At 41.4% G+C, this 65,466-nt stretch overlaps 1 protein-coding gene across 3 annotated transcripts; it reads left to right on the top strand.

The window, feature by feature from the left end:
• VAPA (VAMP associated protein A) lies at window positions 13,780-55,717 on the top strand. Of its 3 annotated transcripts, XM_021096053.1 has the most exons (7): window positions 13,780-14,099; window positions 34,989-35,141; window positions 37,293-37,396; window positions 38,366-38,446; window positions 46,913-47,047; window positions 51,637-51,810; window positions 54,698-55,717. In XM_021096053.1, the coding sequence occupies exons 1-7, from the start codon at window positions 14,021-14,023 to the stop codon at window positions 54,854-54,856; spliced, it is 885 nt and encodes a 294-aa protein (XP_020951712.1). In that variant the 5' UTR covers window positions 13,780-14,020; the 3' UTR covers window positions 54,857-55,717. The 3 variants fall into 3 exon arrangements, with proteins under 3 accessions (XP_020951712.1, XP_020951714.1, XP_020951713.1); XM_021096055.1 differs by lacking the exon at window positions 34,989-35,141 and having other exon boundaries at window positions 13,783-14,099; XM_021096054.1 differs by lacking the exon at window positions 46,913-47,047 and having other exon boundaries at window positions 13,786-14,099.

Genomic DNA, 65,466 nt, shown 5'->3' with positions numbered 1-65,466 from the left:
GGCAAGAGACCTGAATAGACATTTCTCCAAGGAAGATATACAGATGGCCAACAAACACATGAAAAAATGCTCAACATCGCTGATTATAAGAGAAATGCAAATCAAAACGACCATGAGATACCACCTCACACCAGTCAGAATGGCCATCATTAATAAATCCACAAATACCAAGTGCTGGAGGGGCTGTGGAGAAAAGGGAACCCTCCTGCACTGCTGGTGGGAATGTCAACTGGTACAGCCACTATGGAGAACAGTTTGGAGATACCTTAGAAATCTACACATAGAACTTCCATATGACCCTGCAATCCCACTCTTGGGCATCTATCCGGACAAAGCTCTACTTAAAAGAGACACATGCACCCGCATGTTCATTGCAGCCCTATTCACAATAGCCAGGACATGGAAACAACCCAAATGTCCATCGACAGAGGATTGGATTCGGAAGATGTGGTATATATACACAATGGAATACTACTCAGCCATAAAAAAGGATGACATAATGCCATTTGCAGCAACATGGATGAAACTAGAGAATCTCATCCTGAGTGAAATGAGCCAGAAAGACAAAGACAAATACCATATGATATCACTTATAACTGGAATCTAATATCCAGCACAAATGAACATCTCCTCAGAAAAGAAAATCATGGACTTGGAGAAGAGACTTGTGGTTGCCTGATGGGAGGGGGAGGGAGTGGGAGGGATCAGGAGCTTGGGCTTATCAGACACAACCTAAAATAGATTTATAAGGAGATCCTGCTGAATAGCATTGAGAACTATGTCTAGATACTCATGTCGCAACAGAAGAAAGGGTGGGGGAAAAAACTGTAACTGCAATGTATACATCTAAGGATAACCTGACCCCCTTGCTGTACAGTGGGAAAATAATAAAAAAAAAAAAATAAAGAGCATCCCAGACTTGGGTCAATATGTCTCCAGAAAAAAAAAAAAAAAAAAAAGACCTGGCAAGGGAACTGTGAAATGGTACATTCTATGGAGATAAAAATTAACTAAAAAACAAAGTAACCAAGAAGATAGGCTGCAACTTCTGAAATCATGGTGGCACGTTAATTAGGAGATCGTTTAATACCCACAGTGAAAATTGTTAGTGACAGTGACAAATATTGAGATCAGCCTAGCATGGAGCCAGGTAAAGCTTTGAGATTTGAGAACATCAGGATTTTCAAATTCCAGAATGGAAACAAAAGATTGATTTGAATTAGAAAAAGTCAAAAATGATAAACATGGAGTTGAGGTTGGTGAAGAGAGGCAGGGATTGAAGTGAAGGAAAGTGAGTGAAAATGGAAAGAAAATGTGATCATTGCGCTGCATGTTGATTGGGAGTGTAGAGCTCTTATGCTCACATGTTGAATCGTCATCTTTTAGGTTAAAATAGTGATTTCAAGCAAGAGTGAGACCTGGTGTGGGAAGATGGGAGAGGAGCAGGGTCACTCCGGTGTCCCAGGCATCTGCAGACCCTACTGCAATTTCCACGAAACATCCCAGAAGTGTCTGGGGACCACTGCTGGCGGGGCTCCAGGATGGTGGACTGAAGGCTACTTCTCTCTCCCATGCGCCTTGGTGTTTGAAAGGCGAAACTAAATGCAGGTCTGATGACTCATGGATCAATATCTTTCACGGACATTAGGACGACTCGGGGGAACTCACCCATCCACTAATGATTCTTGGTTTAGGAATGGCAGATGAGGCCAGCTGCCTCCCAGACAAGGCTTTAAAAAAGATTTCCTTTAAATCAGGCCTGTTAACAATGCTAGGCTAGAATGCGTTGTCATTGTGAAGACGATCTGCCAAAGAACTGGAATGGGAGCAGCATCTTGGTGAGACAATTTGACATTAATGAATTTCGATGATCTCCTTCCGAAATAATTTCTCACCTCCTTAAATAATTTCCTCTCTCTCCATGAGCTCAAAATTACTCATACGATAAATATAATTACTTTCAAATAATCTCTGTTTTGGCATCCGAGGTTTTCAAAACAGCATTTATAAACCCAAATTATAATCCTACTTTATTTTGGATTGCTGCTTTCATATATGTATGTAGATGTAAAAATGCTAAAATAGAATTGGCAGTTGTATGTGGTGGACACCAGCTGCCATTGTTCCTACTGCTCAGGCCTAATCAATGGTACTGATTCTTTCCTTATGTGCTTTTAGAAAAAAAAAAAGGCCAAGTTTTATTATGTGTGGTTCAGATACTACACATGTTTTTGTTGATATTCAGATTAAAGGCAAAAAGACAGATGTGTACGTGAGAAATGAACTCTGTTTAGAGCCGAGAAACTGTTTTGAATGCAGTGAATATTCAGAGACCATAGGCTGTCCTCTGGGAAAACTGCTTAGAGGTATATAGGAAACTGAAAACTCCTCTGTTTTTAATTAAAACTGATAAATTGATTTCTAAATCTTAGGATTCTTCTATACTTCATTGACTTGCTTAAATGTGAGATCTTGATAATCCTTGTTTATCCTCCTGGATGAAGATTTGATGCCCTTTCAACAATTCAAGTGAAACACAGCCAAATGTCCTGTCTCCAGAGGGGTCAAGCTGAGCTGACCAGCAGGGATGGGGATTTCCTGAAGGTCAAGGGCGAATAGAGCACTCTCTCCTCTTGGCATCGAAGGATGCCAACAAGCAGAAAACCAAGCAGTGAGGATGAGACCCAAGAAACTAAGAGGAGACTGCAGAAGTTGCCAAAACCATAGGGGTGACCTGTGGGTATAAAAGTCAGAGAGTGGTTACTGTGTGTGGAGACAGGATGGGCTCAGGGGAGGTGACACAGAAGGTCTGGAAGCAGAAGAGGTTGTCACCTGGGACAACCATTGATGAGGGGGGCAGAAGTCTGGTGCAGAGCTGGGTCACCTTGACCTCAAGGGCTGAAGTCAGGTGGACAAGATCCTGGCATTTGAGTGCCCCCCTGGCAGTACGCTCACTATTTCTCTTCTAAGTCAATCACTGGGCTACTCCAGAAATCTAAAATTGTATTGCTTATGGAAATCTTAGAAACTGGGTGGATGTAACTAGATGATGCTTATCAATCTCAGTGAAAATTAGGTAATAGGAAGGTGGCCAAAAAGTCCATATGAAATATAGGATTTTTTTTTTTTTTTTTGGTAAATTCCCTCTTGATTTTTTTTTTTCTTTTTAAAAAAATTTTAGGCGAGCTCCTGTTGTGGCGCAGTGGTTAACAAATCCGACTAGGAACCATGAGGTTGCGGGTTCGATCCCTGCCTTCACTCAGTGGGTTAAAGGATCCGGTGTTGCCTGTGAGCTGTGGTGTAGGTCACATATGTGGCTCACATCTGGTGTTGCTGAGGCTGTGGCACGGGCTGGCAGTTGTGCCCCTGATTCAACCCTTAGCCCGGGAACTTACATATGTCGCAGGTGCAGCCCTTAAAAAAAAAATTCATATTGGAATATAGTAGACACACAAAGTTATGTTAATTCCAGACATACAGCAAAGTAAATCAGTCATACCTATACATATATCTATTCTTTTCAGATTCTTTTCCCATATAGGTTGTTAACACAGTATTGAATAAATTTCCCTGTGCTATACAGTAGATCCTTGTTACCTATTTTATATATAGTAATGTGTATATATCAACCCCAACCCCCTAATTTATCCCCCCCCCCACGTTTCTCCTTTGGTAACCGTAAGTTTGGTTTAAGAATCTTTGAGTCTGTTTCTGCTTTGTAAGTTGTATTGTATAATTTCCGTTAGATTTAACATGTTAGTGATCTCATGTGATATTTGTCTTTGTCTGATTTACTTCACTTAGTATGAAAATTTCAATGTTCATTGTATTGCTTCAAGTGACATTATTTATTTACCAAAAGTATGAGTAAATTTGCCTGTGATTACTATACAAATCTAGGTATCTTTCCCTTAAAAAATAATAATGGGGTGAAAATTATCAAAAATTGAAAAACGTTGGATACCAAAGGCAGACTCAGACCCCAAAACTCATTCTTTTCCCTCACACACTAGCAAACTTTGTTTTGTCTTTTATCAAGGGATAGCAAATGCCATTACCTGATTAAACACTCTGTATTTCATGAAAATGGGCCCGAGTCTGCCTTTGCCATCCTATTATTTCAACTTTTTATAATTTTCACCCCTATTCTTATTTTTTTAAAAGAGAGATACCTAGATTTGTATAGTAACCACTGGCAAATTTACACATAATTTTGGTTAACATGATTTTTCACAATGCTTCAGTTATTTTTAGAAGAGAATTAGAAACAAGGAAATAATTTTCACATCATATAAAATAATCTGTTGAATCGAATGCTTTTTATATTTTCAAGTGTTAAGTTTATTGACACTTCATGTTGTTACATTTCTCTATGTTGGGTTATTTGTCAGAGATGATTTTAAAAAAATCCTTAAGTTAATGTGAAGTTTATTAGTACCAGCTTTAGTGGATTGAATGGTGGCTCCAAAGATATTTGGTCCTAACCCCAGGAACCTGTGTGTTACCTTATTTGGAAAAAGAGTCTTTGTAGATGTGATTAGGTTAAGTGTCTTGAAATGAGATTACCCTGGATTATTTGGGTGAATCCTAAAGCCTTTCATAGTGTCTTTATCTAGGAGAGGCAGGAGAATCCTCATGCATGTGTGCGCAAACACACATGTGCACACATACGCGCGCACACACGTGCACACACACATGTGCACACACATGCACAGGAGAAGGCCATGTGAAGATGGAGGCAGGGGTTGGAGTGGTGGGGCCACAGGCAAGGCTGGCCAGCAGCCACCAAAAGTTGAAACAATGAAGGAACAGATTCTCCTTCAGAGCCTCCAGCGGGTATGCAGCCTTGGCTATAACTTGACTTTGGACGCTGGCCTCCAGAACTGGGAACATAAGTATCTGTTGCTTTAAACAACATCCAAGCATAATTTGTTACCACAGCCACAGGAAACGAATATGCAAATGAATAAAATATTTTTGTGAAAAATGCCTAAACATAGAACAGCAATGAAAGGTTGGTGTTAGGATACACTTAAGGGCGAGACGTTCCTACATAGGAAACAGGCATTTCTAGTATGTTTTCTTTAATGGCCTAAGAAGTTTGTATGCTGTTCAATTATGAGAATATGGTTCACACACATATTTTTTAAAAAATTGTTTATTGAAGTAGCGTTGATTTATAATGTTGTGTTAATTTCTGCTGTACAGCAAAGTGATTCAGTTATACACACACACGTATGTATATTTATTTATATTCTTTCTCACATGCTTTTCCACCATGGTTTATCACAGGAAATTGAGTAGAGCTCCCTGTGCTGTATGGCAAGACCTTGTTGTTTATCCATCTTATATGTAATAGTTTGCATCTACTAATCCCAAACTCCCAGTCCTTCCCTCCCCCACCCCCTCTTCCCCTCGGCAACCACAAGTCTGTTCTCTGTATCTGTGATTCTGTCTCTGTTTTTTGTAGATAGGTTCATTAGTTCCCACATATATTTTAATTATTCTCATTCATCGTAGGATCAGATAGCATGGGCATTTTGGCTATTCTTTTCATAATCTATAAACCATTGCATGAAAAAGACAACTGTATACCTTAGCTGTATTTCTTTCTTCCGCTCCTACACCCGTGTTCTCAGGCAAGAGGCTGGTCAGTTTCACATGCGAAAGATGACCTGTCACTATGGATGAACAAATTCACTAGAAGGAAGACAAAGCCATAGAAAAACAGGAGGGGATGGCCAGGTGGTGTTTGAGAAGTGGGCATTTCTGGGGTTCACCCTGGCTGTATGAAAGGGTCCTCACAGGAGCAGGGCAGCAGTTAGCTGAGGGGAGCTGCCTCAGTGAAAAGCCGTGTTCCTTTCCTAGGGATGATTTTGTTTCCATTCTTTAGCTTTACAATTCTTCAAAATTCGTGATCCTATTGATCTTCAGCCAGATTAAAAATAGGAATAATTATATCCTGGTTGCCCTGTGCCTGGTTTATTTGTCTGAGCTGAGTCAAATCACCCTCCCCAGCCGAGGACAGAGGGCGAGAAGCCGCCTGGCGGGCCAGCCTGCATGATGACGCTGGTCCCTGGCCATCGGGTACAGTGTGAGTGTCCTGAAGCAACCCTGGAAGGTGACACCGGCCGAGGAGGGAATCGATGCGGCAGTTCTGGATGTTGTGTCACTCCTCCTTGCCAGCAGCCTCCAGCACTGGGGGTCAGACACTTAAAGGGCGCTGGGAGGAGAGAAATGCCACGTGAAAAAGATGGGCTGTGTGTGTGTTCTCAAGCTTTTGGTATTTTTTAAATCACATCTCTAAGGAAGTAAAATCTTGTGGATCACTGAGGCTAGGATAAGTTAAATTTCTCAGAGCCTTTTAATTTCCAAAGAAAGCCCTCATCCTGAGGAAGCAGCTTACTGAGTCTCCATAATATAGCCGAGGAATTGCCCTGAAATAAAATTACATGTACATACTTGGCTTCAACTGCTGTTAAACACACAAGTAGACAACGGCTAAAGCCATCGTACTAAGTCAAGTGCTAAGGACATTTACAATGTTGCTTGCTTCCTGCATCACATTGTGCTATCAACTTGATGTCCACGTTTCATGGTATAAATTCTGCAGGGGTCAGTGGTCCAGCCACACCTCCAGACTGACCCCATGGTTCCCACTCACCTCACAGGTGCTCTGGTGAATGAATGCACCACATCCACAGCAACTGCTTAGGCCCCACAAGACTGGGTTTGTCCCGGATCCTGGGGTCACCCAGCCTTCATTCAGGCCACAAGCTTTAACCACTCTCTGAGGACTCTAGGTACTCATCGATGCAGTAGAAAGTGATCCCTAAGGCATTCATATTCCTAATTTTCTTTTTTTGGCTGCACCCATGGCATGTGGAAGTTCCCAGGCCAGGGATTAAACCTGAGCCGCAGCAGTGACAAGGCCGGATTCTTAACCACTAGGCCACCAAGGAACTCCATATATTCTTATTTTTAATGTAGTGACTAGGGACTTAATATGCTGATGAGCTATATTCCAGACTTAAACTACAGCCCGTGTTCAACAGGAGAACTAGAGATAATTCCTTTGAAGTAACTGTTTGTCAGATAGTGCTATGGTGTCTCCAGGGCTGACAATGCAATTTTTTGGATTTATTCTTTTATTTTCTCCAAATAAATGTATGGTCCTCATTATCCCTCCCGAGGTATATAGCCTAAAACAGGAGCCCCAGATGGACATTCGTGCCTGCCTAAGGAGAGAATCGTGACGTAAATCACAGCAACGGTGATGTTTACAGAGCACTCATATGTACCAGGTATTGTGCTCACACACTCACAAGTGTCACCTAATTTCCAACAGCCATCCTGGAAGGTAGATAGTTATACTATCTCTATAGACGGGAAAGCCCAGAGATTGAACCCAGATTGGAGCAAGCCCAAAATTGCTTCAAATGGCCAGAATAAGTGAGGTAAAAAGAGACAGTGAGATGGAAAGAGACAGCCAGGGCACTGCTATAGAATGAAATGATTCATTATTTCTGCTCAACAAAACGAATGCTTTTATTCTCTTATCTTCTTGTGGTAATTTACCATCTTAACCATTTTTTTTTTGCGTGTGGGTGTCTTTGTAGGGCTAGACCCGTGGCACATGGAGGTTCCCAGGCTAGGGGTCAAACTGGAGCTACAGATGCTGGCCTACACCACAGCCACAGCAACACGGGATCTGAGCCACATCTGCGACCTACACCACAGCTCATGGCAACGCTGTATGCTTAACCCACTGAGCAAGGCCAGGGATCGAACCTGCGTCCTCATGGATGCTAGTCAGATTCATTTCCACTGAGCCACGGGAACGCTGCCATCTTAAACATTTTTAAGCGTCCAGTTCAGCAGCATTAAGTACAGTCACATTCTTGTGTAAACATCACCATCATCCACCTACAGAACTTTTACACCTTCTTGTCAAACTGTAACTGTCGCTGTAGAATGCTCCTTCCCCATTCCCCCTCCCTCGGCCCCCGGCACCTACCATTTTACTTTCTATCTCTATGAATTTGACTACTTGAGGTCCCTCAAATAAATGGAATCATACAATATTTGTCCTTTTGTGTCTGGCCTCTTTCATTTAGAATCTTCTTCAAGATTCATTTGTATTGCAGCATGTGTTAGAAGTTCCCTTTTAAGGCTGAATAATATTCTATTGTTTGTATATACCATATTGTGCTTATCCATGTTTCCAACTTTTTTGTTCTTAATAAAAAACAACCCCCCCAAACCCTCTAGGAAAATAAATTTAACATTCTAGTAAAAAAAATCTTGGAGAGGGGGTGTGTGTGTGTGTGTGTGTGTGTGTGTGTGTGTGTGTGTGTTTACCTGGCCGTAAAAAAATGTCATGGTCTTGAAATGGTCAGATATCTTTGGAGTCCTTGCTAACTCTCCCAGAGTTAATCTTTTTCAGTTCCTTCTCTTAATACTCATCACACATGGGATTATAGTTGCTTATGTCCATTTAGACCATCAACTTCTCCCGTCCTCACATTAGATATTGGTTTTCTTTGCGCCTGCCTTAGCCTGTGCCATAGAGCACTTGGTCCAAAACAAGCCATCAACCAAACCACCAGAATAAATGAATACCAAAAAACTCAACACTCATTATTTTCAGAAAACCCTAGACCATATAGTAATCATTTATTAAAAGCTTTGCTGAGCACCACACTAAGCACTTTGTACTCATAAGCAGTATTACACCCAAGTTGGATTGTTGCCATTTTAAGATAAGGTCACAAAGGTTAATCGCACAGAGGGCAAGAATTGGTGGGGCCTGGATTCCAGTCTGCTTATGTCCCAATCTGTGCTCTCCACCCCAAAGATATGCTGGTTTTTGTTAGGTTATGCATAGAAGCCTGTGGGTTCAGAGAGGATGAGGAGTCAGATAAGGCCAAATGTGGATTTATCATTCACAAGCATCTTTCAGTTTCTTCTTGCTTGGTTTCCTTCAAAAATAACTGTATTTATAGGAGAAAAAGCAATGTTAACTGCAGAGGGTCTGGTGCTTACTGGTGCTCTAATCTTTGTAATCTAGAGAAAGAAAAGGGAATGAGCAAGAGAAGATGGACTCAATGAATAACGATGGATTCAAGGAAAGTATCCAATTTGCAGGCCAAAACTATTGACCCAAACAATCCAAGGATATTTATTTATTTATTTAGTCTTTTGTATTTTTAGGGTTGCACTCGTGGTAGATGGAGGTTCCCAGGCTAGGGGTCTAATCAGAGCTGTAGCTGCCAGCCTGCACCACAGCCACAGCAACACAGGATCCAAGCTGTGTCTTCGACCTACACCACAGCTCACGGCAACGCTGGATCCTTAACCCACTGAGCAAGGCCAAGGATCCAACCCTCGACCTCATGGTTCCTAGTGCGATTTGTTTCCTCTGCGCCACGACGGGACCTCCCCCAAGGATACTTATATATGCCCCCTCTTCAGTGGCTGGTTTGGAGAGCACATGGTGAGGCTGGGGGAGACCGATAGTCTCATAAGTTCCCGATGGAAGTGTGAGCTGCTACAACTCTTTGGATAAAATGTGTGCAAAAATATTGAAATAGCAAATATCCTTGACACAGTGGTTTCACCACTGGGAACCTCCGTGTGGAAGTAAGAGCATCCTGTGGTAAGGATATGTGTATAAAGTTGTTTATTGCAGTGCTATTTGTTGTGATAAAAGCTTAGATCAATTAACATGTTCATCGATAAGGGAACAAATGGTACCATAGTAGAGTAATCTATTCTATGGATTCAGCTATTAAAAGACTGAGTTAGATCTTTGCCAATATCTGATATGGATCAGATATCCACAATATACTGTCAGGTGAATAAAGCAATTGCATGTATTTTTACATATTTTACAAGAATTCTTATTTTTTTTAAAAAAGCCCCCAAACTAGCTATGTGTTTGTAAGTATGGATAAGGTTGGGAGTGATATACAACTCAGGCGGTTAGCACTAGTTCCCCTCAGCAGAGGGAAAATTGAGCCACAGCAGTGAGAAGCCAGATCCTTACCACCAGGGAACTCCAAAAACAAGGATCATTAATTTTAGAGTTTTAACTGCTTTAAATAGTCATACAAAGAAAAATGCCAGTATAAGTCTTTTTTCTAAGGCTTCTTCCAGCCTGGGTTTTATCTGGTGAAGCATCCAGCTGCCATCTCTTGGAGCCTCTATTTCTTGCAGAAGTCTGACAAATATGCTTTAAGGAGCATTCCTAACATACCCACCCTCACATAAGCATCAAGTCTCTGTGATGCTCTCGACCTCTTGTGTGTTTTGGTCGGTCATCACTCTCTACCAGCTCCATCTGCTTTAGAAAGAGCCCTCTGTGTGCAGTGACTGTGTTTCCTTTTTGCTTCACCCCATTACTCAGGTGAACCGTTTCTACTCTTCACCTTATAGCACAGCTCAGCAGATTTCTACACCACTGAGCTCCTTCTCGGTCCACTCCTGGCTTCCCCCGCCTCCCTGCAGCTTAAATGTAAGCCTACAAGGGCAGAGGCCACGGTATCACCTACCACATGCCAGGCAGAGCAATAATTTAACACTGATAAGGTCATAGGGCTGGAACCAGGCACTATTCTAAGTATGTCCTGTGTAGAAGTCATTTAATTCTCACGTCAAACCTTGGACACAGGTTTTCTTATTCTCCCCAATTTATAAATGCAGAACAGGCACAGAGCGGTGAAGGAAGCTACTATGACCACACAGCAGAAAATGGTACTTGAATAGAGCAGTTCAGATCCAAAGCCTGTACCCTATACAATTTACCTCCTCAATATTTGTTGAAAGCATGCTCATTTAAATGTTTACTGAGTTGAATGAAGCAGAGAGTTGAGTGTAAACAAATTTGTAATTATAAAGTACCTCTAGAGTAAAGATGAACACATTTAGCTATGGAGAAGAAGTTGGTTATAGTTTGTTACCTCTTGTACTGGAAATTAGCGGTTTTTTGAAAAAAAATTCATTGTTCTTGCCAAATCCATAAGAGATAATCTGTGCAAAGGGGAACATTATTAATGATTCGAGCAGGTTGAAGTAATATTCAAGGACTTTGTAACTCTTACGAAAACGTGGGAGTTAGAGAAATATACTTGTGTATATTTTTTGCTGATACCTTAAGGGATATTTATGTAGCTGCATTAATCGATGTAAAAAGAGCAGTGAACATCAGGCCTTGTTTCTCTGTTCCAAAAACAGATGTCAGTTACATTAAAAACTGTTGTCTTAATCACTTTCAGGCATCATTTTATTGGGGCTGGGGGACAGCAAAAATGTACAGAAAATTGGCAGCTCCTCCTGCCCACCAGTCTAGCTCTGTTAAGTGACATGGGATGCTTTCGCCTTTGTTTTCATTTCCATATTTAACAACAAAAGTAACACTTGATGTTATAAGGTTGTTCTGAGTAGCTTGTGGATGTTTGTTATGTTCTTTGAACTGTTAGAAGAAAGGTATTAATAAACACTAAAGCAAAAATCACTTATATAGGTCACAATTTGGGAATTCCCTTTGTGGCTCAGTGGTAATGAACCCGACTATTGCTCATGAGGACACAGGTTCAATCCCTGGCTCTGTTAACAGGTTAAGGATCTGACATTGCCATAAGCTATGGTGTAGTTCAAAGATGTAGCTCAGATCTGGTGTTGCCATGGCTGTGATATAGACCCACAGCTGCAGTTCCAATTTGACCCCTCGCCTGGGAACTTCCATAGGCCGAGGGTGTTGCCTTAAAAAAAAAAATAGGGCACTATTTAAGGATGGGTAGGAGATTCTGGAGGACTCTGAGTCATTATTAATGCTGTGCTCTAAAACAGTAATGGAATTATTCCAAAGTAGTTTTGTATATTCTTAGACTACCCTATATGTAGATTCCTTAGTCTTTAGACTCTACGTAGATGACTTTTTAAGCCATACAGCAAAAAGAAAAGTTCACTCCAAAGGTGATTACTGCAGCAGCCAGAGGTTTCTTAATGACAGAGATGTACAAACTGGAATACATCCAATTTAGGTTTCGTCCTGAATTGATCATGATCACAGCCATTGTCCCACAGGGAGAGCTTGGTCAAACCTGCAGCATGCTGGGCCTGCTAACTGGGCTTCCCAAATGCTTGCTGGGAAGAGAAGTGTCCATCTGGCTGTAGAGGAGCCAGTCCAGCCAGGCTAACTTTCCCACAGATAAGAGTTCTTAGGCAAGAAAAAAAAACAATCTGGATACACCTCGAAACTAAACATATGAGGGACAATATCTTGTGGAGCTACTGTCAATTTCAATGTCTCTTTTTGTTGTTTGTTTTTTTAACCTTAAGCCCTCCTTTGATAAACGGGTAATTTTTGTATTCTTTATAATTGAAATTTCAAAGTAACTTTGTGGATAAAAGGTAACCAAAGGAGATGTAAATTTACACATGATTTTTGAATATTTCAGTGCTTCTATCCTCCAAAGTTTCGGAGATGCATTACCCTCCTGTAACAGAGGCTAGTGTGATGCTAGGTTAGCTGTTCTGCAAAGCTCTTCCTAGAGGGGCGCTGATACCTGGACCGCAGTGAAAACATTAACACTGTGCCTAGCCTAGGCCATCGTCCCATTTGCCTCATTTGCTTTCTAGACAGACTGGGCTGCTCCTTCATGGCAGCATCAATTTGTCCTTTGTTCTGTGGTGCTTCCTAGGGATTTAAATTCGCAGTAGCATAACGATTTACTTATGGCACATTTCATGTTCCTGCCCATGATTACGCTGGCAATCGGTTAAAGATGGGTCAGCAACTTGGCTGTGGGTTTTTTCCCCCTTTGGTTCGGTTTACCAGTCTTCCGTAATGATGCAGACAGAATTCGTTTCCAACCTGTGAACGTGACCACTGTTTTGGTTTGGGCTTATCATTACCAGTCAAAACTGAAGAACAGAACTACAGCAACGAACGCTGCAGATTTTGACTTTTATTTCCAGTTTGATACGTGTGCCTCGTCAGATCCACAACGACGCGTCTGCTTTTTAAAGGAGGTGTGTTTCTTCCTCGGCTTTCGCATCACTGGAGAGAATTGAGGAGGCAGGAGAGTTCGGACTGGAAAACGACTGGGAATTCTGGCTACCGAGGAAGGGATGAAGAGAATTAGCAAAATGATAGATCCCCACATGTTTTTCATAAGGCATAGTTTATATTTCTAACCAGGTGAACCTTGGGTCGAGCTCCAAAAGTTCTTACTTCTCTTTTTTTAGCGCAGATGGAGACGCTCTCCGAGAACCAAAGTGAGTCTTAGCGCACCCCATCCCCTTTGCCTTTAAAGGACCCCTCTCCTTCCCGCCACCCACAGCAGCTACTACAATTCCCGGCAAGCACTGTACAGCGCCGCAGGGGGACCAGGCCGCGCGGAGACTTGCCCCGCGCGGAGCGTGCTGGGAGTTGTAGTCAACGAGCCTTGCTGCGCCTTCTGCTGTTAGGCATTCCAACTTGGTAGGTAGTGATGCACTGCAGTAGCAGGTTCCTCGCTGTCGTAATCGCAGTTAAACGTGACCGAGGATTGCGCTCTGCTGCCCTGCGGTGCGCGCCGCATCGGTGCCCTGGAGCCGAGCTCCGCCCAGGTCCACACCCGCTCCCTTGACAGCCGGGCCGGGCGTCCAGCTTGGCCCGGCCAGTGGCGCGCAAGCGCAGCAGTCCGCGGCGCGCCAAGCCGGCGTGGAGGGCAGGCCCTGCGCGAGACGTTCCCGGCCGCAGGGGCGCGCACGTAAGCACGCAGGAGCGTCACGTGGGGCGCCGAGGATCGCAGTGCGCGCGGCCGCGGCGGCTGGTGTGGGGTTGAGTCAGTTGTGAGACCCGGAGCTGCGGACCGGCGGGCGGCCCTCCGAGCCGGCGACACAGCGGTGGGCGTCGGGTTCGGGAGCCGAGCGCTGGCCCCGCGTCGACCCGGGCCGAGCCGCGCCGCCGCCCCCCGCCCGCAGCCACCGACCGGCCGCCGCGGGCGCGCCCCCGCTCTCCGCTGTCTCTCCGATGGCGTCCGCCTCCGGGGCCATGGCGAAGCACGAGCAGATCCTGGTCCTCGACCCGCCCACAGACCTCAAATTCAAAGGTGGGCTGGCGGGCAGGCGGGCGGGCAGGGTGGCGGCCGCGCCCGGGGCCCCTTCCCCCTCCCCCGCCGCCACGGCCCCTCCCGCGCGGGTGCGCGCGCCCCCGCCCCCCGCCCGGCGAGGCCGCCGCCATCTTGCGGCCCGCGGGCGCCTCGGTGCGGCGGTGGCGCTGGGCCCGGCCGAGCTGGGTCGGGCGGGGCGGGGCGGGGCGCGGCGGGGCGGGGCGGGGCGCGGGCGGGCTGGAGGGGGCGGCTCTGAGCGGTTCCCCCGGGAAGCGAACCCCGCCTGCGGGACAGTGTATCTGGGACTTGAGTTCCCGCACCGAGGACTAGCGCAGGGATCATGCAGGTGTGGCCGTTCCAGGGCTTGAAAGAGCAGCCTTACTGCCCTGCAGGGTTGCGTCCTGGAGAACAGCCATTAGGTGGTTTTCCTTGGGAGACGTTTGGGGTAGTCAGGAATTCTAAAGTGTTGCGTTCTGGGGTTTTGACAGCCGTGTTGTGTAACTGCCTTATTTTGCAAGCTCTTCAGTGTCTTCAAATTTCTTTGAATGGAAATGTCAGGGAGCTGCTTGTTAGGTAAGGAATTGATCTTAAGACAACCCCACGAAGTATTTTGAGAGGAATAAAGTACATTTTATTGTGGCAAGTTTGTGTGTGCAGCCTGATTTTACATGGTTTTCGCTGATAAAGAAAACACACCTTTGGGGAATCATGAAATGACCCAACTCAAATAACTGTTAACTTAGGATGGAGGAGTTTAGTGTGTGGTATGTGTTCTTTCGAGAATTTAAGTATTTTGCTTTGATTTTTTGGCAGGCGGAGTTTACAGAGGAAGTTTCTTCTCCTGGATAACCTGTGTGTATTGCCGCTAGGAGCTTAGACGCCTTTAACATGAGTTTTAGTTCAGGAAATATTCCTAGAGTTTGACACTTTCACAGTTGTAATGTTTTCATAGTAAGAGACTATTAGTAACAGAGAAGTAAGTTAAAAAAACAATCGTAGACTCTACACAGTGACGTAAAATATATTTAACCTAGTTAAGATATTGAAGAATTATTGGCTATGATATAGAACAGGTTGTTCTTGTGTTATGGATGAAAGTAATTCACAAGGCCTTTTAAAGTTTGGACATCAATTGACTTTTTAAAAAAGTTTTTCATTGAGGAATTTATAGGGACACGTTGTTTAGTAAACACTATTAAAAGCTTGGTGACATGTCTATGTTTAAGATACTCAACAAGGAGTAATTTATTCCAGAGGTATCAGCTAAGCAAGGTGGAGAAAAGATCCATAGTTTGTAGTTTGATGGGGAAAACGCACAGTCAACAACAGTAAAATGTGTTATGTTTTATCTTAGAAGGAGACAGGAAGGCGTATAGATGCTGTAATAGATGCAGAGCAAGCATGAGGAAAGAAGTCCCTTCCTCCTCCTCCCCTGCCCTTGCTTAGGAAGCTTGTTTTCAAATGGGGAAGAGGAGGGGGAGGGCTGGGGAAGGGAATGATTTGCTCTTCCAGGGATGTGAGAGAAGGTTGACTTATACTTAAATACCTAGTGGTTTGCTGTGTGCAGTTTAAGGTGGGTAATGGGGAGGCCTGGGAAAGAGGAGGGGTAGGATGAATTAGGAAGTGACATTTGGTGTCATTTGATTGCTTCTTAAAAGTTGTCTTAGTCAAAGGTAAATAATTTGCTTTGACTTTCTAATGAGCAGTTCAACATTAAGTGAGGAGACTCATTTAAAACTTACAGTGTCTTCTTTAAGAGAGAAAAAGCCTTTAATTTTGCCCTAAGTCACCTGTAATTTTTAGTTTAAGCAAAAGTCAAAGGATAGTTTTTCAGAATGTCACCTTCTGGTAGGTTTATTTGAACTATTTTGACTACATTTGATTAAGGTGATTTCTCCAAGAATGAGTGATTTAATCCTTCTGTGATTGGGTGGTGAATTTTTCTGTTCCATGCAGTTCATGTTCAGTTATCTTGATATGAATTATCACCACTTTGCCCAATTGTGGAGAAGCTGATACCAACTTAATACGTTTTCTATATACCACAATATTTTATTTGGAAGTTTATTGTTTTATACAGTTGTTTATGAAAGTACTTTAATAATAATGTAAAGAATTCTAAAGTAGTTCATTTATTGAATTAGTAAAGAAAAAGAGGTAAATATTTTCAAATTCTGTTTTTTGGTCCTGGCAGTAATTTGACCTAGAATTCAGATTTGAAATTTGGTACTTACATGTGAGAGACTTTTCCTTTCTTTCTTGCTTTTTTTTTTTTTTTTGATCATAAAATTTCTTCCTTTGTATTATACAACTTTTTTTTTTTCAGCCTTTTATTAGTTTTGGAGGAAAGTTTGGAGAAGAAGGTTTAGAAAATAAGTTGTGGATATTTTCTTCCACCTCATGATTAGAGAAAGAGGGAAACAGACCCAAACCATTGCATTAAAGGTGGCCCATTAACAATAACAAATCAGTAAGGAGAAGTAAGCTCTCTGAGGGACAAGGGACACGTGGTGTGTCAGCCAAAGCACCTTCGAATAGCAACACGGTGCTCGAAAGTGGCCCAAGTGAGGGTATAGACTGCTCCTCCTCTTGGTGGTATTTGGCATGTGTTGAGGTATTTTCAGGTAATGCCTATTAGACAGTGGCCCCATTAGACCTCTGAGGTGACCCCCTCCCCCCAGGACATAGAAGTCATCTTACTGTTTCATTCCTTCAGTTTTTAAGGAGCTTTCAATTGCCCACTGGATGACAGTCTATTTTAGTGTAGCTCGTGAGCACTTCTGTCATGTGCTGTCTCCTCTTGTAACACCTTTCATCTGCTCACATCCACACTTTCTTTTGAGAAGGAAAAACCCATCTCTTCTCCAGGCTTGATAGCTCTTTTTTGCTGGTTAAGGTAAAAATCTTTCATGACTCAGACCCTGCTCCATCAGGTGTTTTTTCTGTCATGTCTTCAACCTCTGGCTTCTTCTTTAAATGTAAAAACACACATACTCTTTCATTTTTTTTTTTTTTTTTTTGTCTTTTTGCTATTTCTTTGGGCCGCTCCCGCGGCATATGGAGGTTCCCAGGCTAGGGGTCAAATCGGAGCTGTAGCCAGCTCGGGATCCGAGCCGCATCTGCAACCTACACCACAGCTCACAGCAACGCCGAATCGTCAACCCACTGAGCAAGGGCAGGGACCGAACCCGCAACCTCATGGTTCCTAGTTGGATTCATTAACCACTGCGCCACGACGGGAACTCCCTCTTTCATTTTTAAAACAAATCAGCAAACACCACACTTCATGGACTCCCAGCTCCTCCCTGCACGTCCCTTCCTTTGCATCCAGACTTCTTGGAAAAGGAGTTGAGTTCCTTGTGTCCGGCGCCTCTTCTCTGTTCCCGAGATGGCTGTCTGTCCTCACTACCTACTGATTGCACTGTGTTCTTTGCCAGTCTCTGTCTCTCTTGACCCTCTTTGGCACTTGGCATTATTGAGATAGTTACTCTTTAAAAACTTGGTTCCTTTGACTTCTGTAACACAGTTTTCTAATTTTCTTCTTGCTCTCTTCATCATCTCCTTTGTCACCTCCTTTTTCTTAAATACTAATGTTTCTGAGATTCTGATTTGGTTTCAGTTTTGTCTCACTCTGAACTTTCCTTGTTCACTCTCCTTGTTTTGAGGCCTTTTCTTTCTCCTCGTTCTCTCTTTGCACACATTGGTACACACCCAAGTCTGTGTTTAAATCAGACTTAAAATCAGCTTTAGATCACATACTAATTAGTTCTTGCCTCTCTGGATTTGAATGTTAGTCAGATGTCTCAAACTCAGCATATCCCAAAGTGGTTTTTTACTACCCAAGCCTTCTCTTAGTCCTATATTAAAAAAAAAATTTATAGTGGCATTGTGATTACTCATACCAGAAATGCTGTGCACATCTAATGTATTTCTACATCCCAGAGATAACTCTTGAATCTATCTTGTTTAATGCAGTTCTGTTTCTAAATTCATTTATTTGTTTTAATTCACTCAGTTATACAAGAAAGATTTGACTTTCTGCTATATGTAATGCATGGTGAATAAGTGTTGGAACTACAGTTTTGAGTTAAACACAATGTTTATTTTCATAAAGCAGTTCTCATGGAAGCGGTAGACACTAGTCAGATGATCAGAGGAGATGTAGGTATGTAAGAGGCATGTGAAGCTGTGGTGAGAACGCAGAGCAGGGGACTTGATGGAACAGGGGAAGGCTGCCGAAGCTGGACTAAGGTTTTCCAAGAATGAGTAGATGTTATCTAGGGGAAGAAGAAAGGAAAATGCAATAGCAGCAGCATGTACACGGATCCTGTGGCCAAAGGAACGTAAACATTTACCTGCTGTTCAACATGTTCAGTCACCTCTCCTGTTATTTACAAGGCTGAAAGGCAGTGTGACAGTAGTGCAATCAGCCAGGCCGACTGTGGTTTTGGTTTGGTAAGTCTAGTAAGAAGTTTTGTTCTTATCCTGACCCACTGAGGGGATCTGAGGGGGAAGACCAGTAGAGGTGCCGTGGTAACGGAGTGTCATCACTCTTGGCAGTGATATGAAGTAGTATTAGAGGGGAGAGAGTTGAAATAGGCTGTCTCGGCCATCCATGCAGGAGGTAACAGCTTGGACTGGGGACTGGTGTTGGTGGTGGGGAAAAGTGAAGGAGGGTGCGGCAGGTGAGCCCTGGGGATATGTTAGGTATGTGCACTGGGAGGGAGTGGAGCACCTCCATGCTCTGAGGTTTCTAGCTGACGGAACTGAAGGGGTGACTGAGGAAAAACGCCCCCTGGCTGAGGACCAGGGGCGTGGAGAGTGATCTCATTAAATAAGCTAGTTTGTAATGCAGAGGTGACTTGCAGGGAGGGTTCTGGGCTTGGGGTCATTTTCATTTCTTGACTTGAGGTGTTCTCTTTTCTCCACTAGTCAGAGGCTGCTCCCCTTTTCTCCAGGGTTCTCCTCTCCAGCCTGTCATCCACACTGGTGCTAGACCTGCTCCTTCTATGAAATGGAAAAATACGTATATAAAAAATTGGGAGGCCTTGATTGATTTAAGTTCTTCAGAGTTTGGTATTTTATTTAATAAAGTTTTATTTTCAAAGTTTAGTGTTTTGTGATTGTTGGTAATTTTCTTGTTGGTTTACTGTACTGGTAAGACCTTCCTTAATCATATAGAGATGGTCTGTGAAGAGCATCTGTTGTAAAGGACCCTTTTATTTTCTCAGAGGTACTCTCTTTCTTGCTGCTTTTGGGGCTTACCTTGCCTGACCTTTCAGTGAACTCTTACCTGTCCTTTGAACTACTACCGACCTACCTTGTACCTACTACTTAATATAGGATGGATCTTGCTTTCTCTCATAAAAGTTGGTTTAAAAGAAAATTACATGTTTGCTGTTATTTGCAAATGCTTATTTACTGGGTTTGTTACAACTGAAATGTGACTCAAATTCTTCTAAGTTTAAAATTTCTTATGAAAACTTTCAAACATTGATAAAATCTCTAAACACTTGAATTTGGTAACATACATAAATTTAATGATTATTAGTATTTTACTGTTTTGGGGGGTTACTGCAATACGTTATGAAAAATTAAAGCTTTTTTATTGATGCAGTATTTTAAACCAATTTTGGCTATCAGAACCCTTCAAACCTAAATACTTGCATGTGTGATTCTAATAAACAAAAAAAGGGACATTTTCTTTCTTTTTTCTTTTCTTTTTTTTTTTTTTTTTTGGCTGCATCCATGGCATATGGAAAGTTCCTAGGCCAGCGATTGAATCTAAGCCACAGCAGTGACAACTCCCAGTCCTTAACCACTAGGCCACCGGGGAACTCCCAAGGGACATTTTCTTTACATAATCGTGACACATGTCACTTCAAAAATAATTCTTTAGTCATCTGACATTTAGTCTATTGAAAATTTCCCATAGTCCTTTTGTTTAGTTGGTTCATTCAGCAAATGCACTGCACTTTGTTATCAAGTATCCAAGTCATCTTAATATTCAGCAGTGCCTTTGCCACGTCTTTTTTACCGTGGTATTTACTTGTTGAAAAGATCAAGTCATTGTCCAATGGAATGTCCCATATTCTTGATGTTTCTTTTTTTTTTTTTTTTTGTCTTTTGTCTTTTTTGTTGTTGTTGTTGTTGTTGCTATTTCTTGGGCCGCTCCCGCGGCATATGGAGGTTCCCAGGCTAGGGGCCGGTCGGAGCTGTAGCCACCGGCCTACGCCAGAGCCACAGCAACTCGGGATCCGAGCCGCATCTGCAACCTACACCACAGCTCACGGCAACGCCGGATCATTAACCCACTGAGCAAGGGCAGGGACCGAACCCGCAACCTCATGGTTCCTAGTCGGATTCGTTAACCACTGCGCCACCACGGGAACTCCTCTTGATGTTTCTAATATGTATTTTCCTGTAAATTGAATTTAGAGTTAAGGGCTTGAAGATTCAGTTTTCAATGTTTGTTTGTTTGTTTGGTCTTTTCTAGGGCCGCACCCTTGGCATATGGAGGTTCCCAGGCTAGGGGTCTAATTGGAGCCGTAGCCGCCACCTACACCAGAACCACGTGGGATCTGAGCCACATCTGTGACCTACATCACAGCTCACAGCAATGCCGGATCCTTAACCCACTGAGCGAGGCTAGGGATCGAACCCACAACCTCGTGGTTCCTAATCAGGTTCTTTAACCACTGCACCACAACGGGAACTCCACAGTTTTCAATGTTTTTTGGTAAAAATACTTCATAATGGAATTTGTCATGTGTGTAACGTCTGGTTTTCTGACTTCTAGCAATGTCAGGTGGATTGGTGATGACAGCCTTGTTCCTCCCTTGAAAAGTCCATTAATATGAGTGCATTTATGGTAATATGTGGGAGGAAAAAGATCAGAAAGAAAATAAGGTTAGCAGTCATTAGCTCTTTTCACTTTTTCTTTTTACTTCTCTGTTTTCCAAGGTTTCTACAGTGACAGTTCAGTGCTTTTTATAGTAGGAGAAAAAATTTATTTTGTTATTAGACATGATACTTTGAGAGATTATATTGTTTCATTACTTTATCTTTTATTAATAACTTAAGCTTTTACATAGTTAAAATCTTTTTTTTTTTTTTTTTAAATAAGACAGTTATAGGAGTTCCTGTCGTGGCACAGTGGTTAACGAATCCAACTAGGAACCATGAGGTCAAGGGTTGGATCCTTGGCTTTGCTCAGTGGGTTAAGGATCTGGCGTTGCCGTGAGCTATGGTGTAGGTCGCAGACGCAGCTTGGATCCCTCGTTGCTGTGTCTCTGGTGTAGGCCGGTGGCTACAGCTTTGATTAGACTCCTAGCCTGGCAACCTCCACATGTCTCAGGAGTGGCCCTAGAAAAGGCAAAAAGACAAAAAATAAATAAATAAATAAAAATAAATTTAAAAAAATAAAATAAGGCAGTTATATAAGGTGAGTAGAAAGCAAATCTGTAACCATCTAATAACAGTTCACAGATCAAGGCATATAAAGACAACTAGAAAACCTTGTTTGTTTGAAAGCAAATCTAATCTGCAGCTTCACAAATACACATAAAGTCTGTTAAGTTTCATTGATCTCTTACTTCAGTACCAATTGATGGTCTCTTGTGAGATGTATGGTAGATTTGTTTTGGGTATTTATTTCTCAGAGACTGGGCCTTGCTCATAGACAGTATTAAGGAGGCAAGTGGGCCTAAGCAGTATGTAAGTTCAGAGGATCCCTCTTGCTCCAGATAGTGCTGACTGGTTGGGTGATGGGCCCCTTTCTCAAGGCCAGCCAGTGTAAATAGTGACTGGACACCATTTTGATTCCTCCTCTTTGAATGTGACAGGCTTTAGACTTTTAAGGTCACATGGGCTTGGAGACCGTGGCTGACTTGGGCCATGTGCTAGCAAAAGTAACTAGTTAAGAGAGAAGAGGGAGAGAACAGCAGGCAGAAGAGATCTTGTGTTTCCAGGCATCACTTTCTCTTGAATGCAGTCTTTTCTGTGTCATTGAGATTGCTTATCTCTTTATGATAAACTCAAGTGTGATTTTATTTTTCGTAATAAAATTCCTTGCTTAAATAAGATTAGATTTTGAATTTTGTATTCCTTTTCTAATATTTCATTGTTAGTATACAGAAATGAGACTGATTTCTGAATGTTAATCTTATATCCTGCTCCTTTGGTAAATTTGTTGATGAGTTTGAGTAGTTTTTGGGTTGAGTGCTTAGGGTAAGATTAGATTATGAAATTTATGAGAATATGTTCAATTTTAGGTTGTGACCCCTGTTTCACTTTATAGAAGTAAACTAGACTTGATATGTCATAATTTATGTCCTAAATTTTTATAGACAAAACATTCAAATAGATTCCAGTTTTGATATTGTGTTGTTTGTATGCCTTGGTCTACTTAGTTACTTTTCTCTGGCATTTGGAATGTTATCTGTAACTGGAGTTATCAAGATTTGGTCCCATTTTCAAAATTCAGGTTTAAATGAATGAGAAGTTTAGTTTTGTGTATTTCAGTTTTTAAAGAAAATGCTTGTATTCCATTACCATTAAAAACAGGTATGTTAATTAAAGAAGTGGTAATATGAGAAGGCTTTAAAATACAAGTTTGCAATACAGGTTTCTTATGGACCTACATTTTGACAGCCTTTATTTTGTAGCCATATACTTCCATATATTAATCATCCATATATGCTTACACATATGTGTATGTGCATATATATCTATATATATATGCGCACACACTTTTATTTTGGTTCTTGGATAATCTGACGTGAATTGGAGTGACTGCAATACCTTTAAAGGTATAGAGTACCTTTATATCACAGAGTGTGTTTCTTATTTAGTTTGTTTTCTCTATGAACAAATTTTATTTTTTTAGCTTATACAGGAGATGAATCGCTTGGTCTTGTTTTCTAAGTACTGTTCCCACTGCCCAAAGGTACCTTTTTCTGAATCTTTTCAGATCCCCCACTGCTTTAAAAATAAAAGATTTTGGAGTTCCCGTCATGGCTCAGTGGTTAATGAATCCAACTAGGAACCATGAGGTTTTGGGTTTGATTCCTGGCCTCCCTCAGCGGGCCAGGGATCCGGCATTGCTGTGAGCTGTGGTGTAGGACGCAGACTCGGCTTGGATCCTGAGTTGCTGTGGCTGTGGTGAGGCCAGCAGCTGTAGCTCCTATTGAACCCCTAGGCTGGGAACCTCCATATGCCGCAGGTGCAGCCCTAGAAAAGGCGAAAAGACAAAAAAAATAAATAAGTAAAAGATTTTATGAACAGGTTAATGTGAATATACGTTTAAAAGTCCCTTCCGATGATAAAAATCTGTTTAATATAGAAAGCTGAAAAAGTATAGAACACTACGCAGCAAATAAAAATTATTAAATCATACCACCTACAAATAACCACTGTTAACATGATATTTTTTTGTTTTCTGTGTACAACTCTTATATCCTGAAATTTTTAGTTGATATTATTGTGATCATTTTCTAATGTTATAAATATTTCACTTCTACTCTAAGGAGAGCTTTAGATCTGTAAATGATTCTAAAAATATTTCAATTTCTCCTGAAATATCCATTTCTCTTTTATTTTCTTCCATCCTCTCTACCTAGATTTTAAAAATTAATATAAAAGTCTTTAGATATGGAACACTTCTGTTTTCAAAATGCTATTAATTTCAGTGGCATGCATACTTAATGTTTAATCTTGGATTCAAGAATTTAAAATATTTTTTATTTTATTTATTTATTTGGTCTTTTTTTGCTATTTCTTTGGGCCACTCCCACGGCATATGCAGGTTCCCAGGCTAGGGGTCTATTGGAGCTGTAGCCCAGGGCCTACGCCAGAGCCACAGCAACGCGGGATCCGAGCCGCATCTGTAGCCTACACCACAGCTCACGGCAACGCCAGATCGTTAACCCACTGAGCAAGGGCAGGGACCGAACCTGCAACCTCATGGTTCCTAGTTGGATTCGTTAACCGCTGCGCCACGACGGGAACTCCTAAAATATTTTTTAATTGGTGTGTGTACATGTTAGTTTTCTTTAGAAAGTTAGGTAGTGGAAGGACATATGTTTTATATAAAAATGTTACACATCAGGGAGTACCTGTCTTGGCTCAGTGGAAATGAATCTGACTAGTATCCATGAGGACGAAGGTTCAATCCCTGGCCTCGCTCAGTGGGTTAAGGATCTGGCGTTGCCCTGAGCTGTGGTGTAGGTCAGCAGCTGTAGCTCTGATTCTATCTCTAGCTTGGGAACTTCTTCTTTTTTTTTTTTTGTCTTTTTGTCTTTTTGTCATTCCTTCGGCTGCTCCCGCAACATGTGGAGGTTCCCAGGTTAGGGGTTGAATCGGAGCTGTGGCCACCAGCCTACGCCAGAGCCACAGCAACTCAGGATCCGAGCCACATCTGTGACCTACACCACAGCTTACGGCAACGCCGGATCCTTAACCCACTGAGTAAGGGCGGGGATCGAACCCGCAACCTCATGGTTCCTAGTCGGATTCATTAACCACTGAGCCTAGCCTGGGAACTTCTGTATGGCACAGGTGCAGTCCTAAAAAGAAAAAAAAAAGTTACAAATCAAAATGTTCTACCTCTGTGTAAGGACAATTTATTGTTTACTCTTTCCCACTTGTTTTCAGGACTGGTCACAGAGATTTTTTTGTTTGTTTGTTTGTTTTTTGTATTTTGTCTTTTTGCTATTTCTTGGGCCGCTCCCGCGGCATATGGCGGTTCCCAGGCTAGGGGTCGAATCGGAGCTGTAGCTGCCGGCCTACGCCAGAGCCACAGCAACACGGGATCCGAGCCGCATCTGCAACCTACACCACAGCTCACGGCAACGCCGGATCATTAACCCACTGAGCAAGGGCAGGGACTGAACCCGCAACCTCATGGTTCCTAGTCGGATTCGTTAACCACTGCGCCACCATGGGAACTCCGATGTTTTAGGTCAGAGTGAGCAGCCTGTGCATCAGAGGGCCAGAAAAAGTACTCCTGAAATGTTTATGGTAGCTTTTACAAAATATCCATGTATTTTAGGGTTGACTTACCTGCCATCTTACCTTAGAGTAGGTATTATTTAATTAAGGCAGTAAGCGAGGGCGTTCATAAATGTCACATAATTTTAGAGCTGAGAGGAGCTGTGGAGTGGTTTTGTCTGCTAAGCTAAAGTGAAGGGTTAAATGTGCTAGAGAAGTTAGCTGATGTGCTTGAGATCAGTCACCTTGTTAATGGTTTTAGATCTTAAGCCTCTAACTCAGCGCACTGTGTTAGGCTTTTTTCAAGTCAATACATCAGTAGCAAAACCCCAACCCCAGGCTTCCAGAGGAATGAAGTTTAAGTGCTTTGATTTTTGAAGGAGGCATAAGTGCTTTTTCATGGAAAGGTGATGGGTGGGTGGGTATTTAACTGTGATTGGAACACTGCTATGTTAGCTGAAAGTGGAGCAAAAGAAATAAAAGACATGGTTTCTCTCTATTGGTCACTTCTAATTATAACTTTATGCTTCTAGAGTGGGAAAACTTGTTTTTTTTGACCATACACTATATTAAGTGAATTTTGGAGACTTTTCATGATACATTTTGAAATTCTTTGTTGATTATATAATACAGATAAACAGGGGCAGTGAAGTAGTGTACATAATCAAAACTTTTCTTAAATGTTAGTGGTTTAAATAAAATAGTGAAGTTTGACTTTGTATTAATCTCAGGGTCCATACTCTTGTAATTAATGGTAATTAAACCTCGTAAAAAGATATGTTTAGTACTTCAATAACTAAACCTTCTTGAATATAATTGACTCATTTTGTTTCCCAGAAAGTGGTACTGTTTATTTTTACAGCAATATTTGTATAACAGTATTTATTTAGTACCTGCTATGCCGTGGGTTGTCTTGGCAGCTGCCAACAGAACAAAGACCCAGTCTTCATGGAACTTACGTTTGCTTATGTCCGAGATTTCAGTGTGTTTGGGGGAAAATACATAGAAAAGATAATTAAGGTGACTTCATTTAAAAAAAATTTGTAGTGAAGATGTTTTAGGGCTTTCTTTGACATAAAACAATTAAAAAAACCCTATTTTCTCGGCGTTTGATACTTGTTTCCAGAAATGTTTGTCGTTGACCTGCAGAACCAAGGGAAATAGAATATCCATTTTAAAATCTTCTTATATTACTGATTTGACTACAGTTTCATGCTTTAATGCTGCAGAAATCTACCTGGAATGGCTTATGAATTAGGAAATACATGTAGCTAGGTAGTTTGCATAAAATACATGGAATTTATGAGCATTCAGGCTCTGGAGGCCAGCCTGCTTGGACTCCCCATGCACATTTCTTTGTACTTGTATGACCTTGGACGAGTGTTGTAACTTCTGAGTCAGAGTTGATTCATCTGTGCAATGAGGATAATAAGTGATAAAAGTATCAACCTTGGAGCTCCCATGATGGCACAGCAGTAACAAACCTGATGAGTATTCATCCATCAGTAACAAATCCATGAGGACGTGGATTTGATCCCTGGCTTTGCTCAGTGGGTTAAGGATCCGGCCCTGCCATAAGCTTTTGTGTAGTTTGCAGACACGGCTTGGATCTGGCCTTTCTGTGGCTGTGGCAGAGGCCAGCAGCTGTAGCTTCGATTAGACCCCTAGCCTGGGAACTTCCATATGCTGTGGGTGCGGCCCTAAAAAAAACAGAAAAAAAAAGTATCAATATCATAGGCTTGTTATGAGGGTTAAATGGCATACTTCATGCAAACTTCTTGATACATGGTGAGTACCCAGTGAAGGCTAGATTTTAAAAACTTGTGTTATCACTGGTTTTACTATTACTGCTGCTGCCATGCTATGATTACTGTGAAAATTCTTATTCTGTGTACTACACAGCATATAATTCAGATGTGTGATTAAATTAACAGGACACATTCAGCAACATCATCCCTATGTTACTGGAAAACTGTTTAATCAGTGATATAGCTGTTAATTTGCTAAAACCTATGGAAACATTGAAGTAGTCATTACCGACTTTGCTATGGCTATGCTATTTATATTTTATAAAGTATATACATGTTATTTATATATTGTATTTGAGCTGAGTGTCCAGCCTTCCTCATTAGGATTTTTAACCTATTCTTTTTCAGTACAGACAGGATGAAGAAGTGAAAACATGATGTTGGAATAAATGATTTATGAATACCTGGAGTCATAGCATTTGAAACAAAGCATGCATACATCTGATATTTTGTGGTGTTATTACCTGTTGATTAAGAAGAGTCCATGTGACTACTCAGCAATACTCCAGTTAAGGCCTGTGTTCACTCCACTTCCTTCAGGGATGGGTTTCTTCTCAGGAAGCTGATGGTGGGTGAGATAAGACATGTGCATAAGCAGTGGAAGAAGGCGTGTGGGAGAGGTAGTGGTACTGGTACTGTGCCCAGGGCATTGTGTGGTCAGCCTTGTTTCTCCTTGGAGATGCATGCTTGTTTGTCGTGGTGTCTGGTATTAATCATCCAATAGCTTACTCAGCCTGGTCCTCCCAGCCAGGGAAAGAGAGTGTCTCAGGAACTGCTGAAGGGTCTGAAACGTTAGCCTGCCACCCTTTTATGGGTGTGGCAGAAGACAGGAGACTCCTGGGTTTAGAGACAGAGGACATCCAGGGCACTGCAGCCTCATGGGCTCCATATTTGTGTTCTTTTCCTTTGCCTCACGTTCCACGGGGGCAACACAAAGGGGTTCAGTTTAGGAGGACACTGCCCACATGCTGGGTTTGTTTCTTGGCTAAAGAAATCTTGAATTGTGTGATGAATCTTTCCTCATGGGCTGCACAGAAACCTACCTGACCTTTTTCCAGAGGAAGAGCTAAACTTCATCACATTGGACAGTAAAGAAACCTGCCCTCTCCTCGGGAGAGGGATGTTATTCTCCAAGACTGTTTACCATAGTGTTGCAAAAGGTGCAGAAATGCTAGGGACCATGGAGAATGGTCCTCAGCAGGCCTCTGAGTAGCGGATCTGAATAGACGTCACAGAGTATGAGTTAATGTTCATCTGCGTTGCCTGTTTATTCTTGAACTGCATCGCAGAGGCCTTTTCTATTTCTGAAGTCCTCCATGCTATATTCAGGACTGAATATCCTGAATTAAAACTTGATTCTCTTCTCAGTAAGTAGATATTGTTGAACTCAATTGATATGCATGCTGAGGTTGTTTAGGAATGTTACTTTGAAATGCATCAAAATAAGAAGGATGGAGATGGACAGAGGTGGCTAGGTGGTTTGATAGGTGTCAAAGCAAATAATGGCAAAATATTAATTGTAGAGTCTAGGTAATGTGTATATGATTGTTCACTGTTCAGTTGTTTCAGTTTGTCCGTTTGAAATTGTTCAAAATGTTGGGGGGAAGGCTAACTCTCTCTCCCCTTCTCTCTTCCAAGTCAGTTTTCTTTGCAACTAAACAAGGCTTGTAATTGCAAGAAAACTTTAATGGCAATTTACATCAAAATATGGATAGATGATAACCATTTTTAAGAATTGTCTAGTCAGGAGTTCCTGTCATGGTGCAGCAGAATTGAATCTGACTAGGAACCATGAGGTCGTGGGTTCCATCCCTGGCCTTGTTCAGCAGTGAGTTAAGGGTCTGGCATTGCCATGAGCTGTGGTGTAGATCGCAAATGCAGCTCAGATCCTGAGTTGTTGTGGCTGTGGTGTAGGCCAGCAGCTGTAGCTCCGATTGGACCCCTAGCCTGGGAACCTCCATATGCCGTGGTGCGGCCCTAAAAAAAAAAAAAAAAAAAAAAAGGAATTATCTAGTCAGAGTGGTTTTACTTTTAGCTGTTTTTAGCTTAACTGGGTTCTTTTTAAGATTGGGAGGTTTAGAAAACTATTTAAGTTAGTTATACGGTGTTTCATGCCCCAAATACATTATTTAGGTGAAGGAGGCAAGCTAGTTTCACTTAGGACATCTTTCTGGGTGAGCTGCTCTCAAAGTTTTCTTAACATTTTTGAAATTTGAGTTTCCAAGTTTTTTTCCCAACTCTTTCACAGAGGCCATATCTGTGTATGTTACATTTCTATCTGATGGGTAGAGTTTGGGGCTGAGAATAGGATTTCTGGCTTACTGGGAACGATAATGTAGAGTTAGAACAGAATACCTAGGAACGGGAAGTGTCATGGCTACTTAAAAAGGAGGGCCGCCTGTGTAATTAAAACTTAAGAGTTTTTTGGAGTTCCCGTCGTGGCGCAGTGGTTAACGAATCCGACTAGGAACCATGAGGTTGCTCAGTGGGTTAACGATCCGGCGTTGCCGTGAGCTGTGGTGTAGGTTGCAGACGCGGCTCAGATCCCATGTTGCTATGGCTCTGGCATAGACTGGAGGCTGCAGCTCCGATTGGACCCCTAGCCTGGGAACCTCCATATGCCGCGGGAGCGGCCCGAAGAAATAGCAAAAAGACCAAAAAAAAAAAAGAGTTTTTTATATTTATTTTTCCAGTCAAAAAGTGCAAGTAAATGAAATCTGAATTGTGTGGGATTTTGATTTGTATGGACTATTTTTACATATAAACTGAAGTTTCATCTCTAAAATAGCAAGTATGTGTAAGATGTTACTGGTGATTGGTAACCAGTTTACTATCAGATAATGTTAAAATGGGCTATTGTAGTAATTGTTTCTAAACGGTAAAGTAAGCATTTATATCGGACAAATGGCAGGATTTTCCTTATTTATAGGGACTATGTTTTAGAAATTTTTAAAACAGTATTTCCCATATAAGTTGCTTCTAATGTCTCACTTTGTCATCAAAATTGGTTTTCACTGTTTTTTCAGTTTTTATTCTTTTAAGGTTACATCAAGGGTCAGACTTTCTTTAAAACAAAAAAAGTGATTGTTTTTCATTAAAGAAAAATGTGTACAGTTTAAAGGATTATCAAAAAGTAAATAGCTGTGTAATCACTGTTCAGGATAAGAAGTAGAACTTGGCCTGCATTGCACCAGGCCTCCTTGTACCCTCTCCCAGTTAACCACCTCCTTTTTTTAATTTTTGTCTTTTTAGGGCCACACTCATGGCACATGGAGGTTCCCAGGCTAGGGGTTGAATGGGAGCTGTAGCCGCTAACTTACACCACAGCCACAGCAACGCGGGATCCAAGCTGCATCTGCGATGTACACTGCAGCTCATAGCAATAGTGTAGATCCTTAACCCACTGAGTGAGGCCAGGGATTGAACCCAAGTCCTCATGGATACTTGGGTTTATTAACTGCTGAGCTATGATGGAAACTCCCACTACCTTCTTTTTTCCCTACAAAGTTAAGTGCTGTTTTTTTACAATAACTACTTACTTGTTTTTCTTGGTGGCTTAACTGCCTAAGTATTGCAGGGGATAAGTTTTCAGTTAGTAAAACAGGAGATTATTGATATGATCCAGTGGTTTTTAACCTTATATGACTCAATATCCCATTTTAATATTTTATATTTTGTAATGTCCCTTTTACCATCCTGAAATGAAATTCATATATAAAATTACCTAACAGCATACGTAATTAAAATTTTTAATATAACACCCTAACTGTAACATAAAGGAGAAGAAAGTCGATTTGTAATGAAATAGGCATTTTGGTGTGTCAATGTTTGGGCACTACTAGAAGACATAATGAAGTAGCCAGATGCTTGTAACCTACTTAAACAAATAATTTTGGGTCTAAGGGAAGTATGGCAAGAGTTACCTGATAGAGGGCTAACCACGGTTTTCTGTAACCTTTTGAAATAAGGGCAAGAGAATATTTATGGAGATGGATAGAATCATGTGAGTGTGTCACTTGCACACATCTTTCAGCTGAACCAGATGTGTGGTAGTAGATTCACATGTCCTAAGTGACGTTGCTGGTGGTTACCGAACACAGGTTCCTGTGCCTGATGCGAGGTGAGGCCAAACAAACAGGAACCTTGGAGGTAGAGCAGAGTGTTTGTTGCAGGGCTGAAGGAGCCCGGACTTGTGCTCAAGCCTGAACTCCCCCATGGCTTTCAGGGAGTTCTTATAGGCAAAATTTGAGATGAGGGCTGCAGGATGGATGGTTTCAAGTCAGGGAGGACTAAGAGGCGCTATGCCTCTGTCCTGCAAATAAGACACGGAAAGGCTTTTGTGCCCAGGAGGGCCTCACAGGGTCCTGCTGGGTTGCAGTGGTAGAATAACTTTCTGTAATGGTGAATTCACCAGTTTTGGAGAGAGAGAACAGTTTTCTTGTTTTACACACTAGATGTATTTCTAGAAAAGAGCCTTTTTACCAGTGTGTATTTCTGGAGGGGTATTTGAGAGTTTGGTGGGGTGGGCATAATATTGCATTGTATAGTTTTGCCCTGCCACTGCAGAGTGGCTGACACCCTGCTAGTCTCCCCAGCAGCAGCACCACCCAGGCCTAATGTCACGCAACCCTGGGATGTAGGGCTCTGTTGTAACAGATAAGTCAGGTAATTTTTCTCTGGTTTTGAAGGCCTGTAAAGGTAAATTTTCATCCATAATACACCACCCCCTAACCAAATCTCCCTCTTACCCTCACCCTCCAAAAAAATTCAAGGTAAAATGTTGTGAATATTTACTTATCCATGTTTTTCTGGAGTAGTATGTGGTTTTCATTAGATTATTAAGGAATTCTGTGACCCGCAGAGGGGAACCAGATGATTATTAAATCTGGTTATTCTTATGCCGATAGTCATTAGTACTTGCTAGTTTTCCATTTTAACTGGGAAAATGGGCTCAGACTCTGAACTATCTGTTGGGAGCAACTGTTATTGTCCTTTGGATAGAAGGGCAGAGTGGAGCAGTAAACCTCAAATTCATTTGGTAGGTGGGTTTATTATGGGTATTTTCATATTTTTACTGATAAAGGTTAATATATCCAGTTAAGACTTGTTTTGAATTGGTGGAGTTTTTTTTATTTTAACATGTTAATCTTCATCTTTAGATAGTTTTCATTCTAGATCACAGTCTATTGTTTAAGATTTATAAACCCTGATAAGGCAATGTAAAATGTAAGCACTGTTTGAGAATTCCTATGTTGATGAAAATTGACACATGGTCATTTTCTAACCAGATTATTATTATGCTTTATTTTGGACAATTGGTATTTTCCTCTAAAATTGGGGAGATTTAAAAAACTGAATTTAGGAGTTCCTGTCGTGGCGCAGCAGAAATGAATCCAGCTAGGAACCATGAGGTTGCGGGTTCGATCCCTGGCCTGCTCAGTGGGTTAAGGATCAAGCGTTGCTGTGAGCTGTGGTGTAGGTTGCAGATCAGGCTCGGACCTGGCGTTGCCATGGCTGTGGTGTAGGCCAGCAGCTGTAGCTCCAATTCAATCTCTAGCCTGGGAACCTCCATATGCTGTGGGTGTGGCTCTGAAAAGACAAAAAAAAAGACCAAAAAAACCCAAAACTGAGTTTAAAACTTTAAAAGTCTTATATGATTATGTTATGAAAATATAAGACTTTCAATATTAAAATTTTGTAAAGTGTTTCTTTTGTTATTTTACTAAAATTGTTTTTAAAAATTCATACTTATGTATTTCCTCGTTGAAGTAGTCCCATAAAACTTTGCACATTCTCAGTTATCTATAGTAATTTATGAATTTTGAGGATGTTATTGTTAAGAAATGGAATCTATGTCTTGAAGATTCAAGTTTTATCAGTTTAAAATGTGTCTCTAGCCGGTGATGTTGTGGGTTCACAGAGCAAAATGGCCAGATTGGAGCTTTCTCCTTAGCTCTCCTCTGTCCAGTGTATGGTGGACTCGTTTGCCTTTTGCCAAAAATGCAAGCAGTTGGGATTGAAGAAGCAGCAAAGGGTGTAAAATAATATACAAATTGAATGATTAACTTGGCCATGTAGTTAAAGCAAGCTGTCCAAAAGACAGTAGTTCATATATATGCTATAGATGTACTTTAAAAAACTATGCATACTTGTTGATATAAATGGTTGTTTTACATTGATTTTTTTTTCTGTAACTAATTCTCTGCTTTTATATGTTTTCTTCTAATGTTCTCTTATTTCTCTCTCCTTCCTCTCATCACAGTTTCAAATCTTTGTTAGAAAATATCTTACAACCCAGACTTTAACATAGGCTTCATCTCTTAGGACTTGAAATAAGTGCCTTTTAATGGCATTTCATTTGAAGTCTATTTCTTTTCCTCTCATTGCATTAGGCAGATCTCTTCTCAGCCCCTATACTCTTCCTAATGCCTTTTCATTTGGCTATATTTGTTTTTTTCCATCAAGCCTTTGTTTTAGATAATTTTCCAATTTTCAACAAAACGGGAAACTTTTTCAGGCAGAGTTGGGGAATTTTATCAGTCTGGGCTTCATACTATACATATTTTAAAGTTTTTTTTTTTTTTTTGGTCTTGTTTGTTCTTTTCTAGGGCCGCACCTGTGGCATCTGGAGGTTCCCAGGCCAGGTGTCTAATTGGAGCTGTAGCCACTGGCCTATACCAGAGCCGCAGCAACACGGGATCCAAGCCGCATCTGCAACCGACACCACAGTTCACAGCAACACCGGATCCCCAACCCACTGAGCAAGGCCAGGGATTGAACCTGAAACCTCATGGTTCCTAGTCGGATTTGTTAACCACTGAGCCACGACGGGAGCACCTATAGATATTTTAAAGTTTGTTTTTTTTTTTTTTTTGGTCTTTTTGCCATTTCTAGGGCCGCTCCTGCGGCATATGGAGGTTCCCAGGCTAGGGGTCAGATCGGAGCTGTAGCCACCGGCGTACGCCAGAGCCACAGCAACATGGGATCCGAGCCGCGTCTGCAACCTACACCACAGCTCACGGCAACGCCGGATCCTTAACCCACTGAGCAAGGGCAGGGATCAAACCTGCAACCTCATGGTTCCCAGTCGGATTCATCAACCACTGTGCCACGACGGGAACTCCAGATATTTTAAAGTTTTAAAAGACATGCTTGCTTATTCTTGTCTATTTAACACAGGAAAGATGGACCTTTATAATATTTGTCTTTTTAATGGTTGTCTTTGATTTCAGCTGTCTAGGGTTTTTTTTTTAAGTATAACTTAAAATTGTTTTAGAAACCACTTTAAATTGTTTTTGGGTTAGAAGTGTGTGGCTTCCATGGGACATAGTTTTAAAGTTTATCTTCCATCTCCAAATTAACAGGTAGGTATTCAGTTTATTGTTTATAGCCGTATAATCTACCTTTAGGCTTTTCTTCAACTAAGAACAAAAAAAATGGCTTTATTCTTCCCCCCAACTCCTAATTTTTTTTTTTTTTTACAAAAAGTGGTTTAGGACTTACTTTGCAGTTCTGTGTTGTTTGGCCATTGAACCAAAGCTTAAGAAAAACCTTGTGTTTAGAGCATGTGATACAGTGCTCATAATAAACAGTTGATAGATCTCTGAGTGAAAGAATGGACGCATGAAGGCATCCAGCCTAGTGGAGAACAGCAGGAGCACCCTCCTTTGGGTGTATCTTCTTTAGATGGAGAGGTTTTGTATTTGGCTCCGTCAAGTGAATTTGAAGATTGGCACTGGTTTGTAGGCCATTGGAAATCCTGATGTTTTCAGTACTGTGGTGAGAGTACAAGATAAGAGTACAATTGTGGGTTTATTTTGTAATTGAAACTTTCAAAATACATTTTTTTGATGTAAATAACATTCATGTAATAACTTAATAAAATCCGGTAAGGAATGAAGAAGAAAAGACAATTCCTCTGTGCGTCTGCACCTGGGGGGTGCTGTTAGGTGATTGGTGTACTTTTATGCACAGACAGCAGGACACAATCTGCTTAACCTGAAGTTCTGTACATTCAGTTTTGAATTCTGCACACATGTGTGTGAATCCAGTTAAAAGTTTTTTCCCTGTGTTTGGTTTTTAAACCTTACAGGCCCCTTCACAGATGTAGTCACTACAAATCTTAAGTTGCGAAATCCGTCGGATAGAAAAGTATGTTTCAAAGTGAAGACGACAGCGCCTCGTCGGTACTGTGTGAGGCCCAACAGTGGAATTATTGACCCGGGGTTGACTGTGACTGTTTCAGGTAGCAAATGTGTCCTGAATTTATGCTTTTGTCTTACTATGTGCAAACTGTTGCAGAAAATTTCTCACCCTTATCTTGAGGTGGGGTGTTATGTGGTTGATTTATAAGCAGTTATTGTCAATTTAGAATGTTGTCTATTCTTTATTTCTGCATCTTACTACCACATTCTTTGCCCTTATTATTTTATCTTTGAAGAATTGTTTCATTTTTGATTGGTCATTCTCATTCAGCTCTCTAGCTGTAGCTAAGTATTGCATGCAGCTGTAGAGGTATTATTCTAAATCTTTTGCTTAAAAAGTGGAAGAAGATAGAATTATTCCTATTCATATGGTTAAAAGTCCCCAAGAATCCATGAAACTGTTCAGAATGACCTTTTCTCTAAAGATTCTAGCTTTGCTCAAGTTTTACTGTATTAATGTCTCTTAAGAACATGTGCACTTTTTCAAAGCACTTTCTCCCACATAAGCCCCTTGTATTGAGCACCTGACTTAGTGAAAACTCAAGACCCACTCCCACTAGTTACTGTTCCTATGGCAATGCCCTGGGTTCCTCTCCACCGATTCTTAGAGCAGAAACTTTCTGCCTTTCCCCTGAAGAGTCTTCCTCCAGCAGCCTCCCCTCACTTCTTTTTCTCCTCCCCCTTTAGCGCTTAATTTTTTGGATTTACACTTTTAATTTGTGTGTGTGCATACATAAGACTATACACACACGCACATGCATATATATAAATAGTTTTACATGGTCTGCAACCATGGAATATAACGGTCATAAAGTCTCAGCCATGTTTTAAGTTTTCTTTGTATTCAGTTCCTAGTGAATAGCCTAGAGTGGTTATTCAGTGAAGGGTGTTAATGGAAATTTATTGTGCGTTGTCTGGGTCCAGAGCATTTAATGCTGCACATTTTCTGATGCTGTATATTTGGCCCTCAGTTTTTTTTTTAACCATGATGCGAGTTAATGGACTTCTCAGACATACTTTAGAAATAAGATTTTCTTATATAATTGGTATTTCTTACACTTGATAAATTGCATTTGTCTTTTTGAAAGTGTTGCCATCTCTCTGTCTTAGAAATCTGAATATTCACGGAATAATTTCCACAGTATTGTATATATATTTTGTATAATTGCTGATTCAGTCTTTATAATCTCTTATTAGATTTATATTGCATAATTTAAAACCACATGGAGCTTCTAAAAACCCTTTTGTAGGACACTGAAAATCGTAAGTGCTTAGAAAAAAAAATTGACTAATTTGGACACTAGCAAAGTTATAGAAATCATGCGCCTGCTTGGTTTACTTGTGCACTTTGTTAGAATCATTTAAAGAAATTGATAAGCTCTTGTTGAATAGGTGTATATTTAAAACCTATTTTGGAGGAGTTCCCGTCGTGGCGCAGTGGTTAACGAATCCGACTAGGAACCATGAGGTTGCGGGTTCAGTCCCTGCCCTTGCTCAGTGGGTTGGGGATCCAGCGTTGCCGTGAGCTGTGGTGTAGGTTGCAGATGTAGCTCGGATCCAGCGTTGCTGTGGCTCTGGCGTAGGCTGGAGACTACAGCTCCGATCTGACCCCTAGCCTGGGAACCTCCATATGCTGCGAGAGCGGCCCAAGAAATAACCAAAGACAAAAAAAAAAAAAAAAAATATTTTGGAAAAATTAGTTCTGTCAGAATACTAATATATGGTAGTAAGTGTTTAAGTTACTTTAAGTTACAGAATTTCTCCTATAAATAATCCAGTTGTCTAATTTTAAGAGATGCTATCACTACATACTAAAGTGAAACCTAAATTTATAAGTAGTTTTAATAGACAGTTTACTAGATTTCGAGTTTACAGGCATAATAGTTAATGTTGGCAAAGTTTTGCAAGTTTTCTAAATTGCTGTTTAGGGAGGGCAATTATAGATTGGTATTTATTTTTCAAATAACCATTTGCTTATTTTGTGGGTTAAGACTTTGCAAATCAGAAAGGTAAATAATTAAAACCCATTAGAAACCATAAAGTTGATTCTGGATCCTTACTGTAAATAATCCAGTGTTTGGTTTCTTGCACTCCTCTTAGTTTTTTCTTAATTTGCTACAATTAGTGAGATACTAGGAATGACAAGAAGCAAATACAGAAGTCAATGTAATATGTCCTTTCTTCTTATTTAGTAATGCTGCAGCCTTTTGACTATGATCCCAACGAAAAGAGTAAACACAAGTTTATGGTACAGACCATTTTTGCTCCACCAAACATTACAGATATGGAAGCTGTGGTGAGTATAGAAGTTGAAAGAAATTCATTTTGGTAAATGTTTTAAATTTTGGGTTTTGTTCTCAATTGAGAAACCTAGTTTTTAAAATTTGGAAAAATCTGGAGTTCCTGTAGTGGCTAGTGGTTAACAAATCCGATTAGGAATCACGGAGTTGTGGGTTCGATCCCTGGCCTTGCTCAGTGGGTTAAGGATCTGGCATTGCCATGAGCTGTGGTGTAGGTTGCAGACGTGGCTCAGATCCCATGTTGCTGTGGCTCTGCTATAGGCTGGTGGGTACAGCTCCGATTGGACCCCTAGCCTGGGAACCTCCATATGCCGCGGGTAGGCCCCAGAAAAGGCAAAAAGACAAAAAATAAAAATTAAAAAAAAATTAAAAAAATTTGTAAATCTGTTCACTACAGAAAATCCTGAGAAATTTCAAGAATGAAGGAATTTAAAATAGTATTTCTTACACACAGTTTAGAAATGCTCCTGTTAAGAATAAAGTCCTGGAGTTCCCTTCATGGTGCAGCAGAAACAAGAGCCAACTAGAAACCATGAGGTTGCGGTTCGATCCCTGGGCTTGCTCAGTGGTTTAAGAATCTGGCGTGGCCATGAGCTGTGGTTAGGTCTCAGATGCTGCTCGGATCCCAAGTTGCTGTGGCTGTGGTGTAGGCCAGCAGCTGTAGCTCCAGTTCGATCCTTAGCCTGGGAACCTCTATATGCCATGAGTGCAGTCCTAGAAAGCAAAAAAAAAAAAAAAAAGAATAAAGTCCTATAATCTCTAGGGATGTTAGTGTGATTGGGACGGGTGGTGACAGCAGCTCTTCTTAGGGTGTGTACAGAGTGGGTACCTGTGGTGGGGGTCCTGCAGAGCCATTCCCCCTGCCCCAGGAAACTACATTGACTCTCTAACTGTCCCTTGAGATGAAACCTGCTTGTCACTCTCATATAGCCTCTGTCTCATTCTTTGGTTTTGTTTGTTTTTAGTGGAAAGAAGCAAAACCTGATGAATTAATGGATTCTAAATTGAGATGTGTGTTTGAAATGCCCAATGAAAATGATAAATTGGTAAGTAGGAAAATAAAAGAAAATTGGGAGCTATTTAAGCTGTCAGTTACTTTGAGATTAAATTTTGCTTCCAGTTTTGACCTTTGTGGGTGTGTGGTATGGCTGTCCACTTCATGAGATTCAGTGCCTAAGTTTTTAAAAAACTTGATATGTATGTGCTCTTTTTATTTTACAATATTTCGTTCAGTCAAGAGGAAAAATACTTTTAGATACAGGCTGCATGATGTAGAAGAATCCTCTAACTCTACCAAAAATTTGCCACTTAAGCAACTTCAGTTCTTGTTAGAATGAGATGTGTGTACATAAATGTAATTAAATTACAGACATGAACCACTTTTTGGCACCTGTATACCAGCAGTTTGAGGATAAGATTTAAGTTACATGGACAAGCAGTTTATTCCGAGTTTGGCTGTTCTCAGGTATTTTGCTCACTGTTGATCTTGGTTAAAATATATCTGATTTTATTCCTTAGTAAATAATTTTTATGTTGCTTTTTGATTACAATTTGAGGCAAGTACAGTTCGAGGGACTGAAATACATGTTTGCTGTTTAAAAAAAGTTTTCGAAAATATAGAATGGGTTGTGAATACTTTCTTCGCTTTCTGAAATGAAAATTTGGATTTTTTTCTATTGTTTGTAGGAGAGACTTGAAGGGCAAGTAGGTGTGTTTGTGTGTGTGTGTGAGAGAGAGATTTAGCGTAAGATAATATGGATAAATAAAATTTTTTGGCACAGGTTACAATTCTGGAAACCATATACCCTACCGAAAAGTAAACTTGCAGATTAAATCTATGTGCTCAATTATTGTTACTCTCTTAGGATAAGCTGAAATGACAAAGTGAATGATAATTTGGTGTTGACCAAATCATTTATTGTGTTTTTAATTTTAATGCCTTTTTAAAGGGATTTTGTGAAGTTTGCCAAAAACAGAAAATGTGAATGTATATGTTCTACTGGAAATTGAGAGTTTGGTGGCATGTAGATGCTTCCCATTTGTAGTTTACTTTTTCTTTTGCCTGGGCTGCTTGGATGCTAATAGCTTGCATAGCTCCTGTTATTTAGGAACCAAGAAAACATTAATAGTATGTTGTCTGCGTTGACTAAATTTTTATTTTGTTTCCAGTTTTATTGAGCTGTAATTAACATACAGGACTGTGTATAAGTTTAGGGTGTCAACATAAAGACTAATCTTACATATAGTGTGATTACTATAGTAAGTTTAGTTAACATCTGTTATCTCATTTAGCTCCAAGAGAGGTTTTTTGCCCCTGTGATGAGAACTCTTAGAATCTGCTTTCTTAAACTTTCAGATATGCCCACAGCAGTGTTCACTGTGGTCACCATGAGGTGCACCACACCCCCAGTTCTTTTTTTTTTTTTTTTTGTCTTTTTGCTATTTCTTTGAGCCGCTCCTGCGGCATATGGAGGTTCCCAGGCTAGGGGTTGAATCGGAGCTGTAGCCACCCGCCTACACCACAGCCACAGCAACGCGGGATCCGAGCCGCGTCTGCGACCTACACCACAGCTCACGGCAACGCCAGATCATTAACCCACTGAGCAAGGGCAGGGATCGAACCCGCAACCTCATGGTTCCTAGTTGGATTCGTTAACCACTGCGCCACGACGGGAACTCCCCCCAGTTCTTATATATCTGGTAGCTGGAAGTCTGTACCTTTTTGACCACCTTCATCCATTTCTTCCTCTCCTGCCACACTTGTGATAACCACGAGTCTGATCTCCTTTTTTATGAGTTTGGACTTGGGTTGTTGTTATCATTGTTTCCTTTTGAGATTCCATGTATCAGAAAGATCAGTCATTCAGTCTTTGTCTTTCTTTGACATACTTCACTGAGCATAATGCCCTCAAGGTCCATCCATAGGTGCATATGTCAGGATTTCCTTTTTAATGGCTGAATTCCATGGTGTATATTTATAACACACACACACACACACACCAACAACTTTATCTGTTTATCTATTGATGGACCTTTAGGTTGTTTCCATGTCTTGGCTGTGGTAAGTAATGTGCTATATGACCATGAGGTTGCAAGTATCTCTTCAACATAGTGTTTTCATTTCCCTCAGATGTATTCCAAGAAGTGGAATTCATTGAAATAAGCATTGCCTTATTTTAAATACTTGGATATTTCCTCACTCAGAATTTTATGTCATTTTTACATTCATTTAATAGACATTGAGCTGTCTTTTCAGCTGGGCTTCTGTTATGCTCTGGATAGTAGACATGTTTGAGATTATAATCTGGAAAGAGCTAAAACCAAAGTATTTGATATTGCTGATTGGAAATCAAACCAGAAGTTAATGGAAATAATATGACCATGGTAGTTGAGCCTAGCCATTTACCACCTCAGAGGAGAGTAGCAGGTGTACCTAACATGGATGCAGCCCATAGTAATCTAGCAAAGTGGTTTTGGATCTGCCTAAGGGCTTGAACAAGTACTGAATTGAGATCCACACTGTGGAGCTCAAGCAGAAATAGTTTGGCACTGGTACTTTTTCAGAGCAGGTTCTTAGTGACCCAAAGTCTGTTCAGTAATTTCAAAGCACTCCAGAGAATATCTCATTCTGAGCCTGGATGCACTAGTTGCAGAACATATTTGCTTTAATTGAACTATTGGATGTGCAGTATAGTTATTATTGACAAGTTATAGGAAATACTTGCTAAAGACTATTTTTTTTAAAAAACATTCATTTTGAAAAACTTCAGGTACTTAGAAAAGTAGACACTACAATGAAGCCCTGTGAACCTATGGCTAGCCTTATTAACAATTACCAGTTTAGGATTAATCGTATTTTATCTAAATCCCACCACCTCCCATCTCACATATTATTTTGAAGCAGATCTCAGACATAACAGAATTTCATTTGCAGCTGTTTCAGTATGTATTGTTCAAAGATAAGGACTTTAAGAAAAGGGGAAAAGAGGGATGGCAGTACTATCATTAATCTTCAGAAGCTTAATATGTCATTAATATGGAGTTCCCAGAATGGCTCAGTGCTTAACGAAGCCGACTAGTATCCATGAGGACACAGGTTTGATCCCTGGCCTCACTTGTTTGTTGGGTTAAGGATCGGGTGTTGTCCGTGACCCTGTGGCATAGGTTGCAGTCTTGGCTTGCATCTCCAGTTGCTGTGGCTGTGGCATAGGCTCCGATTCGACCCCTAGTCTGGGAACCTCCATATGCTGCAAGTGTAGCCCTAAGAAGACCAAAAAAAAAAAAAAAAAACCATTAACAGTGAACTATCCAGGTAGTATACAGATTTGCTTCATAAGTGGCATTTAAACTTTTTTTTTTTTTTTTTTTTTTTTTTGCAGTTTGATTTTAGATCATAATAAAGTTCACATACTGCTTTTGGGTGATATGTTTCTTAAGTCTCTCAAGCTATAGATTCCCACCTCTTGCAAGTTATTTGTTAAAGAGACTGGGTTTGTCCTGCAGACTTACCCATGGGCTAAGTTTTGCTGATTGCGTACTTTAGCTGCCATTTAACTTTTCGTATAATTGGATCTGGAGGCTTGATTACATTGAGATTTATTTTTGCAGGTTGGGTCCTATTATTTTGATGTTAGAGCCATTGGTGTGTTGGTTCTCAGCCAGGGGTGATTTGTCCTCCAGGGGACATCTGCCGTGTCTGGAGACATTTTTGGTTGTCACAGCTAGTGGGGAGGAGTACTGTGGACATCCAGTGGGTAGAGACTAAGATGCTCAGCTTCCTATAGTGTACAGGATGGTCCCCACAGCAAAGAAGTCTCCAGACCCAAGTCAGCAAAGTCAGAAAGTAAGCAAATATGGTTTAGGTCCATTAATTCATTTAAGGTTATGTAATGGTGACATTCTGTCATTCCTGCTTCATCTAGAATACTCATGTAGAGAGAAACTTGCTGTTACTTGCTGATTCTTTCAATGGTGGATTTCTAAATCTGTTAAAGTTATAGGCTCTCAAAAAAATGACTTGGTCACAGGTGCCCCTCTTACGTGGTTCACAGTCACTTTCCCTTCCTTTTCTCCCATCTCCCTCCTCCTCGCTGTATTGTTATAAATGCGTGGGCTTAAACAGTTTGTGTTTCAGCTCCTTGCAGTTATTATTGTATTGGTGCTCAGATCGTTAGGAAGAGCCTCCATAGGTTGGTTCCTGAGCCCTTTTACCATAGTGGTCTTGGGTAGTTTTCTTGATGCCTAGTATGGCAAGATATCTCAGGCTGAGACCTGGAATAGACATCTCTTCAAGCTGGGGTCCATTCAGGGGGAGATGGTGTTTCAGGACTACTGTTCTGGGTGCTGGGAGTAAGATGATGATATTTAATTTTGTTGGAATTCCTATCAGACCATTCATTCTTTTGGCCAAGATTTGAATGTTGGCCTGGTTGTCATTTGAAGGCACTTTTTTTTTTTTTTTAAGGGCCACACCCGAAGCATATGGAAGTTGCCGGGCTAGGGGTTGAATTGGATCTATAGCTGCCAGCCACAGCCACAGCCACATTAACATGGAATCTTTAACCCACTGTGAGAGGCCAGGGATTCAACCTGCATCCATCCTCAAGGGCACTATGTTGTGTTCTTAACCCTCTGAGCCACAGTGGGAACTCCTGAAGGCACTTTTAATGGTAAAATTATGTCAACATCACATAAATCACCTAGGATGATGTACATCCTTTTATTTCTTGAGGTGTAGTGATGGTGTTTTATGGTTGGGATGTGTTATTGAAGATCTTGATAATTCAGTGTTGTAAAACCCAACACTGACCCGGAGAAGACTGGGCAGGTATTCTTGTGAGCCAGGTGCTGCACTCTTGGACTGCAGTAATTTGTGACTTGTTAGCTTTGCCATTATGATTCTTGATGTTTTTAAGTGTTTGGAATTCACATTTCAAGTTTTGCTTATAAAATGAGACTTAATATTTCCGAATATCAGTATTTCAAATTTATAATTCAAATATACAAAAACAATTGTATCTGTACTAACTTCAGCCTGGAGGTGGCCTTAACTGACTAGGGTGCATGTTGAAACAAAGGGCTGAGGAGTTCCCTTTGTGGCTCAGTGGTAACCAACCCAGCTAGTATCCATGAGGATGCGGGTTTGATTCCTGGCCTTGCTCAGTGGGTTAAGGATCTGGTGTTGCCATGAGCTGGTGTGGGTCACACATGCGGCTCAGATCCTGCATTGCTGTGGCTGTGGTGTGTGCCAGCAGCAACAGCTCTTATTTGACCCCTAGCCTGGGAACCTCCGTATGCTGCAGATGCAGCCCTAAAAAGCAACCCCCCCCAAAAAAAAACCCCAAAGGGCAGAGACACAACTGTGTTTTTATAAGGCAATATTCCCCAAAGTGTGTTGGTGGATTGGAAGGGTTCTGTGTCAGGTGAATTTGGAAGAATGCTATAAAAAACTTATCTTCCAATAGATAAGCACGTTGCATATTTGCATATTAAAGGCCCTGAGTAGGACATGGCTAACCCAGCATTTCTTTTTTCTTTTATATAAGGCAGCTAACTTCTCTTGGACTGCCTGATGTTCTGTAAAATACGCTTTTGGAAACACTACTTAAATTCATTCTTGTAGTGTTACCAGCCTACAGATTCTATAGGACATCTTAATTACTGAGAAATGTACTTAAATTGGGAGCTCCTAGCACAGACTTAGTTCTCTCTGAATTGTGGATTATATGACTTTCTTTCATCAGTTTATTGTTGCATCTCATCCTTTAAAGAAAATATGAAACCTCAAAGTAATCAAATCTGGAATGTTTATAATAGTACAGCATAAATGATAAAAAGGTTTTGTGAATTTGTTATAATGATTAAACATGATGAAACCTTATATATATATTTAAAGACCATAGTATCTTTGACATACTGATTTCTTTCTAGCATCCATAGATACAATTACAAAACTACTTAATATCCTTTTTCTGCATGTCTATCTTCAGTTTAGTATGAACTTTGTTAGGAAATTAGGGCATCATTGAGTAGTGTTTTGCTTAGATAACGTTTGTCAGTTTACTACAGATCAATTGAGAAGATGCTATGTGAAACTGAGTCCTGACTTATACAAATTGATTAAAGATGACACTCCCTTTTTCAAGGAAAACATATTTCTAAATGTGCAGGATTCACAGAAATATCATGAAAACTGTTGTTAACATGTATTTTTAGAAGTAGAGTATAAAATATATTTTTTAGTTTATCATTAATGATTGCTGTATAGGAAACTCCTACGGTGACATAGTTTGGCCCTTGGTTCATTTATTTCAGTTTTTTTGTTAATGAAAATGTTTTAAACAGTGTTAATTTAAGCAAACTTTAGTTTTAAACTAAGTTGTTGGCGACAACTTGTGCTTTAGGACGCAGCTCTCTCCAGAGGGCTCATGCACTCTGTGTTCAGCCTTAGAGTTGAGCACAGCAGAGACGCTCCTGTTGAGTTAGTGGTCCTTTGCACATTTACTCTAAGGAGTTAATCATCAGAATTTATGACCTTCTGTTGTCGACTTAGAAAAGTGTGGTTAGTACCCAAAGCAGATAGACACACAGTAGCTGTCCTAGTTGTTGATGCCTTCTCACAGTCAGTCACAGGTAGCAAGTCTTAAACTTGGTGATGTTGACTCAGTGTTTCTTATGCGAAGTGCCCCATCCCACTCTCACTCACCTCCCCATACCCTCCAAAAGAAGTAGGCGTTTAGTTTAAGGTAAAAATACCATACCTCTTTGAGGATCGGGGTCTTTTTAGGTATTCTGTTCTTGGGCATTTAATTTAGTCTTTTTAAAAACAGTTGGAAAGGGTATATTATTATGTTGTTGATTTCTTTAGGTTTTTTAGGACTTCGATACTGAATGTGTAGCCAAGATGATTAAAGTTCTTGGTCATCTTATAGGGTAAGAAATGTGCCAGCTTTAGAAGTATAGTGGTTGAGTCTGTTTTTATTTTTATAATTTAAAGAAGTCATTTTTTTGTGTGTGATTTGAACTTATTTATATATTTGAATCGTCATTAGAATATGGCCTCCTTTGGGGAAATATCTCTCTGATTTGGATCATATGTTGAGTAACCTAGGAGTCCAAAAAGACCCTTTTATTTTAGAGTAAAAGGAGGTACTATTAATAATTATTCCTGGACAACACTACCTTTAGGCACTAAAATGTGGGGTCTCCCTCATCCTGGGGAAGAGCAGCTCTTTGACTAGATGTTAATGGCCCACAGACGTCAGTTGAGTTTGTTCAGTGCTGCTCCTGAGAGCCATTCAGCACATTGCCTGGGCTGTTGATAGCTGGGCAAAGATGATACCAAAGCGTTGACTATCTGATATTTTACAGAGTTCTCTGAATTATTAGTCCTTTTCAGTTATTATCAACTCTGTATTGTGAAATCTAATGTCCAATTACTGGTGGTATTTTTTCAAGATTGAGTGTGGTTTTAACTAACTTTTTATTTATGATTTATCTACCTGTTCACTTCTTTAGGTTGAAATAAATATTTTTGAGTTTATTTTAGGCCACCAATTCTACTTGACATTTTCTAAAAATTTTTTTTTTATTAAAGTATGGTTGACTTACAGTGTACATTTTCCAAGTTTTAAATGCCCTCCATTTAACATCTACTAATTACATACTTTCTAGAAAAAACTGATTTTTCTTAATGAAGACTGAAGGACTGTCAAGAATAGGAAATTTCAGGGTCCCATGTATAGAGACTTTTTATGATTAAATGTACGTTATTTTCTATTGCCACAAAGAGCAGATTTGGGCCAGTGCAGTATTACGTAAGATGGAATTCTCTTAGTTATGTGCAGTGATATGAATATCAGTAAGTATTATTTCAGAGTCTGTTCCAACCTTTTTGTATAATATTTTTTGTGTATTAAAGGAATTTTAGAAGATAAGAAAACTGTGGAGATAATAATGGTATTCTAGTATGTAATATGTATCTCTATTGATCCTGGGAGGTAGGTAGTGGGGAGGGGGGGTGTGTTGGGAGGATGTGTTGGGAGACATTTATAAATCATTTTGATTTTTGAACCCTTGAGAAAATTGATTTAACTTCAAAATTGTTCAGGTTGAGTGTTATCAAAGGTAAGAAAATATGAAATGCTTGTTTTTCAGGTATTGGCAAGTATTGATTAGTAACGAAAATTAAGAGCCACACAGAAGGTATTCATTTTAGGACAAAATGAGGCTTGCATAAGTTTTAATACCTTTTTAAAAATATACGTTTAGGTAGTGAACATAATGCAAGTTGATCATAGCTGATTTTGTTTGGGAAATATTATATAAAACTCAGAATGTACTTTTGCTTTATTTAACATAGCTATTATGTATTATTTCTTAAGCGTGATGCATTTTTGTAGACTCCCATGAATGTTTTGGAGCCTAATGATCTCTGTGTTAGTCGTTCCCAGTCCCACGCAGGAGGAGTCAGAGTCTGGTGTGAACCTGAGCCTTGTCTCCCCTGCTCTCAGGGTACCGCCCCGCCGGGGACTGCTCTGGCTGCCACTCCACTGAGCACCACCACCAGCACAGTCGCAGCACCTGCCAGTTATAGCACGAAGAGTGAGCCCAGGGGACTCAGTGTGTTCAAACAGGAGAAGCAGAAGGTTTGTTCTAGGGAGCTAACAGATTCAGGGGTCTACTAGTGTTACTGGTCATGTTAATGGAGTCGCCTGACACGAACGTGGTATTTATTAACTGTGTTATGTGAAGTAATTCGAATTGAAATTTTCAACTATGTTTAAAATTATAGTAGAACAAATCATTTGAAAATTCAGGCCTACAGGCTAAATTCTGTTCTAAAATAATTTAACACTAAAATCTCAGTAGTGAGCAGGATGTGTGAACATTATTATGAAATTGGTATAATCTTTCCTGTCACTGAGATCCGGGGAGCTTAGTCTAAAAAAGACTTGGGTAGAGCAGCAGTAAAGGTCGGAGCTGGCTGGCAAATACTGTTCTCCAGGCAAGTATTTGTGTTTGTGTTAAAAAGATAAATGAGATTACTGCTTATGTTTTCTTACCAAGTACAAATAATAGGAAGCCTTCTTTAACTGTCACTTTAGTTATTTGCAATGCCCCAGGGTAGGAGAATTTGTGGCAAAAGCCCTAAAGATCTTAGGTCACATTTGAATTTATTAATGTTTTTGTGTGTGTACACTTAACATTCACTCAAGTGAAATGACTGCAGTCACAGTAAGATGACTGTGACTTTTTGGTGGTGTCATGGTCGTTGCGATTCCGTTATCATTTCTTGCTTACTGGGAGCTTCAGGAACCCCACAGTTTGAGCAGGTTGCTTATACTTTGATTTGGCTTTGCAGAGAATATGCATACTAAGGCTTTAAAAAATCTGATCCTTTTTCTAAATATCTAATACTTTAAAAATTTTGTGATTTTAGTTATTTACTTCTGGGAATCATGATTCTAGAGACAAAGAGTAAGTGGGTTGTTTAGAGTAAAAATGTATCTTGAGTGACTTTATTATTCAAATACAACCTCTTCCCACGTTAAGGACTTATTTGAGCCTCCTGACAATTTCCTACCATAGCTCTTGGCTTTGCTTCCCTGGACAGACATTTGATCCCTTGCTCATACAGGAGTCACGAGAATGTACCCCAGGTTTATATTCTTTTGTTCCTTTGTTCCTCCCAAGGTTTCATTGCAAAACCCTACTTTGCCTTATATTTTACCTTTTCCTTTCTGTCTAGTCCCTAAGCCCTTGCATATTCTAGTTATCTCCAAAAGGAATAACTTAGAATATTGGAACTGAAATTCTGGAGATGGCTGGGAAAAAAAAAAAAAACAGAGAAGTAAGTTCAACTCATAGATGGAGGGGGATTATTGCAGATAGGCTAAATAATATAGAATAGCGGAAATTGTACAAAATAATCATTTTTTTTACGACCTTGATCTTCAGTTTCTTCTAGTTGCAGTTTTAGATACTGTGTTAATGTCATGTTGCTCTTCATCATTGCCTAAGTCACAGCATGTCGAGTCCCTCCAGTTTGCTTGTTTCATGGTTCTCAGAACAACCAGTCTCCTCATTCTGGACCAGTCTGAAGCACCTCTCACCGAACACGCTGTTTTCCTGGAGCCAAACCTCCCTGTGGCGCTCCTGGATGGACGAGTGTAGTTTAGTCTCAGCAGCCTTAGTGTTTCCATCAGGCTCTTCAGATTGTTGCTACTCAAATGGCTCGTCCCCCCACCCCCTCAACCCTCCCACCCCCCATCCTGGTTAGGTTATGTGTGCTTCTACTTTAAATAAATTAATCTGTAAATAAATTAGACTTCTTTGCATCTAGTCTTTATGTTGACTGGTTTGTAGGGGCCTGAATGACACTGAGTCCATGATATAAGTACACTCAGTGTAACTTTTCCATGACTTATTTGGCTCATTTTTGAAATGTGTTTAAGCTTCACTGTATCTTTTGCATTCCAGTCTTCCCACATTTATGCTCCACAAATTGGTTATGACACTCAAATTGGTTTCTTCTCCTTTTCCTTATAAAAGCAACATAATAACATTGAGAAACATTTCAATAAAAAGAAAAATCTAATTCTGCCACCATGAGAAGATATTGATTAATGTTATTTAAAATCCCAAAGAGTGGGAAGCTACCCATCAACTAACAGGAGTGAGGTGTTTAAGTCATTTTGATAAGGCACAGGATAGAATATTTAATGACATCATGTCATTTAAAGTAATAGTTAAGGAGTTCTCATTGTGGCTCAGTGTTAACAAACCCGACTAATATCCATGAGGATGTGGGTTTGATCCCTGGCCCTGCTCAGTGGGTTGAGGATCCAGCATTGCCCTGAGCTGTGGTGTAGGTTGCAGACATGGTACAGATATGGCGTTGCTGTGGCTGTGGTGTAGGCAGGCAGCTGCAGCTCCCATTTGACCCCTGGCCTGCTCCTGTGGCCCTAAAAATAAAAATAAAATAATTAAAATAAGTTTGCATACATGAATGATAAAAGCATTACATGTATGCTGATTTTAGAAGCTATGCATATGAGGGAGTTACCATTGTGGCACAGTGGCAGCGACTCTGACTAGTATCCACGAGGATGCAGATTCAATTCCTGGCCTCGCTCATTGAGTCCGATTCCACCCCTGGCCTGGGAACTCACATAAGCTGCAGGTGCGGCTCTAAACAGCAAAAAAAAACAAAAGCAAAAACAAAAACCCCATGCATATGAGAAAATATTGGAAGATAATATATAAATAATGGTTATGTTGGGTTGATGAGAGGGTGGTGAGTTCCTCTCTCTTTCAAAATCCTCAATTTTCTGGAGTTTTAAGAATTTGTTTAAAAATTGAAAGCCAGTCGTGAAGAGTTTGAGGATTCCTCGTTTTAATTTTTTCCCCTCTGGTTGGCCTCTTGTACCCTCCTCTTAATTTTTTAGTTAACTTTCTGTGGTATTTTTGCCCAGACCTGAAGATTGCTCGGTTGCCCTGCTGTTGCCTGTTTGCCTTCATCTTTAGAGCAAGGTTTGCTCCATTTGCACAATTCTTGTTTTCTGAAGCCCACCCACTCTCATGGGTACTCATGTTCTGAGTTGGTAGAGAGCAAAATATATCTAAAACAGAATTTTTAATAATAGTGATGGGATCAGTGAGGACGACGGGAGGTTAGAGCGGACAACAGGAAAGACGGGAGAAGAAGACAGAGAACATTGAAGCAGACTTCCTAAAAACTCGTCACAGCTGGGAAGCTTCCGAAGAAAATGAAAACTCAGAATGTTGACCGGAACTTCATTATAATACTAGTAATTTTTACATGAATTTAGACAGCAGTGATCAAATCACATTCTCTTCATAAGAAATAGTAGTTTTGTCCCTTGAACAAACAGTATATACTTAATATAAAGTCAGGAGCTGGGTGCTGTGGCAGGTGTGTAACCTACAGTTAGACTGGTGAGTGCTGTGGAATGCTATAGTTGATTTTGGAAATGGTTTTTGTTAGATGTTTCTACCCTTCCATCTGAAAAGTTAAGGATGAGACTTGGTGCATGCATTTGGGTAGGGTGTGTGTGATGGTGTGGATGATTCTGGGGAAAGGGCGCTGAGGCCACAGGCTCAGGACCCTGACCTCTGTGTGTGTCTCTGAGCCTTTGCCACTGGTGTCATGCATGTGAGTTCTGGCAGGACTGAAGATTGGGGGCTTACAGATTTTTGTGTGTGTGTCTTTTTAGGCTGCACCTGCAGCATATGGAAGTTCCCAGGCTAGGGATCCAAATGGAGCTACAGCTGCTGGCTTACGCCATAGCAGCAGTGACACCAGATCTAAGCCGAACCTGTGACCTACACCACACCTCATGGCAACACTGGATCCTTAACCCACTAAGCAGGGCCAGGGATCGAACCTGCATTCTCATGGGTACTAGTCAGGTTCATTACCGCTGAGCCACAAGGGGAACCCCTGGGGCTCACAATTTTAAAAGTGCTTGAATACCAGTGTGATTTCCGTGTTGAATTCATAAGCAGGCGTGTTCTCAGTTATGGTCGTGTGTCCTTAACGTCATGAAACTGACTTTCGCCTTTTGTTCCCATGACACATCTTTGTCTTCATTATTTTCCCCTTCAGTGTTTCTATCCTTCAGCTTTTTTTTTTTTTTCCATTGGTAGAAGTTAGGTTTCCTTTGAAATGTTCTTTTTGGATAGTCTCATTTTATTGGAAGGATTGCAGTGAACTCCCCTTTTGCTCCAGAGCCTCCTTGGAAGTGCAGAGTCAGAGCACTGACAATGAACTTCATGTTTGGATTTTGGTTGGTGGCGCTTTTTGTACTTACGGAGTAACTGCTGTTGGCCCAAGTGCTGGATTTAGGGGTCAGTGTACAGAGAGCTGACTCTTGTCTCCCTGCCTTTGAGGTTTGGTAGGGAGGACACTCCGGGTCCACTATTGCTCTGTGGTGGAGTGAGTGCTCAGGGCCATGGGCGCACAGGAGGGAGTGTGCTGCTCCTGCCGACCTCCCTGACCGCCTGCCAACACTCACTAACTTAGTCCTGAAGGTGGACAGATGACTAAACATTTGGTATTTTAAAAACTTCCTAATAGTGAAATTGAAAATTGGGAAGACTTTTCATTTAAATAATTTTTTGGAGAAGGATGTGGAGTTTAAATTTTTGTTTAAAACCTGTGAGAAGATTGAGTCCTTTAAAAGAACTCCGATCCACTGTCTTTGTGATGCAGAACGACATGGAGCCCAGCAAAGCTGCGCCCCTGAACGCCGCCAAGCAGGATGGGCCGGTGCCAAAGCCGCACAGTGTTTCCCTCAGCGATGCGGACACCAGGAAGCTGGTGGAGGAGTGCAAGCGGCTCCAGGGAGAGATGGTGAAGCTGTCGGAGGAGAACCGGCACCTGCGGGTGAGTGCTTGCCATAGCATGGCCTGAGTGGGGCCAGGCGTGGGTGGGAGGGGCCGCTTGATGTCAGCCTTGACCGAAGCCTCTCCAGTTCCTTTTCCTTCCCCCAAGTGCGTTTCTGTCCTGGCCTTGGGCCCCAGCCTCTCACTGCCCACACGCTCCCTTCTCAGCAGCGGTCCTGGGCTTCCTCTTGCTCGTTCTGCCCTCAAGGTCTGTGCCCTGGTCCCATGCTGCCACATGGTGCTGTTCCAGGGTAGCCACCAGTCACGTGGGTACTTGAGATTTGGGTGGTGTGAGTTAGGACATGCTGGGAGGGACACTGCAAAAATCCATCTCTTTTTGTTGTTACACGTTGAAATATATTGGACTAAATAAATCACATTATTAAAACTAATTTTTCCAGTTTTTGTATATTTTTAATGTGCTGTTAGAAAATTTAAACTTCCGTATGTGGCTCCCATTTGAAGTGCCTGTCCTGGAGGGGCTGGGTATCCTGGAAGAGCTCCACTGCTGCATACAGCTTCCTCCCACCACCTCCCACAGGCGTGCCTTTGTCTCACCGTGCTAACTTCTCACCTTCTCAGTATAACCTTTCCTGGGGCTCTCCTCCCCCCCAGAGAAAGGGAAGTAGTTTTGGAATGCTACCCCCTCTATTTCCAGGGTACGGCTTACCACTTGTGCTGTCCCTCTCCCTCTAGTGGGCAGTGGTTTCTTGAGGGCCAGGGGTTTGTCCCTTCGGCTTTGCCCTCAGCATGTGTGCATGGTATTCATTCATGGGTTTGCAAGAGTGAACAGTGGGCTGTGCAGTAATCTGGAGTTTGTTAATATTTCAGGACCTGAATATGTTAAAATTGCTTTTTAAGGTTCTATTTGAAGCTTTTCATATCAAAGTAGATGATACTGAAACGTATGTAAAGTAAGTCAGCTAAGTTATGGGACTTACAGAAGTTCCCCCATGGCCTAGTGGTTAAGGACCTGGCATTGTCATTGCCATGCTTAGGGTCATTGCTGTGGCACAGATTTGATCCCTGCCCAGGAATTTCTATATGCCACAGGCACAGCCAGAAACAAAAATTATGGAAACTAATGTACATTTAATTATTTCATAGTCTGGAAACGACACGCTGAATCAAAGGCACTATATATCTTGATCTGTGCAGAGGGGATTGTTCTGGCTATTTTTTCCTACTCTGTCATCCCCCTCAGACCCCTGCCCCTGGCATCTGTCTGGGAGTGGAGGGAGGGTCTCCAGTTTTGAGGGTGCTGTTTTTGCTGCTTTTTCTTGACCTGCTGTGGCTTCCTTGGCTCTGTCTTGGGTGCAGGGTGGGCTCCTCAGCACCCAGTGCACGTGCTCCAAGAGCCTGGATCCTCCCTGGTAAGGTGGGGGCTGGAAGGAGTGAGCAGGGCAGGTGGTGTTCCCTGCTCTGCACACTCTGTAGGAGAGGTTATTTGGAAAGCCTGCACCTGTATAAAAGATAAACAGAAGAACCTTTAAGACCTCTAGTTTACAGAGTTGGTTTCCTGACCTGAACAGTTTATGTGTGAGGCCCATTGTAACTTGTTATCAGGTTACCTTTCTTGAGTGGGTCTCACCTGTGCCCCCAGCGCTGTGGTTCTTAATCTGAACCTGCTAGTGAGCTTTTCAGACACCCATGTCCAGATACCCCCCCCCCAAGACCTAGTGAGTCAGAGTCCCCAGGAGTGTCAAGTTCTTTCTGAGACTTAGAGTCACCATTCTCTCTACATAGGACTAGTTAGAGCAACACCACAAACCCACAACCCTCAGGACACCCAGTCATGCAAATGGAACAGTATGGTGTCAGGTGGACTCTTTGAGTTGGAATTAGTAAACACTCTGGATGAATTAGTGTGAAAAGTAAAAATGAGCTCGCACCAAGGAGGTGAAAATCTGCCCTGCTGGTCATCAGGTTGGGATGACCAGCCGATGCCTGCTGCCTAGTAAACAGTTGTCAGTCCCTGTTGCCCCCTCCCTGAGGTCCTCCTTTAGCCTCCTGCTTTGAGGGACTGCTCTTTTCTTATGAGGAGCCTTGTCCCTAAGCTTATAGGCTGTCAGTAGTTCTGCCAGGGGGACTGAAGCCGTGAGAGCCAAGCAGCTGCTCGTCTGGAGGAACACAGTCACTTTGAGTCCCGTCCAGGTGTGGGGCCTCAGATGTGATTCTGTACACAGCATCCCTCATCTGTTGTACTTGTAGTTGCCATTAACAAAGGATTTTGCATTTGCTCTGCAGTCCAGACCCTGTGCCGACCTCCTGCTTTGCATGGGGCACGTCAGAACACTACGTTTAAATATTGTCCTGAACTTCCCCCTTCTCCCAAACCCTTTCAGGTCCTATCTGTCCCCTGAACCTCTGCTGTGCGAGTGCCCTAACTCAGACTATCTGACCTAACTTTGTTTCTGGTAGTCTGTGGCTCAGGGCTAGGACAGGTGTAAGCAATGTCAAGCTACTGTGGGCCACTGGGAAATAACTGCATGCAGAGAATTCTTCAGTTGTGTTCATTTTAGTAGGATTTTTCCTTCTATGTAAATGTAACTGTAGCTGATATTTCAGTTTTTTGGGAGTATATTTCTTAGCTCCAGTTTTAAAAATCAGCATTATTGAGGTGTAATTTATATTCCATAAGGACACCTGTTGTGAGTATACAGCTCTGATTTTTAGTAAATTTATAGAATTGCACAGCCATCCCTGGAGCCCCCTTTTAGAACGTTTCTGTCCCCCTAGAAAGTTTTATTAGGCCAGCTAGCGGCTCATCCCTGTTGTCACCAAGCTGCATGCATCCTACTTTGCTTCCTTGTCTGTTCATTTGTAGCTCAGTCCTCTTATGCATATTCGTTTTTAAAACCTTTCTTTGTGCATATATTTTTTCCTAGGATGAAGGCTTAAGGCTCAGAAAGGTAGCACATTCGGAAAAACCTGGATCCACCTCAGCCGCGTCCTTCAGAGATAATGTCACCAGCCCTCTTCCTTCACTCCTTGTTGTAATTGCAGCCATTTTCATTGGATTCTTTCTAGGAAAATTCATCTTGTAGAGTGAAGCATGCAGAGTGCTATTTCTTTTTTTTTCTCCCGACCAGAAAAAGATTTGTTTACCTACCATCTCACTGGTAGTGTGGCCCACGGTGACCATTCTTTGTGTGTACAGCGTCATGTAGGCCTCGCCTTTAAAGGTCTCACGGTTAGAAATCAGTAAGAGCAGAGTGTTCGGCGCCTGGACAGAGTGTACGTGGCCAGACCATCACTAGCAGGTGTCAGTTGCACATTCAGTCCTTTATGAAATTCATAAATAAAAAATTGTTCTTTCTTTGTGGTTTTAATAAGAGTTCAAGAATTGTTCAGAGTCTTGTAAATGTTATTTTAATAATCCCTTTAAATTTTATCTGTTGCTGTTACCTCTTGAAATATGATTTATTTAGATTGCTAATCCCACTCATTCAGGAAATGCCAAGAGGTATTCTGTGGGGAAATGGTGCCTCTTACAGTGTAAATTTTCTCCTTTACCTTTGCTAATATCATGGCAGAATTTTTCTTATCCCTCGTGAGGCAGTTGTTGACTGAGTTTTTCACCCTTACAATCCTGTCCCATGGTATTTAACATAAAAATAATAAAACCGTTAACAGATTCTTGCTCGATAGCTTGTGTGTGTCTGTCATGTCATTAGATGGGATACCAGGGCGTGCGCTGTGGTGATTTGGGTTATAAAATGTGTAATTTATCTCACACTGAACCCTTTCATATATTACAGTATTTGCGGGGAAGAGTCCTCATTGTTTTAAGCAAAGGAATTGATAACATTTCAGGCCGCTTTTGGCATTTTGGAAGATCAAAATCCATTTGTCTTCGAGATAATATAAAATAAGCAATGAGAATAAAAGTGCTGTGATTTCAGTCAGTTTACGTGTCTGCTGCATGGCTCTGTTGTGTTTATTTTACTCTAGTCTTCATAGGTTCTTTCAGTATCTTCTCAAGAAAGCCTAATAATGCTTCTTGGTTCTAGTCACTGCTTTTTGACCAGCCTAATAATTCCTTTTATTTTAGAACATTTCATTGTAATAGTTAAAAGTGGTTTTTTTCCCTGTCCAGTTTGATACTCAAAAGTAAGTTTCCATTATGGAAATTTGTTATGACTTGAGCCTTGGGAATTCCTTTGTGAAAAATGACCCTATCCTTGCCCCTGTCAACCGTGTGGTATGTTTTCAGTGTAAATGCAACATTATGGGGTCTGGTGTACTTTCCTGCAATTAGTCTTTTATTTGGTTAATCTGTGCCAGCATAGAAAATTTTGGAACCAGAGAAGATAGAGTCACTTTTTCTGCTAAGTACAATGTAATATAAGTGAATTTTGATTTTTGAAAATTGGTGTTGGTTTTGTAAAAGATGCACTTACATCTGAAAAGGAAGTTGGCCTTGGGAACTGGATGTGGTGCAGAGAAGTGTGTTGGCCCCAGGTCTGTGGTGAAGGAGTGAGCTGTTTGGAGTTCTGGGTTGTATTTTCATCTCAGGTATATTTTGAACTTGTCAGAGCTGTGTATTGTGTCACTGTCTCTGTGATGTCTTTCCAAAGCTCTGGCTTGTGTGTGCACAGTCTTCCGTGCAGCTTACCCCCCATGACTGGACTGCATACCAGCAGAAGCCCGTTTCCGTCCTGCCAGTGCCACCGGTGATTCCTTGCCTTAAAGCCCTCTGTGTAACCAGTATTATTGGTGATGAGAATCAGAATGAGCTTTCATAGCTATTGGGTTTTTTTTTAACTTATGTTCTCAGAAATTTAGCAAAACCCCATTTTATGGGAATGCTTCTTAGAGTTCATTTTGTTCAGCCCCTTTGCTTTATAGTTGAGGAGTCTGAGGCCTTTGAAAGAGTTAACTTTGTGTCTCACAGGCAGATAGAGGCAGAGCTGGACCTGGAAGCCTGACTCTTTGCTTTGTTTCTTTTTTCTGTTAACTTTGTAGAAAAAAACATGTGCCCTAACTTGATATGACTGAAATAGTGACCATAAGATGCTATTTAATAAGTGTGTGTGTGACAGGTATCATATCAGAAGATTGTACTGCAGACTGCTGTTGAATAGTCTCATGTGCATGTCTGGTTTTAGTGTTTCAGCTAGAAATCCCCACTCCCAATTGGTGGTAAGTAAACATTGGGAAATACAGTGTATTTTTAGGTAGGCATTTTAATTTTTTTTTTATTAAAGTATAGTTGATAGCATTCTGCAGTGAGGCATTTTACAGAATGGATTGTGCAGTGGTTGGTTTTGAGATGGTGTGGAGGCTGGGTAGCCTCTGCAAAGTGAAGTACACATGGGCTTCTTACTGCTCTGCATCCCCTAAGGCCGTCGTCTTGTACAGCAGATTGAATCGCTGTGGGAAATGTGATCATACTATTTAACTACAGCCATCACCTGAAAAGAGCCAAGTGTATTCATTGCCTGGTAACATGTAGACGAGATTGTTTGTCTTCATTCCTTCCATGTTTAGAAGTTTTGCTCTTTCTGCCTACTCACCTGTGAATGGAGACTGAAGGGAAACACACTGTTGCCATGACTGAGTCACAGTCAGGTAATAACTCAGGTTCTGGGTCTTACAGGGCTAAGTGCACTGCCTTCCTTCATTCTTTCCGAACTGATATTCATGAACTCTGCCCACTCTTACATTGACAAGAAACACATTTAAGAGTTGTAGTCTGAGTGTGGTATGTTACCTTAAAAAAAAAAATGACACCTGGAAAAAAAATATGTATCATACTCAAATTCTAGTCAAAGAGAAATAGTATTCTTAATTTCTCCTTCAATTGTCTTAGCTCGTTGAGTTCCCCTAAAGTGGAGGTTATCTGCTATGGGAGTTACTTCTGGATTGTAATTATTCAAAATATGCCTCCTTGAAAACAGGTTTTATCAATAAGATTAAAAAGAAAGTTTGTAGCGTATGTCTACCAGTTGTGGTCGTCTGCCACTTTAGAAACGTTAAAGCACTGGCTTTCCCAGAACTTTGCACATTCCTTTCAGTGATTTTGGTATGTGCATAGATTTTAAAAAATTGACCTTTATGAGAATTAGGGAAAAGATCAGTGTTTGCCATGTGGCAAAACGACAAAGTAAGGTAAATGATCTTCATATTCTAGCTTTCAAAGGAAATTAAACTATTGCTTGAATAAATAAACTGTTTTAAACATGTGGTGAAGTGTCGTTTTCCTTTCTGAACAACAAAAGGGAATTTGATTTCAGCAGAGCTCAGAGGTTTGTGTGTTTGTGTTCTCTTGGCTGGGACTTGGATCTTGATGGCTTTGAGCCTTTATCGGTGACCTAGAGGCTAAGGGCTTTGATAGGAAGTGGGGGCAGCTGCCTCTCCAGCTCCACGTTTGAGTGCCCATGTTGGTGAGACCCCTGCTTCTGGAGAGTTCTGTGCAGGAGCAGTGGCCTCTTGGGAGGGCCCAGCCTGCTGGGATTGGTGCAGAGAGGTTTGACCATCCCTCTTACCAGGGAGGAAGTTTCTCTTCCCTGTGGCTAACCCAGCCATCTAGCAGCATCAAGTTCTGTGAATATCTATTTCCCTATAATATTGATGCTCAAAGCACAAAATTACATCCAACTTTATATCCATTTTTCACTTAATTTTTCTGGTTTATTGAAAACCAAGTATAAGTGACTGTAAAAATACTTTGCTCTATTTTTATGATCACTTTCTTGATCGTAAGATTATAAACTTTTTTTTTTTTTTTTTTTTTTTGCAGTGTAGAGCTTGATGGGCCAGGTAATTCCCTTTCTGGTTATGCATACCTTTCTCTTGCCACATTTCTCGTTTTAAAACTGGGTTTCTTGTTTTCCATTTGTTCCTAATACCCACCCTGAAAAGAGGTTCAGGGAACTACTAAGGTAACTATTCCTTATACTAGCTTTTTGTGGTGGTATTCAACTGCAGCAGTGTGTTAACTGCTGTGATGCATTTAAGAAGTATGGATGCTTGAGCAGTACCTGCCTTGCTTGGTTTAGGGTGGAGACCTGGTGTAAGTCATTTGTTTTTAAGCTCCAGTCCTTTTAACCTGTAGCCAGTCAACTGCTTTAGAAACTTGTAAATGCCAAAGCCAGATACAAAATAGGTTTAAGTAAGACTGAAGCCCTACAACATAGGGAAACTACATTTTCAGAATTCTTTGTATGTTAATCTTTAAAAAAAAAAAAATTAAGTTGCAGGAGTCACGTTTAGGTGTGCTTATTGCAAGAGCTCTTTGTAAAGTTAGTTTTGTTAGAACACCAGTAAAGGTTTTAGCTTGCAATTAGATCTGAGCTCTCTGTGCAGCAGTAAATGATTTGAGAAATGTTATGGGCTTCAGTTTTAGGTACTACTTTGCTAGTAGGCACCCAGAGTCCTTAGCCATGTGAGAGATTTATTTCACCCGTCATCTCCTTCTCAAAGCATGAAATGGTTTTCAAGATGCTTATCACAGTGTGCCATGTGTTTTATGTTTGCTCGTAGTTCTTACCTGGATCCTGTGATTATAGGTCTTGTTCTTATCCCCTTGGTTGGGGAGGGCAGACAGGTGTAGAGAAGTTAGGGACACTCTGGTTTACAGTGCTTTAGGTGACAGGGCAGGTATTGGGTCCTGATGGCCCTTGAGCCCAGTCATCTGCCACATGGAGGGAATGACTTGTATCCTGTCCAAATGAGGTCTTGTCTCCAGAAACTAGTATGGTGCTTTTGTGATGCCTTTGATCCACAGTCTTCCTTCTGTGTTTAAGGGGGCATTGTTTCCAAGAGCCCACAGAGAACCAGAATTCAGGAGTGCCTGGTCCCTCGTGTATGTGGCCAAGTGCAAAGCCCGAGATACAGAGGACTGACTCTTAACTTTTCTTTGTGAAACCTCTTGGTCCTAAATTTTCTAAGATGTTTTTCCTTGCCTTTACCTCCCATAGAAGTGAGAAGAAATAACTGCCCAATACAGCCTCAGCTCTTGAATAAAACCTGTAGGAGCATAACTAAACAAATTATTAATGTAGAAGGAAGCTGTGAAATTTGGAAATTGCTGTATGTAACCTTCTAAGGCTGGAGAACGGAGTGTGACCTAAGTCTTTTCTATATGGTCCTAAAGATTTAATGATTATTTAAACAAAATGTCAGAGTTTTGATAATTAGTGGTCTAAAATCTTGATACTATTTATAGTCCTACAAAGAACAAAGGGTGTCAAGTAAGGTGCATACTTAAGGACTGTGAGGAAAATTGTAGATCTCTTGGAAGAGAAAAATTACAACTAAGTTCTAAAAATTAGAGTTGAAATTGTAGGTAATTGTCTACATTCTTGAGCAATAAGAATTCCTCATTTTAGTACATTTCTTGTTTGTAGTAGAGGCTTGTCAGTTATTTAAGGAGTTTAATATAGCTCTAGGGGGCAGACTTGCTTTTTCTTTGTGTGCTGTTTTAATCCAAAGTCTGTGTCCTTAAATGCGCAATATGTAGATAAATATATGAGGGTATGTATCAAGCTGCTCGGAGTTAAATTTAGGGAAATAAATGCTTTTGAAAACTCCAACTTAAACTTTTGAGAAGCAAAGGAAAGCTTTGTTGCAAAGTATTTCTTTGGATGCTGTTGTGTACTTTGCCATTAACCAAGTTTATGAAATTATTGAAATAAAATTCAGAATTTTTAAAAAAAGTTTAGTGATCATGTTTAATTTATTAAGTGAATTTTCTTCTTAAGGGAAAAATGCTCTTCTATTTTGAGGACCCCCCCACCCCCATGGAATTTTTCAGCTTTATATGTTTAAAGAAATTATGGTTTCTTGCAAAGATTAAACATTCTGCAGTGAGGAAATGCCTCAATAATGTTTTTTTGGCCATGTCTGTGACATGTGGAAGTTCCTGCAAACCCACATCTCAGTTGCAACATGCGCCACAGCTGTAGCATTGCTGGAGGATTTGTAACCTGCTGTGCCGCAGAGGAACTTGCAAGGAAGTGCCTTAATTTTTTTTTTTTTTTCTTTTTTTCTTTTTAGGGCTGCACCTACAGCATATGGAATTTCCCAGGCTAAGGGTCGAATCAGAGCTGCAGCTTGCTGGCCTACGCCACAGCCACAGCAATGCAGGTTCTGAACCTAGTCTGCAACCTACACCACAGCTCATGGCAATGCGTGATCCTTAACCCATTGAGAGATTAGGCCCAGAAGTTCCAAAACATACATTGAAACAGGCATAAAGTTTGAGGAGCGATAGAAGCTATCTTAAGGAGTACCTACTGTTACGTCGGGCACTTGACATCATCTTACTGGAACAACCTCTTCAGCTTCTTAAGAGGAGAAGAACTTGGAGAGATGGGCTTGTCCAGTACTGTGCTACCACCCAGGCCTCATCCCAGGCTTGGGCTGTCCCTGCGCCATGCAGCCTTTGAGAAGGAATGATACTGTGCAGTTAGCTTCCTGGCATTCAATTCAATAAGAACAAGTGCTTACTTGAGTCTCAGTCACTCAGTACTGGATGTATTAAATAAAATGTTTTCTGTTTCTGAAAATCCTGGCATCGGGAACAATATCACACTACTGCTGCGTTAGTGTCTAGAGGATGGGCTGTGGCCTCGATATGGTTTCAGAATTTAAGGTGTTTTTCAATTCAGGCTCTCCGTAGCTGGCCTTTCAGTCAGTTAGCTTAGATTACTGGCTATATAGATGGCATGTAGTGTTGCAGCTTCAGCAAGAAATGTGACACAAGCTTGGGAAGGAAGTCTGTCAAATGCTCTGAGCCCAGGGTTGGGTGACACTGCGTGGGTTATAGTTTGTGCCTGGTCACCTCACTAGTTATGTCTGGGGGCATTTTCTTTCTTCACAGAGCCTGGCATAGAGCAGGTGTCAGCAAACAGTGGCACTTACTGTCCACGTACCAGGTAAGTGGGAAGTAGGGCAGTTGTCTGATTATTTGGGTTCAGAATTGAACTATCCAGAGAATGGGTATTTGCTTGGAGATTTGTGTGGAAGCCATGAATCAGTTTTGCAGTAAAAGCACTACCTGGCCGAGTGCAGACTCCTTTCATGAGCTCATAGAGGCATCAGGACAGAGCGCGGGTTTCAGAGGAAAGACGAGCCTGGGTTCGCATCTCAGCTTGGCCTGGACCAAGAGGGGCTTCTGTAGACCCTCTGAGTCACTGGAAGCCTGTGCTCCCTGTCCTTTGTCACCTGGGAGGGTGTGGTGAAGACCTAGGGCATTTTGGAGAGTCTAGCAGGGTTTCGGACACGCAGTAAATTTGCATTTTTACTCTGTCCTTTATATGTCAGGAAGATAGGGTGGAGCTCCCTGGTGGTCTAGTGGTTAAGGATCTGGCGTTGTCACTGCTATGGCATGGGTTCGATCCCTGGCCCAGGAACTTTCACAGGCCACTCGCTCAGCCAAAAAAAAGAATTTAGAAGTTCTAATAGGTGCTTAATGGAAATGGCTGATCTTGAGTTAGGAAAGTAAAAATATCTTAAAACTGAAGAAAGGCTATTCTTGCAGGTGAGCAGCCTATGAGTGACATAGGGGTGCATTTTGTTTTTGGATTTCTTTTTTGTTCTGAATGTGAATGTAACACAAATTGATTATAGAAGTTTAGAAATTGTAGAAAAAGCATATAGTAGAAAAGAATTCCAGTATCCCATTCCCCAGAGACAGTTTATTAACAGCTGCTTTAATGCCAAGGTATCAAATACATATATAATTAGTATTATAATTAGTGTAAATGTATATTAACTGTCAAAATCAACATGTATGTTTTTGTAAACCAATTAAAGTTATTTAAATTCATTTTTGATTTGTCAGAATAGTACAGAAAACAGTTTAGGCAGATTCATCCATTAATAACATTTTGCCCCATTCGCTTTATTCTCTGTGCTCTCTCCACACATACATACACATTGTACATGCACGTGCACACACACACACGTGTGTGTGTGCCATGCACATGCACACCCACACCCACACTTCTTCCTGGGAGCAGAGCAGCTGAGACCACATTGTACATGGTGCAGGGCCCGTGTGATCCCCAGACCACTTCAGCCTGTTTCTTGAACAAAGGCCCTTCTCTTCCAGGTTACAGGCCGGGACCAGCCTCGGGAGGTTGGCTCTTGACGGACACGTTGTGTCCATGTCCAAGCTGACCATGTCATTGATAGCATCTTCCAGGGTGGGGTCCAGGCTGGGCTCACATCTTGCATTTGGGTCTCAAGTCTCTTGTCTCCTTTATTCCGAAGTAGGTTCTCAGCCTGTGTCTCATGACCTTGAAATTTGTGAAGGAGACAGTCATCCTTTTGGGTTCTCAGTGGGACTCCCTCAGATGACCAGTCCTTGCCAGGGTTCCTGCCCCTGTTTGCAGTCCCAGTAGAGCTGGGGGCAGGAGGAGGACGAGGCTGTGGCTTAGGCACCGGGTTTGGGGGCTGGCTTCCACGTCACTTGTACAAGCTCTCAACTTTGTTGTCTCTGCATCCCTCTGTCGTGGCAGCGGTCCCTAAGGCACTTCTTGAGTGTTCATAGGGAGCTGGGAACAGCAGCCACCACTCATGGCCAGTCCACATGGCACAGCCGCCACATCGACCTGCCCTTCTCGGTTATCTTGAAAAGTTAAGTCTCAGCAATGCATTCACACAGGCCAGGATCTAGTCTCCTTATTCAGCCACCTCCAGTCTACCAGATCTGTGGAGATCCCTAGTTTCTGCGGCATGGGTTGGAAAGTCAACAGGACGGTACATTCTCTGGTCACTTGGCAGTAGTGCCTCCAGGAGCAAAGGTGGAGGGAGTGTCCCTACCCTCACCATCCGGAGCAGTGGATGCCCAGGCCCACTCTGGGCCCGTGGACCTGGGGGCCTGTCCAGTGCCGTCCAAAGGGTGTCACTAGACATAACACGTTCAGTTATTTTGATAAACATTTGACCACTTGTGGAAAATATTTGGAGCTTTTTAGTGAAAGGAAGGTGCTAATTTCCAAACCAACACGTAGGCATTGTGGTAAAATCAGAAGTTCCTCTCTACATGTGTTTGCGAAGACATGACAATCTGGGACCCGCATGTTCCCTTCTCTCGATTTTTGGACGAGGCCTCCTTTCTGTGCCAAAGGACAGGCAGCCTCAGGTCAAGAGCAGGCTGGTTGCTCTCTTCTCTCGTTAGCTTAGATACTTAGATTTAAAACCCATCTCAAAAAAAAGGTAAATAAAAATAAAAGTTCTCTAGATCTCTACAATGCCATTCTTAATATGAGGAGGGGATTCGCTTCCATGGTTTTGTAGGAGGAAACTGATCCAGAAACACTCTCCTGAAGGGGTAGTTGGCCCACAGGCAGAGCCAGGCTCTTTTCACAGGTGACTGGCCTCCAGGGGGCAGTGGGGTCAGGCTGGGTTCCACGGGAGGGATGGAATAATGGCTTTTCTATGGATTTGGATGTTTGGTTTTAATTTGTCACCTCCAGCACCCTGTCCCTCAGACCCTTTCATTTTTTCTTGAAGTTAAATGATAACCACCTTTTCACTTCGGAAGTAGGGAACTGACAAGGCCGGCTGGCTCTCAGAATGAACTGTTGTAAAATTTGATGCTACCACCAGGTGGCAGCATGGTCTTAGGTCTTGAGGCTAGAACCTGAGCAATCCCAACTAGTTGGTTTATCATCTTGAGCAAATCAAACTACTATGTTTTTTATTCAGAGGGCAACTGCCAACTGAAGGAAGCATTTGTCTTGATTCTAAGGATAGGTGTGAAACGTCTCCCCTCTCCTTTAGAAGACAACAGATAGTTGATGTGATGTTTGTTTTTCAATGATAAAACAGGGATAATTATAGCAATGATGTGAGTAAACCCTTGTGATGTCTTTAATGAAAAGATACTATAGAATAATACCTTTAATTTCAATCATTTCAATGCTTTCGTTGTCAGCAGTAATTTTTTATAATGTCTTATAATTGCATCTGGTGCTATGTTTATCTGTATCCAATCCTTCACTCAAAAGTTAAACAACTTTTTTTTTTTGCTTTTTTAGGGCCACACCCATGGCATATGGATGTTCCCAGGCTAGAGGCCGAATCAGAGCTATAGCTGCTGGCCTACACCAAAGCCACAGCAACATGGGATCTCTGTCCTCAGAAGTGCAAGCCTGACACACCGAGCAGGTGGGCAGAGGTGGGAGCGCCTCCGGGTAATGAGATCTGGTCCTGAAGGATGGTTTCCCCACTGTGATGAGAGGGGCATTTCGCCCCAGACCAAGAATTCTTCCCGAGCAGCTCTGGAAGCCACCTGGAAGGGACCGCAGAGGGTGGGGGCCACTGGGAATGGCTGCTTCTCATTAGGCTGTGCAGAGAGCCCTGGGTGGAGTTCATTAGCCCCATTAGATGGTTTATCCTCAGAATGAGTGAATAGACTTCCCCGACCTATCTCAATGGAAAGGAATGATGCCTCTGGACACTTTCAATTAAAAAAATCTGATTTTGACTTTGGGGGACTAGTTTTAGGTTTACTCCTTTGCATAACATTTCTAATGATGTTCTTTGACTTCTAAGAAGACATTTTGTAATGACCATAAAGATTAAAACAATTTTTGTGTTTTCCAAACCATGTTCCACAAATTCAGCCTGGAAGCATCTGTGAAAAGCAAACAAACAAACTGCCACACAGACTTTTAGAGAAAAAAAATGTTATTTTTAA

Source organism: Sus scrofa, chromosome 6, assembly GCF_000003025.6.
Source record: "Sus scrofa isolate TJ Tabasco breed Duroc chromosome 6, Sscrofa11.1, whole genome shotgun sequence".
Taxonomy (NCBI): Eukaryota; Metazoa; Chordata; class Mammalia; order Artiodactyla; family Suidae; genus Sus; species Sus scrofa.
Note: the sequence above shows the minus strand (reverse complement) of the source record. Positions and strands in the feature narration are given on the sequence as shown.

Bases quoted from the DNA above. Each gene is read 5' to 3' on its own strand.
- VAPA (XM_021096053.1), top strand. From the start codon at position 14,021: ATGGCGTCCGCCTCCGGGGCCATGGCGAAGCACGAGCAGATCCTGGTC. The intron at 37,397-38,365 runs GTGAGTATAGAA...GTTTGTTTTTAG, and splicing joins TTACAGATATGGAAGCTGTG to TGGAAAGAAGCAAAACCTGA. The intron at 47,048-51,636 runs GTTTGTTCTAGG...TTTGTGATGCAG, and splicing joins TCAAACAGGAGAAGCAGAAG to AACGACATGGAGCCCAGCAA.